Source organism: Rutidosis leptorrhynchoides, chromosome 4 (assembly GCF_046630445.1).
Source record: "Rutidosis leptorrhynchoides isolate AG116_Rl617_1_P2 chromosome 4, CSIRO_AGI_Rlap_v1, whole genome shotgun sequence".
In the NCBI taxonomy this organism is placed as follows: Eukaryota; Viridiplantae; Streptophyta; class Magnoliopsida; order Asterales; family Asteraceae; genus Rutidosis; species Rutidosis leptorrhynchoides.
Window position 1 is genome coordinate 273,886,884 of NC_092336.1, and position 72,089 is coordinate 273,958,972.

Consider the following 72,089-nt stretch of genomic DNA (forward strand, 5'->3'; position numbering starts at 1 on the left):
ATTTTGAATGCGTAATAGATTATGATTACAACATAAGATAGTTTGTAAATTGTATATATAAACTATTGAAATCATCAATTTACCTTGAAACATAAACATAATTTCGAATTTCGCGATGAACGATTTGTTTGACTTTTTGAAGTAAATCTTTGACTCGAAAATTCGGCTTTGTTTCTAAGAATTGGGAATTGAAACATTACAGAAAGTTTAAGTGGAGGATTTCTAACAACTTAGCATTTATAGATTTTGGAATGGATTTCAAATTCGAAGTTTGGATGAAATTAAGGAGAACAGAGGTTAACGAGCTGAAATTGTTATTTTTCTGGTTTAAATATTACAAATTGGGTTGATTGAACTTGATTGCTGTCAAAGATGATGAACATACTGAATGATTTAAATCCTCCCTTTGAATAATTCGATAATTAAGCACAAATAATGGTCGACAAAATCTGTTTCTTTTCAAGGACAGAAAAATTAAAAATTAAAAAGGTGAAATGGATGGTTAACTAATTTTGTTGTTACTGATGTTGTTTGGGAATTTAATTGTACGAATTTTGGATGTTTAACACTGTAAGATAGACTAATTTTGATTCCTACTCTATATAACGCATATATAATTAGTATAAATTAATAACAACAAAATTCATAATATTAATGTAAATACAAATAACAATAATAATAGAATTACTAATAATAATAATATTACTAATACTAATAATACTAATATTAATCTGAATAACTAGAATTATAACATTACTACTAGTAAAAAAATATAACGATATTAATAATATTGATAAATATATTGATAGTAGATATTCATAATAATACTACTAATAATATAATAAATTACACATATCAAATCTCATATGTATGTATATATATATATATATATATATATATATATATATATATATATATATATATATATATATATATATATATAAATCTATTAATAATACTGATATCAATATAGATAATGAAAGTAATATAATAACTATATTTTAACTTGCATTATATATTATTGGTTATGTAGTATCATATGATATGTTATATAATAACTTTTATTGAATATCTAATAATCATAATAACTAAAATTGAAATTTTACTATTAGTTATAATAATAATGTTAATGATATTAATAATAATATAATAATCAAATTTATCAATTTCTTATATATATATATATATATATATATATATATATATATATATATATATATATATATTGTACATTGGAAATAATAATATAACTAATTCTGGTTTTAATATTAATATTATTAATATTAATAATAATAAATATTATTCTTAATGTAACAAATTTTATTCTTTAGTTTGTAATTACATTTGATATGTTAATATCACGATTTATCAATTATATCACAATTACTAATTATATAATATGTAATTGAATATTTAAAATCTATACACATAAAAATCAAATATATTTATATAGCTTCTTTTTAAATTACCACATAAGTATTTTATAACTTATTTTACCTTTTTAATTCTAATGTTTAAATCCTATTTTATTATTATTTAATTATCATATATACTTACATTTTTATATATACGTATATATATTTAATTACATATTTATTTAAATAACTTGTTCGTGAATCGTCGGAAATAGTCTAAGGGTAATTGATTACATGATCATAGTTCAAAGTTTTTGAAATATCAACATTACAGACTTTGCTTATCGAGTCGAAGTCATATAAATATTAAGTTTAAATTTAGTCGAAAATTCCTGGGTCATCACAGATCCTTTGAAGCTCAAGTTTATTTTTCATCATTTTCAGTAGGTTTACCTACTACCCTTGAGGTGGTAATGATGTTCAAAACATCATTCGATTCATATATATATATATATATATAACTATCATATTCGAAGATTTAAACTTGTAATCACTAGAACATAGTTTAGTTAATTCTAAACTTGTTCGCAAATAAAGTTAATCCTTCTAACTTGACTTTTAAAATTAACTAAACACATGTTTTATATCTATATGATATGCTAACTTAATGATTTAAAACCTGAAAACACGAAAAACACCGTAAAATCGGACATACGCCGTTGTAGTAACACTGCGGGCTGTTTTGAGTTTGATAATTAAAAACTATGATAAACTTTGATTTAAAAGTTGTTCTTCTAATAAAATGATTTTTCTTATGAACATAAAACTATATCCAAAAATCATGGTTAAACTTAAAGTGGAAGTATGTTTTTCAAAATGGTCATCAAGATGTCGTTCTTTCGACGGAAATAACTACCTCTTTAAAAAATGACTTGTAACTTGTATTTCCGACTATAAACTTATACTTTTTATGTTTAGTTTCATAAATTTCAATTCATTATGAAACCATAGCAACTTGAATCACTCAAAACGGATTTGAAACGAATAAATGACGGGTAAAACAAAATTGGATAAATTTGATAGTTTTAGCTACGAAAATTTTGTAACAAATCTAGACTAAACATATCCTAACTAATTTATATTGTATTATACATATTATGTAATCTTGGGATACCATAGACACGTATACAATGTTTTGACATATCATATCGACCCATCTATATATATTTCGGAACAACCATAGACACTCTATATGCAGTAATGCTTGACTTAGCTATATAGGGTTGAGGTTGATTGCAAAATAATATATATACTTTGAGTTATGATCTAACCTGAGACTTGTATACACTGGGTCGTGGATTGATTCAAGATAATATATATTGATTTATTTCTGAACATCTAATTGTGGACAACTAGTTGTAGGTTACTAACGAGGACTGCTAACTTAACAAACCTAAATCAATAAAAACGTAATAAAAAAAATGTTGTGAATATATTTCAATCATACTTTGATATATATGTACATATTTGTTATAGGTTCGTGAATCGACCCGTGGCCAAGTCTTATTTTCCCGACGAAGAAAAAATCCGTGAAAGTGAGTTATAGTCCCATTTTTAATATCTAATATTTTTGGGATGAGAATTCATGCAGATTTGAAAATGATTTACAAAATAGACACAAGTAATTGAAACTACATTCTATGTTGAATCGTTATACCGGATATCACCCTTGTTGAACTTGGTAACCTAAGAATTGGTGTTTATTATAATTGCCACCAGTTGATGCGAATCTTAAAGATAGATCTATGGGCTTTGACACGCCCCAGTCAGAGAATTTGAACTGCTTTAGTACTTCGATATTATTTATGGGGATATTCTAGATGCATTTTGTTAATGTCGGTTTCCTGGTGTTCAACTATATGAATGATTTTTATGCAGATTGCATGTTATTGAAAGATGAAATCTTATAGTCTATTATTACAATTTGATATATAGATTTAAACCTATAACTCACCAACAATTTTTTGTTGACATTTAAAGCATGTTTATTCTCAGGTGATTATTAAGAGCTTCCGCTGTTGCATACTAAATTAAGGACAAGATTTGGAGTACATGTTTGTATAATATTGTTTAAAAACTGCATTCGAAGACATATATTGTTGTGTATCGTTATTGTAAACCATTATGTAATAATCGTGTGAAAATGTTATATTTTAGATTATCATTTTTGATAATAGTCGTAGTATTTTAAACCTTTATTGATAAAATAAAGGTTATGGTTTGTTTTAAAATCGAATGCAGTCATTGAAAAACGTCTCATATAGAGGTCAAACCTCGCAACGAAATCAATTAATATGGAACGTTTATAATCAATATGAACGGGACATTTCACTTGGAAAACTCCTGGAACCTAAGTATAAGTTTAAAATGAATCTATAATCCCTTGACGTTGTTATTACCGAAAATAACTTTATAATTCCTCTCCAAAGTAGCCAATTCTGTCACAGCTCCAACAAGTCAACTTCAACGTTTCAGTCAGACTAGCCTTATTATAACCTTGATATATACGTTGTCTTTTCACCATCATTACCGGAGAACCGTTTATATCCCACTACATTAGCAGTAAACTTACCAGCAACTTCATTGATCTTTGACTTTCCAAAAAATAAATCATTATATTCATTAAAACCCCATCATCTACTCATCTGCATCTTGTAACGATAATTGCTATACCAATTACCGAGAATCAATAATCAGTATTTTGAATCTCGCAGCGTTTCTACATCAATAGTTATATGTATACATATAACATTTATCTCCTAGAATTATGATCTTCAATTCTGAAATTCTGAAAAGCACCCAGTCTACGAATCAATACCCTGAATTTTGAAAAATGCCGATGAAGCGGCAAAAACTGTAAACGACCTTAACAGCTAAAAGTTTAATGATAAAGAATAGTGTGTTGGCAAAGCTCAGAAAAAGAGAAGGTTTGGTACTGGAAAACGGATTGAGCAAACTATGAAGGAGACTGTGGACAAATCACAAAGACTAAACCTGACTTCAAAGATTCCAAATGATTCAGTATCTGCTGAAGTTATTAACCAGTACCTTACTCCTGACTCTAAACCCTTGCGGATGATATTCTTCATCATCCTCTAATCTTAGATATTCTAAGATATCATCGTATCTTTCATTATAAATATCCTCGATATTTCTGAAGATATTTTCATAATTATTCTTATCTGAAATCATTTATCTCTTCGCGATATCAGTATTACATCGGAAAGGAAACTGTTTTAGTTTCTAAATTCTGAATGATTCGAATTTAAAATATGAATGTTTTTGAAGTAGTGTTGGGAACTGAAGTATGAGTTTGTGTAATATAATGACACTTGATCAACGTGATTATATTACAATAAGTCATGCTGAGTTTTTAATGAAACGTGATGATTCACAGACCATAACGTCATCATGTACCATGTTACACGACTCTTACATTCTATCTAATCTTCTAATATACCAAGAACATAATTTCTTGATAGTTCTATCTTTTCTCGTGATTTCTGGTAATTTGACAAGTCAGATCGAGCTATCACAATTTCTCTCTCAGAACATTAGTTATGTTCATTCCAAATTTCATACCTACGAATTCTGGACCATTACTTGCGGTACTTAATTGCAAGAAGAGAAAACAAAAGAATGAAGCTCCAAAATAGAAATGGGAGTATAAATCGCAGCAAATAGGAGAGAGCATTAACTGTGGATGTCAATGATTATAGAAAGACAGAAGCAGAGACTCCGAAATATAAGGGAAGATATAAAACCCAACAACGACCCAGAAATTACAAACCGTGTATATCGATGCATATAGCAATATAAAGACACGGGAGAACTAAAAACACTATAAAACCAGAGTATAGTATAAGTAAATAGATTCTTCCGGCGCCAGATGAAAAAGAAGAATGACGGATATGAAAGTTAGGAGTATATCAAGAATCAGAACTGGATGGAGCATATTGACAAATACTTTTAAGTATGAATTGAGGAAGAAAGAATAAAAGGTGTGAGCTGTTGAAATAAGGAAATGAAGGGAGTGGATTTATAGTGAAATATCCGACAGAGAAATCGAAATAGATTATTGCATTTAACCAAGAGGATCCTAATTTCCATAATTTCCGAAAAATCAAATCTTATTACAAAGATTTCCTCGAAATCCATTTAACTCTGGAAATCAACCGTATCTACGTCAAAAGATATGACGTAACTTTATTTTCTCATTTTACTCTTTTGCGATAGCTTCACTCGTACTCTTCACATAATCAAATTGTTTTATCCATATTACTCAATGATGATAAAACTATATTTATCAACTTATATTCGTCATAACAACATTCTTATTGTTAGCCATGACGACCTCGATCAAATTTTGGGACGAAATTTCTTTAATGGGTAGGTACTGTGACAACCCGAAAATTTCTGACCAAATTTAAACTTGATCTTTATATGTTTACGACATGATAAGCAAAGTCTGTAATGTTGAATCTCTAAATTTTGGAGCTACATTCATGTAATCAATCACCCTTTGACCGTGCTTGATGATTCACGAACAATATATATATATATATATATATATATATATATATATATATATATATATATATATATATATATATATATATATATATATATATATATATAACTATATATATATATATATATATATATATATATATATATATATATATATATATATATATATATATATATATATATATATATATATATATTAATTGAATATGTTAACAAAGTAAGATGTATAATACTTTACATGAACATAATGATTTCAATATATGTTTAATATATTTATCGACGGGATTAAAAGATAATATCAAATGATTGAATTATCAGATACATGATGAGTTTGTTACGGGTCTCTGTTATGAGGTCCACGTTGATTTGAGAAATTATTCCTTTTTAACAATATTCGGAAAATGGTAAAGTGATTTACAAATAAGAACAAATGTGTAATTTAAAGGGAACTAGACAATGGTTAGTGGAGATTCCTGTTGGATTTTCAATTCATGCTTTACAATAATTTCCTCGTGACTTTTGATAAGATAACTAATTAAGCGTTCATATTATTTAATGTGAAAGTAAGAACGTGAAGTGTAAATAAGTTAGATGATTGGATATCGACAAGTCAAGTAAATCAACATTTTACATACATTTATGTAGTCGTTGGATTGTAACCTTCAATTCACGAACAACCATTTGTAAATAGACATATGTATAAATATATACCTACGATAAGTTATTATTAAGAATTAAATATATAATTAACTTGCAACGTATATTTAAGACTTGTTTATGAATATTGAAAATATATATGATTTTAAATTAGTTAAGTAAACGATAGTAACACTGATTATTTGATTCGATTGATATATGGATATGTTTTAAAATAAATACTGGCACATAAGTGAATAATATCAAATTAGGTTTTAAAGTGTAAACGTTACGTGTTATAATATTTTCTAAACGATTTTTAAATGAACTTTGAAATATAATTAGTTTTGAAAAACAAAATATTATATTATTAAATAAATATTACAATTATAACATATACAAAGTTATATTTCTAAATAAATATATATATATATATATATATATATATATATATATATATATATATATATATATATATATATATTTTACAATAAGACAAAATATAACATTAATTTAGTTATAAAACGTTTGGATTTAAAATAACATTATTATGTATATATTAGTAAATAACGATACGAAAATTTAAAGATGCAAATGACCAACACACTCGAATGTTCAAGTTACATTTCAAGTGATGTAGTTTATGGATAATTCAAGTCTATATTTTGATAAAGGTACACGTCGCGAAACGTAAAGTGCTAGTTTTCTAAGCGTACGAAACAACGTTCAGAAAATCAAAAACGGGACGTAAGCCGAGCGTCATCGTACAAGGTATCGGAACTAACTTTACATGTCAAATATGCACGTAAATATAATATAATATTTATATAATTATAAAAATTTATTATATATAATTATATTATATAAAACGAGTGTCGGCAGCCATGAAATCGTGGGCATGAGCTTGAAAGAAATGTCCCGCGATCGCGGGCTAAACACCTCTCAAACCTCCGAGATTGCGGAGGTGATTTTTTCTAGAAAAAGATGTACCATGCGATCGCATGGTTACAAGGAATAAACCCCATGCGATCGCATGGGGGGTTGTTGGCTGCAACATCTATAAAACGAGCGAGGTTCAGTTTTTTTGTGATTCATTCTTTCCATCAAACACACACTCCGTATAATAATAATAACAATTATTATTATTATTAAAATTAATTTTATTATTATTAGTAGTATTAGTATTATTATTATTTATACATAAAATACTACGAAGAGGTTATGCTCGCGTGTTTACGAAACGGGTTTTCAAATGGGTTAGAGCTATGGAAATTATAGGTTATAGCTATAGAGGTTATGGGTATTGTTCGAGGGTATAGCTCGTGAGGCCAACCTAGCGTTTATCATTTCCGTTGCGTCTACTTACTTTCCTGCAATATTGAATCACAATATTGATACGCGAGCATTCATATCTTATCTTTTATATATTAATAGTGTATCCCTGACTAGCGCTCGAGTATATATGTTTATGTATGGTTGTATGCTTAGGTTTCGTCGTAAGATAGTTTATGATAATTCATAAATTTAATACATATGCTACTGAGATAAGGTATATGATATGCATGTCGTTGGAAAACTGGCGAAAAATCAATAACTTTTCATCTAGAAATCATGTGGTTTTGATGAACGGATTAAAAGATATGGTCAACTGAATTATTAATATTATTATTATTATTATTATTACTATCATCGTTATTATCGTCGTTATTATTATTATCATCTAATAATTATATTTATTATTATTATTATTATTATTATTATTATTATTATTATTATTATTATTATTATTATTATTATTATTATTATTATTATTATTATTATTATTATTATTATTATTACTATTATTATTATTATCATTATCGTTATTAATATAAGTATTATCATTAAAATTGTTATGTTATCATTATTACTATCGTTATTATCATTAAGGTTATTATTAATATTATCATTATCATTATTATTATTATTATTATTATTATTATTATTATTATTATTATTATTATTATTATTATTATTATTATTATTATTATTATTATTATTATTATTATTATTATTATTATTATTATTATTATTAGTATCATTAACATTAAAACTAATATTAGTATCATCTAATTATTATGATTACTATTATTATCATTATTATGAATGCGATATAAAAGAGGACTAAAAGCTATTAAACAAATCGATTAGGAAATAATGAGTATAAGTATCATGATGAAATTAAAGTATTATAAGATATTGAGTTAGATAAAAATATCGTTTTCATTATTTTTATTATTATTATTATTATTAAAAGTGTCAGTAATATTAAAACTATCATTTTTATTAAAATTATCATTTGAAATAGAAATATCATTGTTATTCTAAAAATATCATTATTATCATTTTAGTATTATTATTATTAAAAATTATTATTTGAATAGAATTATTATTTTTATATAAAATATTATTATTATTACAGTTAATATTAAAAAGTATCGTTATTATTAAAATTATCATGATTAAAATTATCATCTTATTATAATTAATATCATCATTAGCAAATATAAATATTGTTATTACTATCATTAGTAGAATAATAATAATAATTATTATTATTATTATTACAAAATAATACAACTTTTACTATTACTATTATTATCAATATTATTTTATCAAATAAATATATGACACAAAGATATTTTTATCACAGATAATATAATTACATTAATAACACATACCACTCTATCTTTATTAAAAGAACTTTATAAATTTTATTACTTAAGATATATAAAAGTATATTTTTATCATATATAAATTTTAATGTAAATTTTTATTAATAAATGACTTGTATTATTTACTCTAATAAAGTCTGATATATATAAAATGACTATATTTAAATTATATATGATATATGTATAGATTTTGGAAGTCATTTTGAGTCAAGTTGACTTTTGTTGACTTTTGCATATGGGTCTCGAGCATTAGGATTGTGATACACAATGACTTGACCTAAATTGTTAGACAGATATTGACCAATATATAAATATATATATATATATATATATATATATATATATATATATATATATATATATATATATATATATATATATATATATATATATATATATATATATATATATATATATATATATATATATATATATATATATATATATATATATAATTAATATAGGTTCATGAATCCGAAGCCAACTTTGTACTTGTTCAATCACGTCATATGCATAATTACTACGAAATACAGTATAGTGAGTTTCATTTGCTCCCTTTTTAAATGATTTTGCAATATATATTTTTGGGACTGAGAATACATGCGCTACTTTTATAAATGTTTGACAAAATAGACATAAGTACTCAAAACTACATTCTATGGTTGGATTATTAGACCGAATATTAGCCCTTATAGCTTGGTAACCTAAGAATTAGTGTTTATTATACAACCTTCAAGCTGAAAAATGGTATGGAGCCGATATAATGGCCAATAATTGACGCGAATCCTAAAGGTAGATCTACGGGCACTAACACCCCCCATTCTAGAAAATGGAATGCTTTAGTACTTCGATTTTTATACAGACGATAGGATTCTGTTATACAGACGAGAGGATTCTGTTTTGGGGATATTCTATATGCATTATGTTAATGTCGGTTACCAGGTGTTTACCATATGAATGATTTTACTTTTATGCAGACGAGAGGATTCTGCTATGGGAATTATGTTTATAAATATGAAAATCTTGTGGTTTATTAAAATTATTGAAATGATCGATTATGATAAACTAATGAACTCACCAACGTTTTGGTTGACACTTGAAATCATGTTTATTCTCAGGTAATAAAGAAATCTTCCGCTGTGCATTTTGCTCATTTTAGAGATATTACTTGGAGTCATTCATGGCATATTTCAAAAGATGTTGCATTCAAGTAGTTGAGTTCAATAAAGATCATTATTAAGTAAATGACAAATTAAGTCATCTATAGTTTGGATATATTATGAAATGGTATGCATATCTGTCAACTTTCGATGTAATTAAAGGTTGTCTTTTAAAAAACGATGGCAATGTTTGTACAATGTATCATATAGAGGCCAAATGCCTCGCAATGTAACCATATGTTATTGTATTCATCCTTATGGATTAGGACGGGTCGTCTCATGTGACAAGATCGAGAATGGCTCCTCATCAGGGATGCTCCTGGTTCTCAAAAACCTGGGCCGTGGGTGGCTCTACTGAGATAGGTACTGTGACTAAGTGGCAGACCTCATGTAGCTCATGAATAGGGATTGTCTCAATGACTGAAGCAGGCGACACAGCTAAGACAGGTGGCATGACAGGAGTAGCCCGAGCTGGAATGACAGCTGAGGCAACTGAATGAACTGAGATCAGGGTGGAGCACCTGGGAGTAGCTGGTCAGGTTGGTGGAACACGGCGTGCTAGTCTGAATGACGAAAGGCCTAGAGTACTCTAGGGCATTCCTTAACGCTGAAGGTATGCTCTGAAAGCTCGATATAGTCTCTGTTGGTCTCTAAGTAATGCCCACGTAACATTTGGATCATTCAAGGTGGCTCCATAATGAATCACAGTCTGCGACTCATGTGTCTCTAGTGGCTCTGGATGCTCAGCGGGTTTCGATGCTAAACGCCTAGAGCGTCGTACTGGAGGAGCTGGCGGTGCTGTATTGATGTCCTCCTCAACACTCTCAAGAATCAAACGCCTCAGGCCTAACTATCTCATTGAAGGACTGTGCTAATCTGTGCTGCTCTCCGATAGGTAAACCCTGGGAGTCTTCCTCCTGCGAACAGGAATGCAATAGGAAGCTCCTGAACTTGGCATTTTTCCTGGATACATTCAACAAACTCATAAGTACTAAGCGCAAGTATGGCGCTTAGGGTTAGTGCACAGAAATAATATTTTTGTAGATTGGAAATAATTTTAAATAAAAATTAAAAAAATAAAAAGGATAAGCAAGGGGTGCTGTAGTGACCCAAACTTTTCCATGTTTATATATATTAATTGAGATTGATATTTACATGATTAAATGTTTCCAACATGTTAAGCAATCAAACTTGTTAAGACTTAATTAATTGAAATATGTTTCATATAGACAATTGACCACCCAAGTTGACCGGTGATTCACGAACGTTAAAACTTGTAAAAACTATATGATGACATATATATGGATATATATATATATATAGTTAACATGATGCTATGATAAGTAAACATATCATTAAGTATATTAACAATGAACTACATATGTAAAAACAAGACTACTAACTTAATGATTTTTAAACGAGACATATATGTAACGATTATCGTTGTAAAGACATTTAATGTATATATATCATATTAAGAGATATTCATACATGATAATATCATGATAATATAATAATTTAAAATCTCATTTGATATTATAAACATTGGGTTAACAACATTTAACAAGATCGTTAACCTAAAGGTTTCAAAACAACACTTACATGTAACGACTAACGATGACTTAACGACTCAGTTAAAATGTATATACATGTAGTATTTTAATATGTATTTATACACTTTTTAAAGACTTCAATACACTTATCAAAATGCTTCTACTTAACAAAAATGCTTACAATTACATCCTCGTTCAGTTTCATCAACAATTCTACTCGTATGCACCCGTATTCGTACTCGTACAACACACAGCTTTTAGATGTATGTACTATTGGTATATACACTCCAATGATCAGCTCTTAGCAGCCCATGTGAGTCACCTAACACATGTGGGAACCATCATTTGGCAACTAGCATGAAATATCTCATAAAATTACAAAAATATGAGTAATCATTCATGACTTATTTACATGAAAACAAAATTACATATCCTTTATATCTAATCCATACACCAATGACCAAAAACACCTACAAACACTTTCATTCTTCAATTTTCTTCATCTAATTGATCTCTCTCAAGTTCTATCTTCAAGTTCTAAGTGTTCTTCATATATTCTACAAGTTCTAGTTACATAAAATCAAGAATACTTTCAAGTTTGCTAGCTCACTTCCAATCTTGTAAGGTGATCATCCAACCTCAAGAAATCTTTGTTTCTTACAGTAGGTTATCATTCTAATACAAAGTGATAATCATATTCAAACTTTGGTTCAATTTCTATAACTATAACAATCTTATTTCAAGTGATGATCTTACTTGAACTTGTTTTCGTGTCATGATTCTGCTTCAAGAACTTCGAGCCATCCAAGAATCCGTTGAAGCTAGATCCATTTTTCTCTTTTCCAGTAGTTTTATCCAAGGAACTTAAGGTAGTAATGATGTTCATAACATCATTCGATTCATACATATAAAGCTATCTTATTCGAAGGTTTAAACTTGTAATCACTAGAACATAGTTTAGTTAATTCTAAACTTGTTCGCAAAAAAAAGTTAATCCTTCTAACTTGACTTTTAAAATCAACTAAACACATGTTCTATATCTATATGATATGCTAACTTAATGATTTAAAACCTGGAAACACGAAAAACACCGTAAAACCGGATTTACGCCGTCGTAGTAACACCACGGGTTGTTTTGGGTTAGTTAATTAAAAACTATGATAAACTTTGATTTAAAAGTTGCTATTCTGAGAAAATGATTTTTATTATGAACATGAAACTATATCTAAAAATTATGGTTAAACTCAAAGTGGAAGTATGTTTTCTAAAATGGTCATCTAGACGTCGTTCTTTCGACTGAAATGGCTACCTTTACAAAAACGACTTGTAACTTATTTTTCCGACTATAAACATATACCTTTTCTGTTTAGATTCATAAAATAGAGTTCAATATGAAACCATAGCAATTTGATTCACTCAAAACGGATTTAAAATGAAGAAGTTATGGGTAAAACAAGATTGGATAATTTTTCTCATTTTAGCTACGTGAAAATTGGTAACAAATCTATTCCAACCATAACTTAATCAACTTGTATTGTATATTATGTAATCTTGAGATACCATAGACACGTATACAATGTTTCGACCTATCATGTCGACACATATATATATATTTCGGAACAACCATAGACACTCTATATGTGAATGTTGGAGTTAGCTATACAGGGTTGAGGTTGATTCCAAAATATATATAGTTTGAGTTGTGATCAATACTGAGATACGTATACACTGGGTCGTGGATTGATTCAAGATAATATTTATCGATTTATTTATGTACATCTAACTGTGGACAACTAGTTGTAGGTTACTAACGAGGACAGCTGACTTAATAAACTTAAAACATCAAAATATATTAAAAGTGTTGTAAATATATTTTGAACATACTTTGATATATATGTATATATTGTTATAGGTTCGTGAATCAACCAGTGGCCAAGTCTTACTTCCCGACGAAGTAAAAATCTGTGAAAGTGAGTTATAGTCCCACTTTTAAAATCTAATATTTTTGGGATGAGAATACCTGCAGGTTTTATAAATGATTTACAAAATAGACACAAGTACTTGAAACTACATTCTATGGTTGAATTATCGAAATCGAATATGCCCCTTTTTATTAAGTCTGGTAATCTAAGAATTAGGGAACAGACACCCTAATTGACGCAAATCCTAAAGATAGATCTATTGGGCCTAACAAACCCCATCTAAAGTACCGGATGCTTTAGTACTTCAAAATTTATATCATATCCGAAGGGTGTCCCGGAATGATGGGGATATTCTTATATATGCATCTTGTTAATGTCGGTTACCAGGTGTTCACCATATGAATGATTTTTATCTCTATGTATGGGATGTGTATTGAAATATGAAATCTTGTGGTCTATTATTATGATTTGATATATATAGGTTAAACCTATAACTCACCAACATTTTTGTTGACGTTTTAAGCATGTTTATTCTCAGGTGATTATTAAGAGCTTCCACTATTGCATACTTAAATAAGGACGAGATTTAGAGTCCATGCTTGTATGATATTATGTAAAAACTGCATTCAAGAAACTTATTTTGTTGTAATATATTTGTATTGTAAACCATTATGTAATGTGTGATGACCCGGGAATTTCTGATCAAATTTAAACCTAATCTTTATATGATTTCGACGCGATAAGCAAAGTCTATAAGGTTGAGTCTCAAAAAGTTTGAACTGTTTCATATATTCATTTTGACCTTTAGACTGTGCCCGACGATTCACGAACAATTGTATGTAAATAAATGTGTACATATAATATAATATAATGAAAGTATATATAATAATTAGAAGTTGTAAAATAAATATATTAGGAAACTGATATGTGATTGGTTATCAAGAAAGATAATTTTAAAATAACTAAAACTTGTTATTAATTGATTTCGAACATAATTTGTCAATGTTTAACAAAGTATAAATTGTATAATGTAATACTTTGAATTTAAATTGTTTTGATATATATAATTGATACATCTAACTAGGTAATGAATTTGGTTATGCAAAATATAATTATATATAGAAATTTGAATAATATGTAATACATATAAATATATATTAAGTTTAATTGGAAGTAAAATATAAATGTTATACTAATATTAACTTCTTTATTATCAGTAAATCTTAACGTTAATGTCTGTATTGTTATTAAATATTATATATATATATATATATATATATATATATATATATATATTGGTATAAAAATCTAAAACATGTAAATTGTTATATCTTTATTATTACTAATGTTATTATTAGATACTATGATTATCACTATTTTTCTTATTATTTATATCAATATCTATAGTATTAATGTCATTATATAAAATGGGAATATGTAACTTGTTGTATCTTAATTGTAAATTGTATTATTATTAGACTTTATTAATACATTAACAATAACAATTATCATTATTATTGTAACTATCCTTATTATTATTATTATTATATTAAGATTATTATTATAATTATAATTAATAATTAATAAGATTAATTAATAGATGGATAAATAATTATATGCAGGTACATAAAAAAAATTAGATTTATATATAATCAGATCAGATTTATATATATCGATACACAGATATATTCATGGATCGATCTTTTTCAACCCTATTTCCTTTTTGTACAATAGATTCAATTGCCATACATATAGAAACAAATCAGTAAAGTGGAAGTATCTGTTTTAATTTTTTTTATTCCTCTGTTAAATATTGGGTGTACGATTTGTCTGCAAAAAGGGTTATAGGTCTATTTCACAAATCAAATAAAGTCTAAATTAACTGTTAAAGCTTGTACTCTATCACACCATATAATCTGTATCATTATAATTTCGAAAATTAAAACCAGAGAATGAAGAACACTGCCTTCGTCCCTGTTCTTGTTACTTTTTCACAAAAACTCGAATTAGCAAACCATTTCAAAATGTAATAATGAGGAAGTGTTTGTAATCTCATACTAAAACTATCTGTGAAGTTTCAGAGTTCAATTTTCAGTATCGACTTCTAATTTCCAAGTCAAAGTTTTAAAATAAAAGGTCAAATAATTGTTCAAAGAGCAAATCCGAGTTAGCTGTTTTGATTTAAGTTCAATTGTTGATTCCTGAAGTTTCTATGAACTATTTACAAACTATTTCGTTTTATAATCATATCCTAAAACACTCGAATTCGCTCAATCAATTTTTTTTTTCTTCCTTTCAAAACAGCGACGGGTTCAGCAGGATTCTTTTATTATTTTTTTATTTTTTTCGTTTTCAATTGATAATATCACTTGATATTGTTTTATTATTATTTCAAAGAGTCTAAAGAGGTTTGATTCAAAGTATTGATTTTTAGGTTCATGGATCGTTGTAACACTAAAGAAGATGAAGTAGAACACAAAATAAATACGGGTTATATGAATATTATCGTGGGTTCTAATCAGAAAAATGGTCACGGTTTGATGGTTAAGGAGTGCTTGGTATGAAAGGGAGGTCTCGAGTTCGATACCTGGAAATGACAACTATTTTTTTAAAGCTATATGGAGGTAGTTTTCCAAAAATCTAACTTATTATTATTATTATTATTATTATTATTATTATTATTATTATTATTATTATTATTATTATTATTATTATTATTATTATTATTATTATTATTATTATTATTATTATTATCATCATTATTATGATTATTATTAAGTAATTGTTACCATTTAATATTATTATTGTGATTATGCATATTGTTAATATAATTATTATTATTAAAATTTTAGTAATTATATTTATTACTAATATTGTTATTATTAGCATTCTTATCAAAATCAAGTATTATTTAGTATTACTGTTATTATTGTTATTATTAATGATTAGTAATTAGTATTACGGTATTATTAATTATTAACATTATCATTATTTACAATATGATTATTAAAAATTAGTATTATTTAATAAATATTAGAATTATTATGAGTAACATAAGTATTATAATTAATATTATCATTAATAATAAGGTTGCTATAGTAATTATTATTATTAAATATTAGGTATGGTTATCAAAAGTATTATCTTTAATATCATTAAACTTTTTATTAAAAACTACTGTTGTTATCATTATAAGATTTATTATTAAACCAATTATTAATGTTATCATTAATAAGATCATTACTACTATTATCACCATCATTATTATTATCACAAGTATCATTACTAATATTAAGACAAATATATATTTTTACATAAAAATACATTACACTAATACTAATAATACATATCACTACATTTTTGTTAAAATGAAAGTAACTAAACTATATATAAAATGAAACAACTAATATATAAATATATGTTGTCATCATATATAAATCTTAATATAAATTTTTTTATTAACATTTGTATATGGATATTCATATAAATAACAAATTAAGTATCTTAATACAATATTAACCAAATATATATTAATATAACTATATTAAGATTTTTATACAAAATGAATACATCTAATTAAATAATGAAGTATATATATAAGTTACTAATATAAAAATTACATCACTAATACTAATATATATATTTATTCGATTATGATTATATAAATATTAATGAATACACAAATGATATAGGTTCGTGAATCCGAGGCCAACCCTGCATTGTTCAAATGTCGTCATATGTATTTTTACTACAAAATACAGTACAGTGAGTTTCATTAATCCCTTTTTAAATGCTTTCGTAATATATATTTTTAGGACTGAGAATACATGCGCTGCTTTTATAACTGTTTTACGAAATAGACACAAGTAATCAAAATTACATTCTATGGTTGAATGATCGAAATCTAATATGCCCCTTTTTATTAAGTCTGGTAATCTAAGAATTAGGGAACAGACACCCTAATTGACGCGAACTCTAAAGATAGATCTATCGGGCCCAACAAGCCCCATCCAAAGTACCGGATGCTTTAGTACTTCGAAATTTATATCATGTCCGATGGAGGATCCCGGAATGATGGGGATATTCTTATATGCATATTGTGAATGTCGGTTACCAGGTGTTCAATCCATATGAATGATAATTTTGTCTCTATGCATGGGACGTATATTTATGAGAAATGGAAATATGAAATCTTGTGGTCTATTAAAATTATGAAGTGATTATTTATGTTAAACTAATGAACTCACCAACCTTTTGGTTGACACTTGAAAGCATGTTTATTCTCAGGTATGAAAGAAATCTTCCGCTGTGCATTTGCTCATTTTAAGGATATTATTTGGAGTTGTTCATGACATATTTCAAAAGACGTTGCATTCGAGTCATTGAAGTTTATCAAGATTATTACTAAGTCATTTATAGTTTAGATATATTATGAAATGGTATGCATGCCTGTCAAATTACGATGAAATGAAAGTTTATCTTTTAAAAACGAATGCAATGTTTGTAAAATGTATCATATAGAGGTCAAGTACCTCGCGATGTAATCAACTGTTGTGAATTGTTTATAATCGATGTGGACTTCGTCTGGATGGATTAGGACAGGTCCTTTCAGTTGGTATCAGAGCGGTGGTCTTAGCGAACCATGTCTGCATTAGTGTGTCTAACTGATAAGTCGTTAGGATGCATTATTGAGTCTGGACTTCGACCGTATCTGCATATCAAAAGTTTTGCTTATCATTTTGTGTCAAAAATTACCTGTTTATCATTCTTAGAGAATCACTTACTTATCATTATTAGTCTAGACACGTTTTACTGCATTGACTGCATGAATAGTGTATAGACAAAATTCATATCTTAACGTATCTGCTACTTCATATTTTAGCGTATCTGTTACTGTAACTTTGCCTGACAACTTCCGTAGATTCCTCCGTAACTTATGGGATTTTAGTATTATATATGCATATGTAAATTATGTATTGCAGGGTACTAATCTACATCCTATAATCTATTTCTTATCGGAAATCCTTCAGCTGATCGTACGAAATGAATCCTGCAACCAGTTCAAGTCCCTCAGATTCCGATAGCTATTCCGACATAGATGTTCACCTAAGCTCCGAAAACAGCGTCATCGGCAGGAATCAACCAATCAGCCATTATCAATTAATCTGATGGGTTTGTAGTTGACTTAATTAATGGAAACGCGCAGAAGGCAATCCCTTCCACCAACCGAATTCACCTCTTGACAATGAACCTGAAGTGTTTACCGGCGAACCTGTTCGAGACACCATTTTTAGTCTCATTTCCAGGGTAACTCGCCAAGATTATATTCTATCCACAATTCTGAACCTTATTTATCTGCTCGTTACCAACAATCATCCTGGAGTAATAAGTCAATGAACTTCGCGCTCGAATAATCAATTCGGAGAATATGGTGCAAAATGTACCAGCTTCAGCAACATCACCGGCACCAACAGTACAATCAATAACAGCACCAGTACCATCAACAATCCAAGCTTCAATATCATCATATGTACTTTGAGTATGATCTTCGTTCTACGTATCGTTTTACCTCATTTATCTTCGTTCGACATGGCGAATATGTAATCTCTAAAGTTTTAGAGATTATTTATTCTAGTTCCAACTGAAAATAAAATGAGTTTAATATCATATTAACTAATTAAATCCATGAATACATCTGAAGAAAATATATATGTATATATGTTTTCATAAAGATTGTAATTAAAAATTCTCTTGTACAAACTGTTAATGGTGAAAATATTTTAACGGGTAGGTAATACCCGAGGACTATTTAAATTTCACATTAATAAGTTACATTGTACGTTCTTCGAATCTGTTTCAACAAGTCATATACTATCCTACTTACATCTACCGATATACAAATCCGTTCACCACAGAATAACCATTTTCATTCAAATTAAATTTCATATTTAGATTTTTACTTACCAGAATCCAACAAGTGGCATAATGAAGAAATAATGGACACAATAAAAATTGATTAGAAACAGACTAATTAACAATATGGAATTTTGTTAAGAAATCACGCTAACTGTTCCAGCTAACTGTTCCTAGCTAACTGGTTACATTTTATTTATCTCAATTTAATTCTCGCAAGTTACATTCTCGCAATTTACATTCTCGCAATTACATTCTCGTAATTTTAATTTATCGTCATTTATTTTTTTTTTGTTATTTACTTTACGCATTTAATTTATCGTCATTTAATTTCTGTTATTTATTTTACGCACTTTAAATATCGGGACACGTATACAAGGTTTTGACATATCATATCGACACATCTATATATATTATTTGGAATCACCATAGACACTCTATATGCAGTAATGATCGAGTTCTCTATACAGGGTTGAGGTTAATTCTATAATTATATATATACTTTGAGTTGTGATCGAGTCTGAGACATGTACGCGGGTCACGATACGTATTAATTAATTCGAATATTATATATTAAATTATATATGAAAATGAATTATTGGACTGCCAACTGTGGACTATCGACTGTAGACTAATAACATTGGACAATTAAAATGAATTAAAATATTGACTATAATATATGAAACTAAACAAATCTTCAAGTTTGCCACTTGATTTCATCGTAAACCTCATTTGTATCTTGACGATTACAATCTGCGTTCAAACCTTTCATGATTCTTGAAAACACCTCAATCGAGGAGATGAACCAACCACACGATACCTACGAAAGAAAGAACTTATGCATATCACCCAAAATAACATTGCAATTCTTTTTCACAATTAGCCAATTTTGTCACAGCTCCAACAAATCCACTTCAATTTTTCATTCGAATAAACTTTATTATAAACATTACCCCTTCATCATCGTTATCGGAGAACCATTTATATACCACCACATTAGCAGTAAACTTACTAGCAAATTCATTATTCATTAACTTAAGTTTATCTCCGAAAAACCATTATATTTGTTCATTAAAATCCTATCATATACCCATCCGCATCTTGTAAAGAGAACTGCCATACCAAATACCGGGAAATCAGCAATCAGTACTTTGAAAACTCACACCATTACTACATCAACAATTATATGTATACATATAACACTTATCTCTTAGAATCATGATCTTCCATTACGGAATTTTGAAAAGCACCCAGTCTGCGAATCAATACTCTGAATGTAGAAAAAGCTGAATGAAGTAGCAGAAACCATAGACAACCGTAAATGACCTTAATCATTGAAAGTTTGATGATAAAGAATAGTATGTTGGAAAAGCTCAGAAAAGTTGGAACTGGAAAACGGATTGAGCTAACCATGAAGGAGACCAAGGACAAATACAAGGACCATACCATATATTCAAAGAACCCAAGTAATTCTGGATCCGATGAAACCTTCAACGAATATCTTACTCCATATCCATGTTAAAATCTTGCGGAAAAATCTTTCTTCATCAACCATCGAACTTAGAAATTCCAAAATATCATCATCAATATCTTCGGTATTTCTGAGGATATTTTCATAAATATTCTCGTCCGAAATTATATACCTCTTCGTATTTCCTGTGAATCATTATATTGGAAACATTCAAGAGAAAATTTAGTGCCGAAGAGCAGATTATGCGATACTATGAAGAAAGCCGTGGACAAATCACAAAGAATAAGTTTGACTTCAAAGAATCCAAATGATTCAATGTCTGCTAAAGTCTTTAGTGAATATCTTACTCCTTACTCTAAACCCTTGCGAACAATAGTTTCTATCATCCTCTGATCTTAGATATTCCGAGATATTATCGTATCTTTCATTATAAATATCCTCGATATTTCTGAATATATTTTCATGACTAATCTTATCTGAAATCATTCATCTCTTCGTGCTATCAGTATTACATCATATAGAAACTGTTAGTTTCTATATTCTGTAAACTTTCGAGCTTAAAATATGAATGTTATTGAAGTAATGTTGGGAACTGATGCATGAGTTAGTATAATATAATGACACTTGATCAACGTGATTATATTACAGTAAGTCATGCTGAGTTTCTAATGGAACGTGATGATTCACAGATCCTAACGTCATCACATGCCATGTTACATAACTCTTTCATTATGCTTAACTTCTGAACATATCAATAAAGTATTTTCTTGATAGTTCTATTCTCAGTAATTCTAGTAATTTGATAAATCAAATCGTGCTAATACATTAGTTCTTATTTAGAACACGATGTTTATTCGAAATTCCATACTTACGAATTCTGGACCGTTACTCGCTTTACTAGAGGTCGGGAGGATAATAAAAAGGCAAAGAGCTCTAAAATATAAGAGAAAATAGAAAGCCCAACAACAACACCGAAATTACAAACCGTGGATATCAGTGCGTATAGCAATATAAAGACACGGGAGGATTATAAATACAATAATACCTAAAGCATAGTAGAAATAAACGGATTCCTCCGGTGGAAGTTGGAAAAGGAGAATGATTTTTGCAATAATCAGGATAAGGACAAGGATCAGAACTGGATTAAGCATTTTCACGATCTTTTGAATTTGGGAATTGAGTATTGAAGTGGTGAAGATTAATGGAATGGAAAAGGTAAATTTATAATGGAAATATCAGATAGAGAAATAGAGGCAGATCACCCCATTTAATTATAGAAATCTAAATTTCCTTATTCGCAGAAGAATCAAATCTTTTAGATTTTGAAGATTTTCTTCAAATCCCTTGAATTTCGGAATTAAACCGGGGCGACGTCAAAAGTTATGACGCACCTTATTTTCTAAATTCAATCTTGACTCTGTCAAAAGTTAATATGAATCTTTACTTTCCTATTTCACCCTTTGGCGATAACTTCACTCGTACTCTTCGAATAATCAAATTATTTTATTCCATATTACTCAATAATGATAAAACTCAAATTTATCAACTCATATTCGTCATGAAAACATTTTTAACGTTAGCCATGACCACCTCACTCAAATTTCGGGACGAAATTTCTTTAACGGGTAGGTACTGTGATGACCCGGGAATTTCTGATCAAATTTAAACCTAATCTTTATATGATTTCGACGCGATAAGCAAAGTCTATAAGGTTGAGTCTCAAAAAGTTTGAACTGTTTCATATATTCATTTTGACCTTTTGACTGTGCCCGACGATTCACGAACAATTGTATGTAAATAAATGTGTACATATAATATAATATAATGAAAGTATATATAATAATTAGAAGTTGTAAAATAAATATATTAGGAAACTGATATGTGATTGGTTATCAAGAAAGATAATTTTAAAATAACTAAAACTTGTTATTAATTGATTTCGAACATAATTTGTCAATGTTTAACAAAGTATAAATTGTATAATGTAATACTTTGAATTTAAATTGTTTTGATATATATAATTGATACATCTAACTAGGTAATGAATTTGGTTATGCAAAATATAATTATATATAGAAATTTGAATAATATGTAATACATATAAATATATATTAAGTTTAATTGGAAGTAAAATATAAATGTTATACTAATATTAACTTCTTTATTATCAGTAAATCTTAACATTAATGTCTGTATTGTTATTAAATATTATATATATATATATATATATATATATATATATATATATATATATATATATATATATATATATATATATATATATATATATATATATATATATATATATATATATATTGGTATAAAAATCTAAAACATGTAAATTTTTATATCTTTATTATTACTAACGTTATTATTAGATACTATGATTATCACTATTTTTCTTATTATTTATATCAATATCTATAGTATTAATGTCATTATATAAAATGGGAATATGTAACTTGTTGTATCTTAATTGTAAATTGTATTATTATTAGACTTTATTAATACATTAACAATAACAATTATCATTATTATTGTAACTATCCTTATTATTATTATTATTATATTAAGATTATTATTATAATTATAATTACTAATTAATAAGATTAATTAATAGATGGATAAATAATTATATGCAGGTACATAAAAAAATTAGATTTATATATAATCAGATTAGATTTATATATATCGATACACAGATATATTCATGGATCGATCTTTTTCAACCCTATTTCCTTTTTGTACAATAGATTCAATTGCCATACATATAGAAACAAATCAGTAAAGTGGAAGTATCTGTTTTAATTTTTTTTATTCCTCTGTTGAATATTGGGTGTACGATTTGTCTGCAAAAAGGGTTATAGGTCTATTTCACAAATCAAATAAAGTCTAAATTAACTGTTAAAGCTTGTACTCTATCACGCCATATAATCTGTATCATTATAATTTTGAAAATTAAAACCAGAGAATGAAGAACACTGCCTTCGTCCCTGTTCTTGTTACTTTTTCACAAAAACTCGAATTAGCAAACCATTTCAAAATGTAATAATGAGGAAGTGTTTGTAATCTCATACTAAAACTATCTGTGAAGTTTCAGAGTTCAATTTTCAGTATCGACTTCTAATTTCCAAGTCAAAGTTTTAAAATAAAAAGTCAAATAATTGTTCAAAGAGCAAATCCGAGTTAGCTATTTTGATTTAAGTTCAATTGTTGATTCCTGAAGTTTCTATGAACTATTTACAAACTATTTCGTTTTATAATCATATCCTAAAACACTCGAATTCACTCAATCAAATTTTTTTTTCTTTCTTTCAAAACAGCGACGGGTTCAGCAGGATTCTTTTATTATTTTTTTATTTTTTTCGTTTTCAATTGATAATATCACTTGATATTGTTTTATTATTATTTCAAAGAGTCTAAAGAGGTTTGATTCAAAGTATTGATTTTTAGGTTCATGGATCGTTGTAACACTAAAGAAGATGAAGTAGAACACAAAATAAATACGGGTTATATGAATATTATCGTGGGTTCTAATCAGAAAAATGGTCACGGTTTGATGGTTAAGGGGTGCTTGGTATGAAAGGGAGGTCTCGGGTTCGATACCTGGAAATGACAACTATTTTTTTTAAAGCTATATGGAGGTAGTTTTCCAAAAATCTAACTTATTATTATTATTATTATTATTATTATTATTATTATTATTATTATTATTATTATTATTATTATTATTATTATTATTATTATTATTATTATTATTATTATTATTATTATTATTATTATCATTATTATCATTATTATTATTATTATTATTATCATCATTATTATGATTATTATTAAGTAATTGTTACCATTTAATATTATTATTGTGATTAGGCATATTGTTAATATAATTATTATTATTAAAATTGTAGTAATTATATTTATTACTAATATTGTTATTATTAGCATTATTATCAAAATCAAGTATTATTTAGTATTACTGTTATTATTGTTATTATTAATGATTAGTAATTAGTATTACGGTATTATTAATTATTAACATTATCATTATTTACAATATGATTATTAAAAATTAGTATTATTTAATAAATATTAGAATTATTATGAGTAACATAAGTATTATAATTAATATTATCATTAATAATAAGGTTGCTATAGTAATTATTATTATTAAATATTAGGTATGGTTATCAAAAGTATTATCTTTAATATCATTAAACTTTTTATTAAAAACTACTGTTGTTATCATTATAAGATTTATTATTAAACCAATTATTAATGTTATCATTAATAAGATCATTACTACTATTATCACCATCATTATTATTATCACAAGTATCATTACTAATATTAAGACAAATATATATTTTTACATAAAAATACATTACACTAATACTAATAATACATATCACTACATTTTTGTTAAAATGAAAGTAACTAAACTATATATAAAATGAAACAACTAATATATAAATATATGTTGTCATCATATATAAATCTTAATATAAATTTTTTTTATTAACATTTGTATATGGATATTCATATAAATAACAAATTAAGTATCTTAATACAATATTAACCAAATATATATTAATATAACTTTATTAAGATTTTTATACAAAATGAATACATCTAATTAAATAATGAAGTATATATATGAGTTACTAATATAAAAATTACATCACTAATACTAATATATATATTTATTCGATTATGATTATATAAATATTAATGAATACACAAATGATATAGGTTCGTGAATCCGAGGCCAACCCTGCATTGTTCAAATGTCGTCATATGTATTTTTACTACAAAATACAGTACAGTGAGTTTCATTAATCCCTTTTTAAATGCTTTCGCAATATATATTTTTGGGACTGAGAATACATGCGCTGCTTTTATAACTGTTTTACGAAATAGACACAAGTAATCGAAATTACATTCTATGGTTGAATGATCGAAATCTAATATGCCCCTTTTTATTAAGTCTGGTAATCTAAGAATTAGGGAACAGACACCCTAATTGACGCGAACTCTAAAGATAGATCTATCTGGCCCAACAAGCCCCATCCAAAGTACCGGATGCTTTAGTACTTCGAAATTTATATCATGTCCGATGGAGGATCCCGGAATGATGGGGATATTCTTATATGCATATTGTGAATGTCGGTTACCAGGTGTTCAATCCATATGAATGATAATTTTGTCTCTATGCATGGGACGTATATTTATGAGAAATGGAAATATGAAATCTTGTGGTCTATTAAAATTATGAAGTGATTATTTATGTTAAACTAATGAACTCACCAACCTTTTGGTTGACACTTGAAAGCATATTTATTCTCAGGTATGAAAGAAATCTTCCGCTGTGCATTTGCTCATTTTAAGGATATTATTTGGAGTTGTTCATGACATATTTCAAAAGACGTTGCATTCGAGTCATTGAAGTTTATCAAGATTATTACTAAGTCATTTATAGTTTAGATATATTATGAAATGGTATGCATGCCTGTCAAATTACGATGAAATGAAAGTTTATCTTTTAAAAACGAATGCAATGTTTGTAAAATGTATCATATAGAGGTCAAGTACCTCGCGATGTAATCAACTGTTGTGAATCGTTTATAATCGATGTGGACTTCGTCCGGATGGATTAGGACGGGTCCTTTCATAATGGTCGTGTGTAAACAGATATTTTAGATTATCATTATTTGATAATCTACATAAAGCTTTTTAAATCTTTATTGATGAAATAAAGGTTATGGTTTGTTTTTAAAATGAATGCAGTCTTTGAAAAACGTCTCATATAGAGGTCAAAACCTCGCAACGAAATCAATTAATATGGAACGTTTTTAATCAATAAGAACGGGACATTTCAGTTGGTATCCGAGCGTTGGTCTTAGAGAATCAGAATTTTGCATTAGTGTGTCTTATCGAGTTTGTTAGGATGCATTAGTGAGTCTGGACTTCGACCGTGTTTACTTGAAAAATGATTGCTTAACAAATTTTGTTGGAAACTATATATTTTTAACATGTGAATATTATGTGATATATTAATCTCTTAACGCATTTGATATTATGTGATAGATGTCTACCTCTAGAACAAGTCCCATTGACTCACCTAATAATAATGAAGAGTCAAATGTAAATTGGAATGATTCGTGGACTGATTCACAAGTTCCCGAAGAGGAACCGGAAGAAGAGTCGGAACCGGAAGAAGAATCGGAACCGGAAGAAGAATCAGAACCGGATGAAGAAATAGAACCGGTGGGGGAAATAATAAAACGGTTAAGTAAAAGAAAATCCTCAACCAACCGACCAAGGTTAATTATGGTCAATGGTGTTTCCGCCAAGGAAGCAAAATATTGGGAGGATTACCAATTCTCCGATGAATCGGATTCCGACGAGAATTCCGATGATGTTATAGAAATTACCCCAACTGAATTTAAAAAGGCAAAAGAAAATAATAAGGGAAAGGCATAAAAATAGAAAAATCTAATTCCAACCCCGATGAACTTTATATGTATCGTCAACCCTCGAAGTCCTTAAGTTGTAACAATGACCCGGGAACCTCTAAACCACCAGGTTTTTCTAAACCAATGTGGAAAACGACGGCTCGTATTAGGGGAACATCATATATCCCTAGAAACTTGGCAAAACGAACCAAAACCGAAGAAGAAGAAACAAGCGAGTCGGAATGAGATAGTTGTATTCGTGTGGTGTAATATATGTAATATAGTGTGCTTATGCTTTATGATATATGTAAAAATTGCTTGTATTAATAAGTATTTTTTTTATGAATCTAACTCTTGTCTATTTTACAGTATAAAAACACAAAATGGATAGACAACCCAATATTTTAAGAGACCTACCCGGAGACATGATTGATGAAATCTTGTCTAGAGTCGGTCAGAATTCTTCGGCACAACTATTTAAGGCGAGATCAGTTTGTAAGACATTCGAAGAACGTTCCAAGAATGCCTTGGTTTATAAAAGGCTTTCGTTCGAAGGATGGGGGATATCACATTGGGAAATCCATAAGTTACGATGTGTTTACTTTGACGCATATATAGCGGGGAACCCAAATGCTATTTTACGCAATGGGTTAAGAAATTATTTTGACTCAATATATCCGAATATTGGACTTCGTGATTTAGAAAAAGCAGCTAACATGCAACATAAAGAAGCATGTTATGCTTACGGATTAGTAATGTTCGCTTCTCACCAAAGTGAGAACAAGAACATCGGGCTACAACTATTAAACAAAACGTTCCCACAAGTGACGGAGTCAGTAATTGGGGTAAGAAATGAGGTTTTTAGATTGTTACGGGACTGTTGGACATTACGTAACCCTCGTCCCTTTGACGACGTTAAAACACGCTATCTTATCAACGGTCATAACGGTTATGTTCCACAAGACCAAGGATGGGAAGTAATCCTAGTAAAACCAGAATGCATGACTTGTTTCTGGACGTATGAATTACGTGTCTTTATTGCCTTTGCTGAACGACTTGTGTACTAGCTAGAATTATCTTCACAACCATCTTGTATCAAATTTATTGTGTGCTATATTTCATGCTATATGTAAAATAAGCGGTATTGTAAGTTTGTAAAATATTGTGTAAAAGTTTGAACGCGAAATATTATTATAATCAGTTTTTCATATAGAATTGTAGTAGTTGAATTGTATATTAGCTAATAAGTATGAACTTAACGGGTAGGTACTACCCGAATTTAAACTTATAAAACGCTAATATGAAGAAAAAGCTTTTATAAATGAGTTCATATTATGCTACGAAATACTATTAACTACTCTTAATATTCTGTATGATTAACTTGTTCCATTTGACTATTTTGAAGGAAATGGCACCGACTACTCGACACACCGTGAATATGAATGAAGAGGAATTTCGTACTTTTCTAGATTCAAACATAGCCGCAGTACAGGCTGCGCTACATACCAACAATAACCTTGGATCTAGCAGTACAGGAAATCGTGTAGGATGCACCTACAAAGAATTCACTGCCTGCAAACCTTTGGAATTTGATGGAATCGAAGGACCGATCGGATTGAAACGGTGGACCGAGAAGGTCGAATCGGTGTTTGCCATAAGTAAGTGTACTGAAGAGGACAAAGTGAAGTACGCTACGCATACCTTCACAGGTTCTGCGTTAACATGGTGGAATACCTATATAGAGCAAGTGGGACAAGACGATGCGTACGCACTACCGTGGTCAGCATTCAAGCACTTGATGAACGAGAAGTACCGTCCCAGAACCGAGGTCAATAAGCTCAAGACAGAACTTAGAGGGTTACGAACCCAAGGATTTGATATTACCACGTATGAAAGACGATTCACAGAATTGTGCCGATTGTGTCCGGGAGCATTCGAAGATGAGGAAGAGAAGATCGACGCGTTTGTGAAAGGATTACCGGAAAGAATCCAAGAAGATATAAGTTCACACCAGCCCTCCTCCATACAACAGGCATGTAGAATGGCTCACAAACTAGTGAACCAGATTGAAGAAAGAATTAAAGAACGGACTGCTGAAGAGGCCAATGTGAAGCAAGTCAAAATAAAGTGGGAGGAAAACGGTGATAATAATCACCGATGCAACAACAACAGCAATTACAACAATAATCGCAACAATTATCCCAACAATCGCAACATCAATCGCAACTACAATAAACGGCCCAACAACAACAACAACAACAACAGCAACTACAACAATCATCCCAACAACAATAATAACCGCAACAACAACAACAATCAGAAGCAGCTATGCCAAAGGTGTGAAAAGTATCACTCGGGGTTCTGCACCAAATTTTGCAACAAGTGTAAAAGAAATGGTCATAGCGCGGCGAAGTGTGAGGTCTACGGACCAGGGGTTAATAGAACGAAAGGAACAAATGGTTTCGGAACGAGTAATGGCGGAGCAAGTAGTGTCGGAGCAAGTTATACCAATGTAGTTTGTTATAAATGTGGAAAACCGGGCCACATTATTAGAAATTGCCCGAACCAGGAGAACACGAATGGACAAGGCCGCGGAAGAGTTTTCAATATTAATGCGGCAGAGGCACAGGAAGACCCGGAGCTTGTTACGGGTACGTTTCTTATTGACAATAAATCTGCTTACATTTTATTTGATTCGGGTGCGGATAGAAGCTATATGAGTAGAGATTTTTGTGCTAAATTAAGTTGTCCATTGACGCCTTTGGATAGTAAATTTTTACTCGAATTAGCAAATGGTAAATTAATTTCAGCAGATAATATATGTCGGAATCGAGAAATTAAACTGGTTAGCGAAACATTTAAAATTGATTTGATACCAGTAGAGTTAGGGAATTTTGATGTGAAAGCAGAGATTGTTTGTTACAAAAATGCAATTCGCAGTATACGAGAAAAAGGAAAACCCTTAATGGTGTACGGAGAAAAGGGCAACACGAAGCTACATCTTATTAGTAATTTGAAGGCACAAAAACTAATAAGAAAAGGTTGCTATGCTGTTCTAGCACACGTTGAGAAAGTACAAACTGAAGAAAAGAGCATCAATGATGTTCCCATTGCAAAAGAATTTCCCGATGTATTTCCGAAAGAATTATCGGGATTACCCCCACATCGATCCGTTGAATTTCAAATAGATCTTGTACCAGGAGCTGTACCAATAGCTCGTGCTCCTTACAGACTCGCACCCAACGAGATGAAAGAACTGCAAAGCCAATTACAAGAACTTTTAGAGCGTGGTTTCATTCGACCAAGCACATCACCGTGGGGAGCTCCTGTTTTGTTTGTCAAGAAGAAAGATGGTACATTCAGGTTGTGTATCGACTACCGAGAGTTGAACAAACTTACCATCAAGAACCGCTACCCACTACCGAGAATCGACGACTTATTTGATCAACTACAAGGCTCGTCTGTTTATTCAAAGATTGACTTACATTCCGGGTATCATCAAATGCGGGTGAAAGAATATGATATTCCAAAGACTACTTTCAGAACACGTTACGGTCATTACGAGTTTATGGTCATGCCGTTTGGTTTAACTAATGTACCAGCTGTGTTCATGGACCTTATGAACCGAGTGTGTGGACCATACCTTGACAAGTTTGTCATTGTTTTCATTGATGACATACTTATTTACTCAAAGAATGACTAAGAACACGGTGAACATTTGAGAAAGGTATTAGAAGTATTGAGGAAGGAAGAATTGTACGCTAAGTTTTCAAAGTGTGCATTTTGGTTGGAAGAAGTTCAATTCCTCGGTCACATAGTGAACAAAGAAGGTATTAAGGTGGATCCGGCAAAGATAGAAACTGTTGAAAAGTGGAAAACCCCGAAAACTCCGAAACACATACGCCAGTTTTTAGGACTAGCTGGTTACTACAGAAGGTTCATCCAAGACTTTTCCAGAATAGCAAAACCCTTGACTGCATTAACGCATAAAGGGAAGAAATTTGAATGGAATGATGAACAAGAGAAAGCGTTTTAGTTATTGAAGAAAAAGCTAACTACGGCACCTATATTGTCATTGCCTGAAGGGAATGATGATTTTGTGATTTATTGTGATGCATCAAAGCAAGGTCTCGGTTGTGTATTAATGCAACGAACGAAGGTCATTGCTTATGCGTCTAGACAATTGAAGATTCACGAACAAAATTATACGACGCATGATTTGGAATTAGGCGCGGTTGTTTTTGCATTAAAGACTTGGAGGCACTACTTATATGGGGTCAAAAGTATTATATATACCGACCACAAAAGTCTTCAACACATATTTAATCAGAAACAACTGAATATGAGGCAGCGTAGGTGGATTGAATTATTGAATGATTATGACTTTAAGATTCGTTACCACCCGGGGAAGGCAAATGTGGTAGCCGATGCCTTGAGCAGGAAGGACAGAGAACCCATTCGAGTAAAATCTATGAATATATTGATTCATAATAACCTTACTACTCAAATAAAGGAGGCGCAACAAGGAGTTTTAAAAGAGGGGAATTTAAAGGATGAAATACCCAAAGGATCGGAGAAGCATCTTAATATTCGGGAAGACGGAACCCGGTATAGGGCTGAAAGGATTTGGGTACCAAAATTTGGAGATATGAGAGAAATGGTACTTAGAGAAGCTCATAAAACCAGATACTCAATACATCCTGGAACGGGGAAGATGTACAAGGATCTCAAGAAACATTTTTGGTGGCCGGGTATGAAAGCCGATGTTGCTAAATACGTAGGAGAATGTTTGACGTGTTCTAAGGTCAAAGCTGAGCATCAGAAACCATCAGGTCTACTTCAACAACCCGAAATCCCTGAATGGAAATGGGAAAACATTACCATGGATTTCATCACTAAATTGCCAAGGACTGCAAGTGGTTTTGATACTATTTGGGTAATAGTTGATCGTCTCACCAAATCAGCACACTTCCTGCCAATAAGAGAAGATGACAAGATGGAGAAGTTAGCACGACTGTATTTGAAGGAAGTTGTCTCCAGACATGGAATACCAATCTCTATTATCTCTGATAGGGATGGCAGAATTATTTCAAGATTCTGGCAGACATTACAACAAGCATTAGCAACTCGTCTAGACATGAGTACTGCCTATCATCCACAAACTGATGGGCAGAGCGAAAGGACGATACAAACGCTTGAAGACATGCTACGAGCATGTGTTATTGATTTCGGAAACAGTTGGGATCGACATCTACCGTTAGCAGAATTTTCCTATAACAACAGCTACCATTCAAGCATTGAGATGGCGCCGTTTGAAGCACTTTATGGTAGAAAGTGCAGGTCTCCGATTTGTTGAAGTGAAGTGGGGGATAGACAGATTACGGGTCCGGAGATTATACAAGAAACTACCGAGAGGATCATCCAAATTCAACAACGGTTGAAAACCGCCCAAAGTCGACAAAAGAGCTACGCTGACATTAAAAGAAAAGATATAGAATTTGAAATTGGAGAGATGGTCATGCTTAAAGTTGCACCTTGGAAAGGCGTTGTTCGATTTGGTAAACGAGGGAAATTAAATCCAAGGTATATTGGACCATTCAAGATTATTGATCGTGTCGGACCAGTAGCTTACCGACTTGAGTTACCTCAACAACTCGCGGCTGTACATAACACTTTCCACGTCTCAAATTTGAAGAAATGTTTTGCTAAAGAAGATCTCACTATTCTGTTAGATGAAATCCAAATCAAAGAAAAACTTCAATTCATCGAAGAACCCGTCGAAATAATGGATCGTGAGGTTAAAAGACTTAAGCAAAACAAGATACCAATTGTTAAGGTTCGATGGAATGCTCGTAGAGGACCCGAGTTCACCTGGGAGTGTGAAGATCAAAGGAAGAAGAAATACCCGCATCTATTTCCAGAAGATTCGTCAACACCTTCAACAGCTTAAAATTTCGGGACGAAATGTATTTAACGGGTAGGTACTGTAGTGACCCGAACTTTTTCATGTTTATATATATTAATTGAATTGATATTTACATGATTAAATGTTTCCAACATGTTAAGCAATCAAACTTGTTAAGACTTGATTAATTGAAATATGTTTCATATAGACAATTGACCACCCAAGTTGACCGGTGATTCACGAACGTTAAAACTTGTAAAAACTATATGATGACATATATATGGATATATATATATATATAGTTAACATGATGCTATGATAAGTAAACATATCATTAAGTATATTAACAATGAACTACATATGTAAAAACAAGACTACTAACTTAATGATTTTTAAACGAGACATATATGTAACGATTATCGTTGTAAAGACATTTAATGTATATATATCATATTAAGAGATATTCATACATGATAATATCATGATAATATAATAATTTAAAATCTTATTTGATATTATAAACATTGGGTTAACAACATTTAAGAAGATCGTTAACCTAAAGGTTTCAAAACAACACTTACATGTAACGACTAACGATGACTTAACGACTCAGTTAAAATGTATATACATGTAGTATTTTAATATGTATTTATACAATTTTGAAAGACTTCAATACACTTATCAAAAATACTTCTACTTAACAAAAATGCTTACAATTACATCCTCGTTCAGTTTCATCAACAATTCTACTCGTATGCACCCGTATTCGTACTCGTACAATACACAGCTTTTAGATGTATGTACTATTGGTATATACACTCCAATGATCAGCTCTTAGAAGACCATGTGAGTCACCTAACACATGTGGGAACCATCATTTGGAAACTAGCATGAAATATCTCATAAAATTACAAAAATATGAGTAATCATTCATGACTTATTTACATGAAAACAAAATTACATATCCTTTATATCTAATCCATACACCAACGACCAAAAACACCTACAAACACTTTCATTCTTCAATTTTATTCATCTAATTGATCTCTCTCAAGTTCTATCTTCAAGTTCTAAGTATTCTTCATATATTCTACAAGTTCTAGTTACATAAAATCAAGAATACTTTCAAGTTTGCTAGCTCACTTCCAATCTTGTAAGGTGATCATCCAACCTCATGAAATCTTTGTTTCTTACAGTAGGTTATCATTCTAATACAAGGTAATAATCATATTCAAACTTTGGTTCAATTTCTATAACTATAACAATCTTATTTCAAGTGATGATCTTACTTGAACTTGTTTTCGTGTCATGATTCTGCTTCAAGAACTTCGAGCCATCCAAGAATCCGTTGAAGCTGGATCCATTTTTCTCTTTTCCAGTAGGTTTATCGAAGGAACTTAAGGTAGTAATGATGTTCATAACTGATAATGCTAAAAACGAACATATATTTCATAGCATTATTCCTCAAGAAAGACAAGCTTTTAGTTGCAATTGTTCTATTTACAAGTGATATTCGTTTAAATAATAAAAGGTGAAGACAAAAGACAGATTCGACGAATTGAAGACGCAAACGACCAAAAAGCTCAAAAGTACAAAAGACAATCAAAGAGGTTCCAATTATTGATAAGAAACGTCTCGAAATTACAAAAGTACAAGATTCAAAACGCAAAGTACAAGATATTTAATTGTACGCAAGGACGTTGGAAAATCCGGAACCGGGACATGAGTCAACTCTCAACGCTCGACGCAACGGACTAAAAATTACAAGTTAACTATGCACATAAATATAATATAATATTTAAATAATTCTTATAATTATTTAATATATTATATTTATATTTAAACCGTCGGTAAACAAAGAGCCAAACTCCTCTGAGCTGTATTTTCATTCTCCGCGACTCGCGGAGTTTGAAGGCAAAAATGCCGCGAGTCGCGGAGCCCCAAAATGAAAAACTGCCTATAAAGCCAACCGAATTTTGATCGCATTTGCATCATCTTTTTCTTCTTCTCCTCATACGTAAAATTCATATTTATATTTATAATTTATATTTTAATTTTAATTATAATTCTAATAATAAGGGTATGTTAGCGAATGTTGTAAGGGTGTAAGTCGAAATTCTGTCCGTGTAACGCTACGCTATTTTTAATCATTGTAAGTTATGTTCAACCTTTTTACATTAATGTCTCGTAGCTAAGTTATTATTATGCTTATTTAAAACGAAGTAATCATGATGTTGGGCTAATTACTAAAATTGGGTAATTGGGCTTTGTACCATAATTGGGGTTTGGACAAAAGAACGACACTTGTGGAAATTAGACTATGGGCTATTAATGGGCTTTATATTTGTTTAACTAAATGATAGTTTGTTAATGTTAATATAAAGATTTACAATTGGGCGTCCCTATAAATTACCATATACACTCAATCGGACACGATGGGCAGGGTATTTATATGTACGAATAATCGTTCATTTAACCGGACACGGGAATGGATTAATAGCCACTAGAATAATTAAAACAGGGGTGAAATTACATTCAAGGGTAATTGGTGTAATTGCTAACAAAGTAGTAAAACCTTGGTTTACACGCAGTTGATAACCTGGTGTATTCATTAAACAAAGTATTAAAACCTTGTTACAATTCGAATCCCCAATTAGTTGGAATATTTAACTTCGGGTATAAGAATAATTTGACGAGGACACTCGCACTTTATATTTATGACTGATGGACTGTTATGGACAAAAATCAGACGGACATATTAAATAATCCAGGACAAAGGACAATTAACCCATGGGCATAAAACTAAAATCAACACGTCAAACATCATGATTACGGAAGTTTAAATAAGCATAATTCTTTTATTTCATATTTAATTTCCTTTATTTTATATTTAATTGCACTTCTAATTATCGCATTTTTATTGTTATTGTATTTAATCGCACTTTTAATTATCGTACTTTTTAATTATCGCAAGTTTATTTTATCGCACTTTTATTATTCGCAATTTCATTATCGTTATTTACTTTATGCTTAATTTAAGTCTTGTATTTATTTTTAATATTTTACATTTGGTTTTAACTGCGACTAAAGTTTTAAAATCGACAAACCGGTCATTAAACGGTAAAAACTCCCCTTTATAATAATAATATTATTTATATATATATTTGTATTTTTATAAAAGTAAACTAATATAGCGTTGAGCTTTGTTTAAAAAAGATTCCCTGTGGAACGAACCGGACTTACTAAAACTACACTACTGTATGATTAGGTACACTGCCTATAAGTGTTGTAGCAAGGTTTAAGTATATCCATTCTATAAATAAAGAAATATCTTGTGTAAAATTGTATCGTATTTAATAGTTTTTCCTAATAAAATATAAACTATTTCGTATACCTTAGCTCTGACATCAAGTATTTTTGGCGCCGCTGCCGGGGAACTTTCTAAACGCCGGAAGCGCAACGCTAATATAAAAAAAAAAAAAGATTTTTAGTTAACTTTTATTAAAAGTCGCTTTTGTAGAAATACGTTTTAAATATTCGAAAATATAAAAAGAAAAACAAAAATATAAGTATTTTTAAGATTTTGTTAAATATTTAAGTTGATTAAGTTTCTTTATTTTTATTTTAGTTTATAAAAAATATAAGTTTTATTTAAATATCTTTTATTTATATAAAAACAGAAAAAAAAAAATAAATAAATAAAGAAAAACGCGTTGAAATTAAACTTGTCAGTTGAAATTCTGAACCCCGCGACTCACGGGGTTTGATGTTTTAAATACCGCAACTCGCGGAGTGACTCTGACACGCGACAGAACCCTAATTCAGCATTAATTACGGGTTATTTAATTATTATTATTATTATTAACCCTAATTATTATTATTATTATAATTAATTTTATTTTAACTTTTACTTTTTATTTAATTTATGTATTTAGTATTAATTAGTTTTATTAAATTGTAAAATTAGTAGTTTTATTAAATAAATAATATAAAAATAATATTTTTATAAAAATTGTACTTTTTACAACTTTTTGTATATTTTTATATTTTGTCCCTTTTTAATCGTTTTAGCGTAATATTTGTATTTTTAGCTCATATTTAATTTTAAACTTAGTTTTTGCTATAGTTATTTTTACTCCTAGATTTTTAGGCTTTGCCGTAGAATTCCTTAAGTGCTTTTTCTTTAGACTAAGATTTAGGTACTTTAGAATTTTGCGACGCCTTTTTAAGTTTTAGTTTCTTTTTAAGTTATTTCCATTTGGGATTTAGTTTTTCTTGTAAGCTTTAATATTTTTAGACGACTTTTTACCTATGTATCAATTATCATTCCAGTTAGTAATTTCAATTTGCGATTATAATTTTAAGTTAGTTGTAGTAATAAGATTAGGTTAGTCAAGTATTTTTAAGTTTTATAAGTTTCTTTTATTTTTTTTTCGTCACCTTTTATTTTTCAACCATTTTTCTTTTTCAACCTTTTTCCGACGAACTCTTTTTCTTTCTTATTTCTCGCTATTCTAGTTTTAGGACATAGATTTTTATTCTACTTCTTATCTAAATTTCTTAAAATTACGAAAATTTATTTTAAGTGGTTAAATTGATAGACATCAAAATTTTCTGGTTCGTAGTAATAGTTGGATTTGTATGTGGACCGGGTTATTGGAGCCAAACAGTCCTCAATTATATTGAGACCAAACGAATCCTGTCCCTCTGCTGCATCTTTTGGCTATTCGAAACGTGGGCAAAATCAGAAAAGTCTATTAATTGGATAACTTATTATAATTTTTCTTTCCTTTTAAAAACTAATAGGATACTCAGTGAATGCACCGAGCAAGACGTTCACCACCTTTTGTACGTTCACCACCTGTAACTAGATCAAGACATTTAGCAAATATTACCGCCGTTGATTTTTCTTTAGAATCGTCATCCAGTAGACCAAGTACTTCAGTTCAAATTTCCGATAATCCATTTTTTGAACCCGACCTCACAATTGAGAATTCGGAGAATATTCAGGAACGGTTCGTAGATCCTGAACCACTAAACTTTCCTCCGGAACCACCAATCATTCAAACAGAGATTGTTGAGGAACGAACCATTAAATCAGAATCATCTAGTGATACCGATTCAACAAATTCAATTATGGAAAATCTGGAACCTTTAAGTATGGAAGACCGAATGAGAGCTAAACGCACTGGCCAAGGTCACGCAATTACTCATCCAGACATTAATGCGCCAGATTATGAAATTAAAGGACAAATTCTACACATGGTGACTAATCAATGCCAATTTACTGGTGCGCCGAAGGAAGATCCAAATGAACATCTACGTACCTTTAATAGGATCTGCACACTATTTAAAATACGAGAAGTGGAGGATGAACAGATATATCTCATGTTATTTCCCTGGACTTTAAAGGGAGAAGCCAAAGATTGGTTGGAATCGTTACCTGAAGGGGCGATTGATACATGGGATGTTTTAGTTGACAAATTTCTTAAACAATTCTTTCCTGCATCTAAAGCCGTAAGACTTCAAGCAGAAATTGTTACGTTTACACAGAAACCAAATGAAACTCTATATGAGGCATGGACAAGATATGGAAAGTTATTAAGAGGATGTCCGCAACATGGTTTAGACACCTGTCAAATAGTACAAATATTCTACCAAGGATGCGACATCACTACAAGGAAAGACATAGATATAGCAGCTGGTGGTTCTATTATGAAGAAAACCGAAACTGATGCTTACAAAATTATTGATAACACTGCTTCCCACTCACATGAGTGGCACCAAGAAAAAGACATCATTAGATCATCTAAAGTAGCTAGAGCCGATTCTAGCCATGACTTAGATTCCATTTCCGCAAAGATAGATGCTGTGGAAAGACGAATGGAAAAGATGACTAAAGATATTCACTCAATACGAATTAGTTGTGAGCAGTGTGGAGGACCACATTTGACAAAAGATTGTCTCAGTATTGAATTAACAATGGAACAAAGAGAGAATATTTCATACATAAACCAAAGGCCTGGAAATAATTATCAGAATAATTATCAACCGCCAAGACCGATTTACAATCAAAACAAAATTATAACCGAAATATTCCATACAACAACCAACAAGGTCCTAGCAATCAACAAGTATCTAATAATACTTACAATCAGCAAAGACCTAATTTTCAAAACAAACCACCACAACAAACCGATGATAAAAAGCCAAATTTAGAAGATATGATGACGAAGCTAGTTGAAACTCAAACGCAGTTTTTCACCTCTCAGAAACAAACCAATGAACAAAATGCTCAAGCATTTAGAAATCAACAAGCTTCTATTCAAAATCTAGAACAAGAAGTAAGTAACCTAGTAAGGTTAATAGGTGAAAGAAAACCGGGAAGTCTACCTAGTGATACAAATGCTAACCCCCGGAATGAAACAGCTAAAGCCATTACCACAAGAAGTGGTACAACACTTAAACCACCTGAAATACCTGTAACTTCTGATAAAGCTATTCCTACTCCACAAGAACCACAACCTGATCAAGATAAGGAAAAAGAACCGGTAGTTGAAAAGATTAATGAAGATAACACAGCTAAGGATAAACCTTATGTTAAACCATACCAACCACCACTTCCTTACCCGAGTAAAATGAAGAAAGAAAAACTTGAAGCCGAGCAATCCAAATTCTTGGATATGTTTAAACAGATAAATGTAAATCTTCCTTTCATTGATGTGATTTCAGGAATGCCTAGATATGCTAAATTCTTGAAAGATCTAATCTCAAATAGAAAGAAAATGGAAGAACTCTCGGCTGTTACTATGAATGCTAATTGTTCAGCAGTGCTGTTGAATAAGATACCAGAAAAACTATCTGATCCAGGAAGTTTCACAATTCCATGTTTTCTGGGTAGTCTTAGTTCAATAGAAGCATTGGCAGACTTAGGTGCTAGTATAAATCTAATGCCGTATTCACTATACGCTAAACTAGACCTTGGAGAATTAAAACCAACCAGAATAAGCATACAACTAGCCGATAGATCAATAAAATATCCTAGAGGGATAATGGAGAACATGCTAGTTAAAGTTGGTACTTTAGTATTCCCAGTAGATTTTGTTGTTCTGGACATGGAAGAAGATTCTCAAGTTCCTCTCATATTAGGAAGACCATTCTTAAACACGGCTAAAGCAATGATAGACGTGTTCGGTAAGAAACTGACCCTAAGTATAGAGGATGAGAGTGTTACCTTTTCAGTTGATAGAGCAATGCAACAACCACAATATGCAGATGATACATGTTATTATATTCAAACTATAGATGCACATGCAGAATTATTAAAAGAATTTCCAGAATTACAAGGAACAGGAGAATGTTCTTTAGGAGAAGGTAATGAACCAATTGATGAAGCTGAAATGTTAGCTACACTTATAGCTAATGGATATGAACCAACAACAGAAGAAATCCAAATGCTAAAAGAAGAAGACAGATATCGATACAAATCATCGATAGAAGAACCTCCGAAATTAGAGTTAAAGCCACTTCCAAACCATTTGGAATACGCTTATTTACATGGTGAATCTGAATTACCTGTAATAATATCATCTTCTCTTACTGTAAATGAGAAATCACAACTCATTTCTGTGTTGAAAGCTCATAAACCAGCCATTGCATGGAAGATTCATGATATTAAAGGAATAAGTCCTTCGTATTGCACACATAAAATCCTTATGGAAGAAGGTCATAAAACGTATGTGCAACGCCAACGAAGACTAAATCCTAATATGCAAGATGTAGTTAAGAAAGAGATTATTAAACTGCTAGATGCAGGTTTGATATATCCAATTTCTGATAGTCCATGGGTAAGCCCAGTTCAATGCGTGCCTAAGAAGGGTGGCATGACTGTCATTACAAATGAGAAAAATGAGCTTATTCCTACTAGGACTGTAACAGGATGGCGTGTATGTATTGATTATAGAAAATTAAATGACGCCACCAGAAAAGATCACTTTCCCTTACCTTTCATAGATCAAATGTTGGAAAGATTAGCCGGAAATAGTTACTATTGTTTTCTAGATGGATTTTCCGGATATTTTCAAATTCCAATAGCACCCGAAGATCAAGAGAAAACCACATTTACGTGCCCTTATGGTACTTTTGCTTACAAACGCATGCCATTTGGACTTTGTAACGCCCCTGCAACCTTTCAAAGGTGTATGATGGCGATTTTTCACGACATGATAGAAGAATGCATGGAAGTTTTCATGGATGACTTTTCAGTCTTCGGTGATACATTTAAATCATATCTAGTTAATCTGGAACGAATGCTAATTAGATGCGAAAAATCAAATCTAGTACTTAATTGGGAGAAATGCCATTTCATGGTTAAAGAAGGCATCGTTCTTGGACATAAAATTTCAAAAGAAGGAATTGAAGTGGATAGAGCTAAAGTAGATGTAATTGCTAAACTTCCACATCCCACCAATGTTAGAGGAGTTAGGAGTTTTCTAGGGCATGCCGGTTTTTACCGACGTTTCATAAAAGATTTTTCTAAAATTGCCACTCCTATGAATAAACTCCTAGAAAAGGATGCGCCATTCATCTTTTCAGATGAGTGTATCAAATCTTTTAATATTCTTAAAGAGAAACTCACTAATGCGCCGATCATGATAACGCCAAATTGGAATCTACCATTTGAACTAATGTGCGATGCAAGTGATTTTGCAATGGGAGCCGTTTTAGGACAAAGGATTGAAAAACGATTTCAACCTATTTATTATGCTAGTAAGACGTTACAAGGAGCACAAACGAACTATACAACTACTGAAAAAGAACTCCTTGCTATTGTCTTTGCTTTTGACAAATTTCGATCGTATCTCGTTCTAGCAAAAACGGTGGTCTATACCGACCATTCTGCTCTTAGATACCTATTTTCAAAACAAGATGCTAAACCAAGATTAATCCGTTGGATCTTACTCTTACAAGAGTTTGATATTGAAATCCGAGATAAAAGAGGAGCAGAAAATCTCGCCGCTGATCATCTTTCTCGTCTTGAAAATCCCGAATTAGAAGTTCTAAATGAATCAGCCATACAAGACAACTTTCCTGATGAATATCTATTGAAGATAGATTATAAAGAAATCCCATGGTTTGCAGACTATGCAAACTACTTAGTTTGTGGATTCCTTGAAAAAGGATTATCGTACCAAAGACGAAAGAAATTCTTCAGTGATATAAAACACTATTTCTGGGAAGATCCACACCTGTTTAAAAGTTGTCCCGATGGAATAATACGCCGATGTGTATTTGGAGATGAAGCTAGTAAAATTTTAAACCATTGTCACACAGGACCAACAGGAGGGCATTATGGGCCTCAACTAACAGCAAGAAAAGTTTATGAAGCTGGATTCTATTGGCCTACAATTTACAAAGACGCACACCTTCTTTGCAAATCCTGTGATGCATGTCAAAGGGCCGGAAAAATAAGTCAACGTGATGAAATGCCACAAAATGTCATCCAAGTATGTGAAGTATTTGACATTTGGGGTATTGACTTTATGGGTCCATTTCCAAAATCTCATAATAATCTATATATACTAGTAGCCATTGATTATGTATCTAAATGGGCGGAAGCACAAGCTCTCCCAACTAACGATGCACGAGTTGTAGTCAACTTTTTAAAACGTCTTTTTGCAAGGTTTGGAACACCGAAAGCTTTAATAAGTGATCGGGGTACTCATTTCTGTAATAATAAACTTGAGAAAGTTCTTAAAAGATATGGAGTAACTCATAAAATCTCCACCGCATATCATCCACAAACAAGTGGACAAGTTGAAAATACCAACCGAGCTTTAAAACGTATTCTAGAGAAAACCGTAGGATCAAATCCGAAGGAATGGTCCACTAAATTGGAGGATGCACTCTGGGCTTTTAGAACAGCCTACAAAACTCCAATTGGAACCACACCTTTTAGACTTGTTTATGGAAAAGCATGTCATCTTCCAGTAGAAATTGAACACAAAGCATTTTGGGCTTTGAAAACATGTAATCTTGATTTACATGAAGCCGGACGTCTACGATTAAGTCAACTAAACGAATTAGAAGAATTAAGACATGAAGCATACGAAAATTCGTTAATCTATAAAGAAAGAACGAAGAAATGGCATGATAAAAGAATCAGAAGTTCAAAAGAATTTAAAGAAGGAGACAGAGTTCTTCTTTTCAATTCACGATTCAAGCTATTTTCTGGAAAATTGAAATCAAGATGGTCTGGACCATTCATAGTCAAAAGAGTTTTTCCATACGGAACAATAGAATTAATAAATTCAAATGAGATTGAATTTAAAGTTAATGGTCACAGAGTTAAACATTACATACATGGTCCGATGGAAGTCGACAACGAAGTTAATCACAATTTCGACACCACAGCTAACTAAGTGTGGGGAGAATCAAGTCTTTAAAGGTTAATATGTATTTCTGTTAGAGTTAGATTGTCTGTTTTCGTGTAGTTCTCGAAAATGGAACCTGAATGGTCTTTCCCTAGCAGACCCTAAAGAACTAGTCTTCTCCCCCCATTCTGAATTTTTATTTTTTTTAGGTTTTTACGAAATGAAGACTGCCTGTGAACTAAACCATGGTCTAATGCTACACGCTTTGATCACTAAAAGAAATAATGACATACTACCGAGTGAACTAGTATCAGTAATCAGAGAAAGAATGGACGGAGTTAGAAAAGAATCCAGATGCGAAGATAATAAGTTACAATTTGGTAAAGGAAAATCAAAATCCGCAGCGAAAAGAAGAGCACGACACCTAGAACGATGTCACAAATGCGGAAAATGGTCACATGGAGGTAAATGTTCAAATAATCAAACCTATTCAAATACCGAATTTGTTACTTTATGCAGAGACGGACCGTTCATATGTTTAGAAGAAAAGACACTGAATGCTCGAGGTTACGCCTATGTAGCCATGGAAAATCAATTAAACCGACTATCTTATGAATGGGATAGATCATATAACTAAGAAATCTATTCCACAGGTATGTCTGTACAGTTTTTATTTTTATTTTTATTTTTAACCTTTTGATAATAAACGCTAATTTGTTCGCTAAAAAGTATTAAATTGGTATTGAATAAAATTAGGTTTGGCGACCGAAATTATTGATATCATTCAAAAATTTATTACATCACTGCGAAATTTAACGTTTATTCTTAAGGTATAAATATCTTTAATCAATCAACCCAAAATATTTCAAAAATTCGTCATGAGTTAAATTAGGTCTTGGAACCGAAATTACTTTATCGAAAAGAGGGGCGCATATTTTTGATAATATTTGATTGATTAAAGTGGGATAAAAAGACAAAAAGATTTTTAATTTTATTTTTACCATGTTTTTAAAATTAATATTTAAATCTTAAATTAATATTGTAAACTTTGTAAAAACAATATTTTTAAAATTGTAAATATTTGAAAAATTAATATAAGTTTGGTATGAATTTATAATATGAATTTTTAAATTAAGTTTGGAGTGAATTTTTAATTTTTTTTAAAAAATATAAATTTTTAATTTTATGCATTTCAAATTTTAAGTTTGGTGTGAATTTTTAATATAAATTTTGAATTTTATATTTAAGTTGTGTGAATTTAAAAAAAAAAATTTACTTTATCTCATTAAGTTAAAAATATGATTTTTAAAATTCGTCGTAAGTTGAAGACTAGGTCTTTGAACCGAAATTGCTTTACCCAAGGGAGGGACGAGAACTTTTATTATCATTATTTTTAATCTTATTGATTTAAAGTATGCCAAAAACATTAAGAAACCCAAAAATCTTAGCTTTTAAAACAATCGCTACAAAAAGACAAATTTTAAAATTTTGTCGAGGGACGGACTAGGACATCGATCCGAAACGACCTCGTCCTAAATAACAAGGGAAACAAAATTTTAAAATTAATTACTTAATTGTTTTAATAAGTTAATGATTATATATAAAAAAAAAAAATATCAAAACTCCGCGACTCGCGGAGTTTGAAGGGTATTTCTCCGCGAGTCGCGGAGGGATGAAAAATCAGAAAAAAAAATAAAGAGCTGGAACAGATCAGTCCCAACCCCAAAACAATAAAAACCTGCGAAAAACTGCACTCGAAAAACCCGAAAAAAACCCCCCAAAATCACAATTTTTAACCGTTAATCACCAAATCTTTTGCTAAAATCATGTTGAGAAGGATGCTATCTAAGAATTACTCAAGAAAAATGGTAAATTTCTACACCTAAACACCATTTAATCCGAAATTTGGTGTTCTTGAGTCATTTTTTTCCCAATTTGATTTTGATGCTTTTTATTGTAATTAGGCTTAAATTGTTTATGTATTATGCTTGTATAACCTAGATTGATGCTGTTTAACATGATTAGAAGCCTTAAACTTCAAATTTTGAATAATCTAGGGTTTGTGTTCTTGAGCAATTTGGGGCTTTTTGATATAAACAGGTTATGGCCGATTTTTGTCATGAATTGTTGCTAAATTGAGTAGTGTAACATGTCTAGGTAGTTAAATGATCCAAACTTTGAGCCTAAACATGATTTTGAGAATTAAAGTAGACTTTTTCAAGTCTAAAATTCATGAACTTGATTTTTGAAAGATAATGCCATTTGAAACTTGTTTAATTGCTAGTAATGATTATTTTGACATGTTATTTGAGTTGAATGATTATGAACTTGGCGAACATTTTCGTATATGCTTATTTGAAAAAGTGTAGATTTGATGAAAATATGAAAATGAGCTTAAGTTTGATATAAATTGATAATGTCATTGTAATTATTTTGATTGATGATTTTGCTGACACTAATGCATATTTGTATGCACAAAATTTGTGTTTGATGTGTTTTGCAGACTGAAAGGGGTGAATCTTCATCCCAAGCCCGCAATGCTCCTTCTGAGAATTTGGAACAACAGGAGGTGGATAACTACTACAAGCAGGATATACCTCATCCAGTCATGACCTTTTCTGATATGCACTTGGAAGAGTTGCACCCGAACCTGAGATTTGACAGACTTTGGATAGTTTATCCAAAATATCAAAGGGGTTTGCATACTCTTCATTCTAAGGTTGTTGAGGTACCGAGGGTCATAGAATGGGGACCCTTAGAAGATGTAGAATTGGCCGAGCCAATTAGGGAATTACTTGTACAGAGGTATGGTAATTCTACTTTTAATGACTGGGTATGTTTATTCACCATGCGTAGACCTGTATATAAAGTATGGTGTGAAGAATTGTTATGTAGTATAGAGTTGAATGATCGGGTAGCTAGTTTAACCGATCGTTCTTTTATTAGATTTTTGTTAGGCGGTTCGATGCGCCACATGTCTTTACTGGACATGGCTCAGGCTTTACGTATATATATACGCCTGAGGAGTTAGCGTCTGCCGATTGTAGAGGATTGATACTAAACGGTAGAAAGATAGATGAAAATTTTGATACACACGGTGTGTGGAGTCAAATGACAAGCCATCACCGTTTCAAAGGGGGAAATTACTCTTATTTGGATATAGATAGAGCCGAATTAAGAGTGATACATAGGTTTTTAGCGAATTAAGAGTGATATATATGTTTGCAGTTTATCTTATGTACACAACAGGGTAAAACAACGCATTTTCAAAGACTGGCATTAAGTTCAGCAAAAGCAACTAATTTTGACGACAAGATGCAAAATATATGTGAAATAACAACAAAACGGAATGAACAAATGATGTGCACCATTTATCATTCAGCAAACAAATGCCAATATATTTGGAAACTTTGGTAAAATTTAATCATTTTCACACAAATCACCCTCAATAATTTAAATTGTTACTGATTTCTTGCAAATGAGGGCATTGCAAGATCTTAAGTGTGGGAAGGGGTTAAATTCTTTCGGATTTTAAAATTTTTTACTTTATACACTTGGTTACCATTAAAAATACTAGTAAAGCAGTAGTTGTATTAGAATCTAGTGCTCTCTGATAATAAAGAACAGCCCTAGTCTTATATACTGACTACCCAATTCTAGTAAAATTTTTAAAAATTTTCAATTAAATGAACTCAAAATCATGTTTATACATATTTATGAACGATAAAACTAGGTTTTAACACCGAAATTATTGTTACCTCGGAAAGGACATAAATTGAGAAACAAACCAAAATGTTAAAATTCATTTAAAATGGAATAGAGGACGATAAAAAGGAAAATAAAAGCCAAGTGTGGGAAAATTTACCAAGTTATCTTAAACATATGTCACATATATCTGTAACAAATAACTGAAAATACTTTTGCTTTGGACTAAACTAAACTGTTTTACCCAATGAAAGAAAAGAAGAGATGGATCTACACGATGAATCAATTCCATCATTAAAAGGAAGTAAAGTCTTCTGAAAAAGAAACGCGCTTCTTGATTTAGGTCATGAAGTTGTCGTCCAGACCAGCTGTAGGTTGACGAAAAATCTAGAAAAGTCATCACTAAAATCAGCAGGAAATCCACGGACCTCAGCATCAAACAGGGTCGCCATGTGGTCAGATTTATCCTAACCATGAGAAGGATTTATCTTGTAAAATGGGGGGGCACCATGCAAATTAGCTGGATAAGACTAATGAATCAGATCCCCAGAAAGGATAATCTCCTTAAAGATTAAAAATCAGCTTTTAAGACTGATATTATTCAATCCTAGAGATTGACCTTAAAGATTGAGAATTACAAACTCATGGAATTCAATGATATCTAAACTCGAGCTTGAACGAGAAAATATTTTGATCAAAATTATAAACCGATTTGTTTTCTGAAAACCCTATTTTCAATGCGTTCATTACCATTGAACGTAAAATCCTAGGAATTCACCTAGAATTCATTAGGTCACCTGAACCAAAACGGGTGTCAACCGTAAGAACGGTGGTTGCATAGTGGTCAAAGACAGGACCTTGTGCCATACCGAAAAATTATAAGGGTGAGCTTTACTATTGCTCCTACCAAGGATAGTAATTGCGTCCGACACGTTATAGACCATAATTAAAAGCATGTCAGGGGACATTGCCTTAACAGTTGCTTGTTCAACGTTTTCCTTTACAACCGGACGGTAGTTTACCGAAAGGTAATATACGGGACAAGTGAACTGGACGTGTTGCTTTCCAAATACAAGGTTAGCAAGTGGGTGACACAAAACCGCAAGTTTTGAGCTAAAATTTTCAAATCTGAAACCCACCAAACCCACAAAAATATTTTGCAAACACCGGTAAAGGGTTATCCCGGCAAACTTATCTAGGGTAAAAACTAGATTTAATTTTCAAAAGATCAAATGTTTTCATAAAAGATCCAATTTCCTTAATGGATCTAAATTTTTATAGTCATGTGGGACTGTAAACCATATCGTTACTACCATTGTTCATACCACCGTATAGAAATCACTGATGTACAAAGTGTGAAGAATAAAGAAGTGATTCTAGTATTTCAAGACGATATTGCTTGAGGACAAGCAACGCTCAAGTGTGGGAATATTTGATAATGCTAAAAATGAACATATATTTCATAGCATTATTCCTCAAGAAAGACAAGCTTTTAGTTGCAATTGTTCTATTTACAAGTGATATTCGTTTAAATAATAAAAGGTGAAGACAAAAGACAGATTCGACGAATTGAAGACGCAAATGACCAAAAAGCTCAAAAGTACAAAAGACAATCAAAGAGGTTCCAATTATTGATAAGAAACGTCTCGAAATTACAAAAGTACAAGATTCAAAACGCAAAGTACAAGATATTAAATTGTACGCAAGGACGTTCGAAAATCCGGAACCGGGACATGAGTCAACTCTCAACGCTCGACGCAACGGACTAAAAATTACAAGTTAACTATGCACATAAATATAATATAATATTTAAATAATTCTTATAATTATTTAATATATTATATTTATATTTAAACCGTCGGTAAACAAAGAGTCAAACTCCTCTGAGCTGTATTTTCATTCTCCGCGACTCGCGGAGTTTGAAGGCAAAAATGCCGCGAGTCGCGGAGCCCCAAAATGAAAAACTGCCTATAAAGCCAACCGAATTTTGATCGCATTTGCATCATCTTTTTCTTCTTCTCCTCATACTTAAAATTCATATTTATATTTATAATTTATATTTTAATTTTAATTATAATTCTAATAATAAGGGTATGTTAGCGAATGTTGTAAGGGTGTAAGTCGAAATTCTGTCCGTGTAACGCTACGCTATTTTTAATCATTGTAAGTTATGTTCAACCTTTTTACATTAATGTCTCGTAGCTAAGTTATTATTATGCTTATTTAAAACGAAGTAATCATGATGTTGGGCTAATTACTAAAATTGGGTAATTGGGCTTTGTACCATAATTAGGGTTTGGACAAAAGAACGACACTTGTGGAAATTAGACTATGGGCTATTAATGGGCTTTATATTTGTTTAACTAAATGATAGTTTGTTAATGTTAATATAAAGATTTACAATTGGGCGTCCCTATAAATTACCATATACACTCAATCGGACACGATGGGCAAGGTATTTATATGTACGAATAATCGTTCATTTAACCGGACACGGGAATGGATTAATAGCCACTAGAATAATTAAAACAGGGGTAAAATTACATTCAAGGGTAATTGGTGTAATTGCTAACAAAGTAGTAAAACCTTGGTTTACACGCAGTTGATAACCTGGTGTATTCATTAAACAAAGTATTAAAACCTTGTTACAATTCGAATCCCCAATTAGTTGGAATATTTAACTTCGGGTATAAGAATAATTTGACGAGGACACTCGCACTTTATATTTATGACTGATGGACTGTTATGGACAAAAACCAGACGGACATATTAAATAATCCAGGACAAAGGACAATTAACCCATGAGCATAAAACTAAAATCAACACGTCAAACATCATGATTACGGAAGTTTAAATAAGCATAATTCTTTTATTTCATATTTAATTTCCTTTATTTTATATTTAATTGCACTTCTAATTATCGCATTTTTATTGTTATTGTATTTAATCGCACTTTTAATTATCGTACTTTTTAATTATCGCAAGTTTATTTTATCGCACTTTTATTATTCGAAATTTCATTATCGTTATTTACGTTATGCTTAATTTAAGTCTTGTATTTATTTTTAATATTTTACATTTGGTTTTAACTGCGACTAAAGTTTTAAAATCGACAAACCGGTCATTAAACGGTAAAAACCCCCCTTTATAATAATAATATTACTTATATATATATTTGTATTTTTATAAAAGTAAACTAATATAGCGCTGAGCTTTGTTTAAAAAAGATTCCCTGTGGAACGAACCGGACTTACTAAAACTACACTACTGTATGATTAGGTACACTGCCTATAAGTGTTGTAGCAAGGTTTAAGTATATCCATTCTATAAATAAATAAATATCTTGTGTAAAATTGTATCGTATTTAATAGTTTTTCCTAATAAAATATAAACTATTTCGTATACCTTAGCTCTGACATCAATAACATCATTCGAATCATACATATAAAGCTATCTTATTCGAAGGTTTAAACTTGTAATCACTAGAACATAGTTTAGTTAATTCTAAACTTGTTCGCAAACAAAAGTTAATCCTTCTAACTTGACTTTTAAAATCAACTAAACACATGTTCTATATCTATATGATATGCTAACTTAATGATTTAAAACCTGGAAACACGAAAAACACCGTAAAACCGGATTTACGCCGTCGTAGTAACACCGCGGGTTGTTTTGGGTTAGTTAATTAAAAACTATGATAAACTTTGATTTAAAAGTTGTTATTCTGAGAAAATGATTTTTATTATGAACATGAAACTATATCCAAAAATTATGGTTAAACTCAAAGTGGAAGTATGTTTTCTAAAATGGTCATCTAGACGTCGTTCTTTTGACTGAAATGACTACCTTTACAAAAACGACTTGTAACTTATTTTTCCGACTATAAACCTATACTTTTTCTGTTTATATTCATAAAATAGAGTTCAATATGAAACTATAGCAATTTGATTCACTCAAAACGGATTTAAAATGAAGAAGTTATGGGTAAAACAAGATTGGATAATTTTTCTCATTTTAGCTACGTGAAAATTGGTAACAAATCTATTCCAACCATAACTTAATCAACTTGTATTGTATATTATGTAATCTTGAGATACCATAGACACGTATACAATGTTTCGACCTATCATGTCGACATATCTATATATATTTCGGAACAACCATAGACACTCTATATGTGAATGTTGGATTTAGCTATACAGGGTTGAGGTTGATTCCAAAATATATATAGTTTGAGTTGTGATCAATACTGAGATACGTATACACTGGGTCGTGAATTGATTCAAGATAATATTTATCGATTTATTTCTGTACATCTAACTGTGGACAACTAGTTGTAGGTTACTAACGAGGACAGCTGACTTAATAAACTTAAAGCATCAAAATATATTAAAAGTGTTGTAAATATATTTTGAACATACTTTGATATATATGTATATATTGTTATAGGTTCGTGAATCAACCAGTGGCCAAGTCTTACTTCCCGACGAAGTAAAAATCTGTGAAAGTGAGTTATAGTCCCACTTTTAAAATCTAATATTTTTCGGATGAGAATACATGCAGGTTTTATAAATGATTTACAAAATAGACACAAGTACGTGAAACTACATTCTATGGTTGAATTATCAAAATCGAATATGCCCCTTTTTATTAAGTCTGGTAATCTAAGAATTAGGGAACAGACACCCTAATTGACGCGAATCCTAAAGATAGATCTATTGGGCCTAACAAACCCCATCCAAGTACCGGATGCTTTAGTACTTCGAAATTTATATCATATCCGAAGGGTGTCCCGGAATGATGGGGATATTCTTATATATGCATCTTGTTAATGTCGGTTACCAGGTGTTCACCATATGAATGATTTTTATATGTATGGGATGTGTATTGAAATATTAAATCTTGTGGTCAATTATTATGATTTGATATATATAGGTTAAACCTATAACTCACCAACATTTTTGTTGACGTTTTAAGCATGTTTATTCTCAGGTGATTATTAAGAGCTTCCGCTATCGCATACTTAAATAAGGACGAGATTCGGAGTCCATGCTTGTATGATATTGTGTAAAAACTGCATTCAAGAAACTGATTTCGATGTAACATATTTGTATTGTAAACCATTATGTAATGGTCGTGTGTAAACATATATTTTAGATTATCATTATTTGATAATCGACATAAAGCTTTTTAAACCTTTATTGATGAAATAAAGGTTATGGTTTGTTTTTAAAATGAATGTAGTCTTTGAAAAACGTCTCAAATAGAGGTCAAAACCTCGCAATAAAATCAATTAATATGGAACATTTTTAATCAATAAGAACGGGACAATTCAGGTGCCTCCCAAGAGTGCTTTGTTTATCAAGTCGTTACAGCTCGAATTTTCCTGGTATGTCTTCAGAATGGATCAAAGGAGAAGAGATGCTCCTCCCTGCCGTGGTCTTCTAGATAAGCTTTTAACCGTTGACTTAAAGTTTCTAGTAGGTCCTTCTAATTCTACGGCTCCGTGCGAAAAAGCATGTATTACTTTGTATGGCCCACTCCATCTTGATCTGAATTTTCCATCGAATTTCTTGAATCGAGAATTAAAGAGTTGAACTTTATTCCCAAGAGCGAACTTTGTAGGTATTACTTTTGAATCGTGTGTTAGCTTCATCCGTTCCTTGTAGATATATGACGTATCGTACTCTTGGTCTCTTAATTCAATGAGTTCATTCATCTGCATCTTCCGATGCCTAGCGGTTACTGAAGGATCAAGGTTACAGGTTTTCGATGCCCAGAGAGCTTTATACTCTAGTTCCAGTAGAAGGTGACAGGATTTTCCATAAATCATGCGGTAGGGTGTAGTTCCTAGAAGATTCTTGTAAGCAGTTCGGAATGCCCACAGAGCATCGTCTAGTTTCTCGGCCAATTTATTCCATGATGGCCAATGGTGCGTTCTAGAATTCTCTTGAGTGCTTTGTTAGTGACTTCTGCCTGTCCGTTAGTCTGTGGATGATAGGCAGAGGACATCTTATGGGTAACTCCGTATTGTTACATCACCTTCATAAATTGAGTATTACAGAAGTGTGTGCCTCTATCACTTATTATAGCGCGGGGAGCTCCAAATCAGCAGAAGAGTCTTTTCAAGAAGTTGATGATGACCTTGGCATCTGATATCGGCTAAAAAGTCACGTTTTTACCCCCGATATTGAGTCCCAAAAACGTAAAGTTCAAAGCTTTGTCGGCAAAATAATCGCTTTTTCGGGTAAACTTGTAGGTAAAGTAATTACAAAGACGATGTCAAAAGAATCAAGAGAAACGGAGCTAAAACGAAGATTTTAGAGCGAAAACGGTAAAAGACAAGAAATCAAGTTACGATCCAGGGAATCAAGGCTGACTATCACACCATACGGCCTACCATACGGGCTGCCATATGGCCTGCCTGTACGGATACGGCCTGCCAAATACACCCCACCAAGTGCCCTCACCAAACGGCCTGCCATCAATACGCCCTGCCAAATATGCCCTGCCATACGCCCTGCCATGCGGGCTGCCAGGCGTATTTTGGCAATTTCCAAGTCTATTTAATGGATCTTTGTCATTCATTCCAACACACACCTCTCTTCACTATCTCACTACAATACACTTTCTCCCACTAGAACTTTCAAGGCCTTCTCACCTCCGAGCGGGAAATTAAGTACCCGGAGGCGAACGCCGAAGATTGTAATAGGAGCGGGCTAGAGGTTGTCAGCACTTGTAATGGTCCAGATCTCGTCTGTAAACGGTGAACGCTTTCCTTAATTTAATAAAGTTATTATCTTGAGTTGCTTTCATCTTGCATGATTATCTGTCTGTTACAATTGTTTATCATGTGTTGAATATTTTATCTGAAACTTGTCATATTGTTATGCTGAAACCTTGACGGTTTAGAAGTTTAATTTACGGATCACCCTTTCCGCTTATTCACGTGGCTATAACCTAGTATTAGGAATTGATCAACCCTAGGATACAAGGTAAGTAGTTATGTGTGCTTAACGTCACCATAGGGATATAGTACCTACGTATGAATAACAAATTATTCATCATAGAAGAGCTGCCCATTTAGATTGTGATTAGAGTTAGCAATAGAGAGTTCAGTGAACACTAGTTTACTCAGAAGCATGATTCGCGTCAGAAGCAATGTTCTTGAGATATTGTAAGATGATCCGGGGTTGAATAAGTGATCGCAAAGGAGAGACTTCTATCCCAATTAGCAGTACCTTAGAATATCTAAGATTGCACATCTGTTAATGTTAAGGCATAACATAGTGATTTAGTGGTAGGATATTGCTTTAGTTCGACAACTAGGATTAAGAAAAGCCGAGACGTTCCTTTATTGGGTAAACCACTTTGTTCATATACCTAGGATCCTATCCATAAGGTCGTTCAAACCTTTCAGGTTAACGTTGGGAGTTGAGATACCTGTCTTAGCCAGAATCTTCAAAGCCTAAACTCTTAGTGACAAATCAGTTAGGTTCACAGCCCAGTTAATTGAGGTTTAGTGTTTATCCTAGGACGTTAAACTCTCGCGATAATTCCCCTTCAGAATTCCATTCTTCACACCTATCTTTACTTTTATTATATAATTACTATTTTATCTAGTTAATCTATCACCTCTTGTCACTACGGTTAACTATATAGGCACTTTTGTCCCACATTACCGAGCAAACATACAAAAATACGTACCTGAGTTATATTTACCACTTACTCGTTAAAAGGAAGACAAGTAGGTGAGTTATAGCTTGGAACCCCAGCTAAATATAAATAATAAAACAACCACTACTCGCCCTCGTGGTAGCGGATTCTGACGTACCGCGGCCAAATGACACCGTGAAAATAAAACCGTCCGTTTCGGCCATATCACGGGAGTAAGTATAGTTTTTCGCGCCGCTGCCGGGGACTTATTTTCTGTTTGTTAAGGTAATTGTTGGTTCTATCAAGATATCTGAGATTCTTGAGTGGTGTCTAAGAAAGACAATTATACACGGACTTGGTTATTGGATTTTCCGAATAGTCTCCAATTATATTGGAACCAAAAGGATCCTGCCTCTCCGTTGTCTGCCTGGCCACTTGTTTCAAAGATAAATTGAAAAGAATCACACATGATTAACAAGCAGAGAGTTTGTCGGTATAGGATTTAAAGTCGCCATTATAGTAAACTCTTTTCAAAATTATAAAATATTAATTATGGTTTTTATTTCTGTAGTTTCCTGTTCAAACTTAACCGACTACGAAGAATGTGCGAATGGCAGTTGCTCTCCCACAACTTCGGAAATCGGAGAAGTTTTTCTTTATAAACCTAAAACAAATCTAAACCCTGATAAGTCTCATCAAGACTTAGTTCTTGATTCTTGTAGTCCAAGAAGCGGGATAATTTCATCTGACTTAGAGATTTCATTGTGTTTGGATAAGTTTTACTCAAATGAACCAGGATTCAACCCTCTTCACGATCCAAAAGGGAGGCTCAGTCTTAACGAACTCCTAATTATGGAAGATGAGATACGGGAAGAATATCCAACTATTTTCAACTATCCAGACTTGTTCGAATTTAACCCTAAGGAGATATGAAACCCTGATAAAACAAAAGCTCCGTTTATTAGAAATCTGTTAAATCCTAGCAGAAGGTTAGACATCTATAGAGAATTCGTTAGGCACCTCTATTCCTCAGACTTCCCATTTTCAACATTTCAAATCAATCTGTTAAAAGAGTTGCGTTCTCAGACTCGTTCTCTTCACAAACTGTTAAAAGAATTCGGGGATGACCTTTTCGTCAAGTATCGGGATGCAGAAATTAATTTCAAATTCGATTTAGAGTCATTCGTCAGTTTTCTCCCTCAATTCACTAATAAGGAAATTTCTCCAATTCACATAAACCGTTACGTCTCGGCAATGATCTCTGAATTAGAATTTTGGATTGAAAGCAAGAAACCTAACCCTATTTCAACCTACGGAAACCAAGATTTCATCTACTTTGATCCAGCCTCATTTCTCATCAAAAGATTAATTGAAGCTTTTTCGGATTCTATCGAGGAAAGAATACATCAGAATTTCTTCGCAAAAAGAAAGGAAGTATATTCGGAACTCGTTCAAATCCTCACTATGTCAAAATTTCCATTTACAAACCCGCAAAGGAAGATCATTCGAGAAATATCTTCAAACTTTAAATTTACTATCGGTGATCCTAACTGCGCGGAAGATCTTTTATTTCAAGACACAGTGGCAAAACTTCTTTTTGAACTTAATTATAGAGATACTGGGCCAAGGGATGGAATTTCAAACACTAAGAGAGTTAAAAGGGCTTTAGTTAAACTTATGGATGATATCGGGGATTTACAGAAGCGCGAGTGCAAGATGTTAAGAGATTTCAAAATATTTTCAATACACTCCGCTGATTTGCTCTGGATGGTCAAAGAAGCTTTAAACTTGTCTTTCTTTCCGCGTCATTTCTGGAATTTAGTTGTAGAGCCTGTGTAATTTGTGTTTTTAATAAAAATAAAATATTTTAATTTTTAGTTGTCTTTTCTTATTTTAGTTAGTAATATATCTTGAAAAATATAAAAACAATATAATATAAAATAACCGGATTAAAATTTGAGGTATTATTTTATTTATCTTTCCTTAAAACCCTTTAAATTTTAAAATCATAAAAATTTAAAAATTGTGCAAGTCGGATCGGGAAAATAAGCCCGCGAGCCGCACGGGCCTTTTCTTTTCCTTTTTCCTTTTCTTTTCTTTCTTCTTTCTCTCTTCTTTTTGATTTTCTTCTTCCCCTTCCCTATTCTTGCGACCGACGAGGCACACACACACACACACACAACTCTCAATTTTCAACCAAAATCGACGAATCAAAGCTTGAAACTTGTTCTATCTAGCCTCCTAAACTCGATTCCATCATCAATTTTGCACAAAAGGTACTCTTTCTTGATGAAAATTCGAATTTTCTCATAGGGTCAAATTTTTGACTTTTTAGAAAAACCTTATTTTTGACTCAATTTTGGATTCCTTTATGCTTAGATAGATAATGTGATTACTTTGTGTTAGTTTTTAGGCTTGATTGAGATATTTTGGACAGTTTTTGGCTCTCGACTCACTAGTTGAGATTTTAGGGTAAAATTTGGTGAAATCTTTGGAAACTTGATGTTTTGCTAGCTTAATTAGGCTTAGTGATTCATTAGGAATGTTTAGAAACTGAATTTGGAAAAAAGAAGGCTTGTTTTTTAAACTTAGGGTTGCCTTAAAACTAGTTCAAATAAAGATATCATTGATTTGCTCGTGAAAATGTGGCTTAATCCTTGATTTTCCTTATTTTGTACGTTTTGAACAAAAATTTATTATTTTTCGGTCGAACGGCTCTAATCTTTGACTTTAACATGTTATAGCTCAAGTTCGATGATTAAAAATATTTAAGGTAATTAAAAATGGTTGTTAGGATCATTGTATGCTTAAAAATCATCACATTTGTTTCAAAATTGCTTATTACGACTAAATGGCTATAATTATTATTTATTGCATTATTTATTGTAATCACGGGTACACTTTGAATTTTGCTCAAAAGTAAGTTTATAGTTTCTTTAAATGTTGTCTGTGGTAATTTTGGCTATATTTGGCTATAACAGGAATTTGGAAAATCCCATTTTTAAAGCCCTCATTTCGAATTTTTTTCGAAAAATATAGGCATTTTTGGATTCTAAATCTAAATTTTTGAAACATAACCTATTTTACTTGATTTTCGCAGATGTCCAATCGCTTACCAATTGATTATGAGTTGCCCCATTATCTTCGCGGGCAAGAAAATCCGGATAATAATGAGCCATTTATGAGAGTTTGGATTAACTGAAATAAAGCGGGCAACAAATACATCAATTGGACGATATTGGAACAATGTGGTTGGGCTGATGAGCTCAGAAGAATCTTGACCTTCCAAGCCGAGGGTAGAACGCACCGGGCATGGAAACAGTTGTTTGAGTTAAATGAAACAACATACAACGAGCCATATGCAGAGTTTATGACTACCTGGAGATTTGATTTAGATGTTGATCCAGAAGATTATAATGATCAGGAGTATATCCATTTTCGACACCAAAACCACATGTAGCACCTGACTATCGCACGGTTCGCGAGACACTTGGAGTTGTATAAATCATCGCAGCTCACCCGGCCAATATTCAGGAATGGATCTACCACCTTGAATCACATGGATCATCAAGCTTTCTGGAAAGAACATACCACAGATAATGGGCCATGGCAATCGGGTAAAAAGGCATCCAAATTCGCCAACCCCGTACTCCGAATCCTCCACCACCTAATCACCAAAACCCTCCATCCTAAAGCTAGATTTGGCGGTGTTGTTACGATCAGAGACATGCGCCTGATGCATGCCATGATGAATAACCAAAATATGCAGGTGGCACATCTCCTAGCTCAGGCTCTCACCAGTGAGAAGAATTCAGCAAGCACAGTTGTGCTAGTTTTAGGGGGCGTTGTTACTAGGTTGCTTTGAAACATGCGTGTTTTGGGAAGTGTTGAACGGTTTAACTATAGGACTGGGGCCGTGTCAGAGGAAATAGGGTATAAACTGCTGAGCAGGCGGGATTATATTCGTGTTGAGGGTGAGCAGTTAATCATTCAGGCGAACCCAGAGATACCCGGTTCTAAAGATCGGACGGTACCAGGGGTGAGAGTTCAAGGATTCAGAACTGATACGAGGACACGGGACGGTAGGAGACGACGAGGTTCTCAGGAACCTATGGATGAGGATGATCCCACAGCATATGGACGGCCCACCGACACTCGCCGTCACTCATCAGTTGGCGAGGGTGATCATCCACGATATCCACCATACCAATACCAGTACCACATGGGGGATATACCAGGACAGGAGAGTTGGTTTTCCCAGCACGCGATCCTTGAGAATTTGAATCACTTTGCGCATTATGCGGAGAGGCAATTCCACATCCCACCATACCCACATGAGTACCCGGTAATGACAGCCCACCGTGATCCTAAAGAAGCAGGCCTGAGCCACCAGTTTTCAGGACCTCCACCTCCACCTACACATCACTACACGCAGCGTACAGTTATTACATATACGCCACCACCACCACCTCTACAGACCACAGGGGCTGGGGGTTTTATTGAAGAATTGTTCAACACTGACCACGGTAACACATCTACTGAGGCTCAGGAGTCGGTATGGGATCTGGCGTTGCACCGACAGACGACTGCAGGGATTGCACAGGGTATCGATAGTATGGACGTTAACCAGCAGTGGGGTAGAGGTAGAGATTTACAAGAGGGTATGGGTTGGCAGACAGGGCCGATGGTTTTCATGAGCACATCATCACTTACTGAGTTAATCGCGAGATCGGATGAGATAGAATTTAGAATATCCTTGGGCATGAACACAGAGGAGTTAGCAGACCAGTTTGCCACAGACGAGGAGATGACCAGCGAGGGTCAGTCCTGATTGAGGAACCCAGCCAGGCCCCGCACCAGCGTAATCTATTCTCCTCCATATCCACCACCTCAGCCGTAACCAAGTTTACTTTTGAAAACATTCGTAACATTATTACTGATGCTACATTATCTTATATTTCTGTACGCCCGGTTTCGGGCATAACTACTTTATGTTTTAGTATGTATGGTTGCTTTTAGAATAAATATTGCATGAATAAACGTCACAAAACAAACGACGATCGAGACCGTACGAGATGGAAGCAAATGGAAGCAAGGACGCCTTGAACGAGGATGACGCCAGCACATGAAATATCCTGTTCATATTGATTATAAACGTTCCATATTAATTGATTTCGTTGCGAAGTTTTGACCTCTATATGAGACATTTTTCAAAGACTGCATTCGATTTTAAAACAAAACATAACCTTTAAAATATTACGACGATTATAAAATAATGATAATCTAAAATATAGCGTTTTTCACACGACCATTACATAACGGTTTATAATAATATTACACATCAACATAAGTCTTCGAATGCAGTTTTTAAACAATATTATACAAGCATGGACCCCAAATCTTGTCCTTAATTTAGTATGCAACAGCGGAAGCTCTTAATAATCACCTGAGAATAAACATGCTTAAAACGCCAACAAATTTGTTGGTGAGTTATAGGTTTAACCTACATATTATTAAATCATAATAATAGACCACAAGATTCATTTTTATAACACATCTATTATCAGGCATTTCGCAAACTGCATAGAGATAAAAATCATTCATATGTTGAACACCTGGTAACCGACGTTAACTTAATGCATAGAATATCCCCAAAACAGAACCTCTCGTCTGTATAATAATCTCGAAGTACTAAACCATCCATAACCTGAATGGGGGTTGTTAAGCCCAATAGATCTATCTTTAGGATTCGCGTCAATTAGGGGCCATTTCCCTAATTCTTAGGCTACCAGACTTGAAGGGCGATATTCGGTTTAATAATCCAACCATAGAATGTAGTTTTGCGTACTTGTGTCTATATTGTAAAACATTTATAAAGCTGCATGTATTCTCATCCCAAAATATTAGATTTTAAAAGTGGGACTATAACTCACTTTCACAGATTTTTACTTCGTCGGGATGTAAGACTTGGCCACTGGTCGATTCACGAACCTATAAATAATATGTACATATATATCAAAGTATGTTCAAAATATATTTACAACATTTTTTTAAAACGTTTTAATGTTTTAAATATTTTCAGTCAGCTGTCCTCGTTAGTAACCTACAACTAGTTGTCCATAGTTAGATGTACAGAAATAAACTGATATATATTATCTTAACCCAATCCACGACCCAGTGTATACACGTCTCAGTCTAGATCACAACTCAAAGTATATATATTTTTGGAATCAACCTCAACCCTGTATATCTAACTTCAACATTACTGCATATAGAGTGTCTATGGTTGTTCCAAATAATATATATAGATGGGTCGATATGATATGTCAAAACATTTGCATACCTGTCTATGGTATCCCAAGATTACATAATATATTAGAATACATGTATAATACAATATAAGTTAGCTAGGATATGATTTGTATAGATTTGTTACCAATTTTCACGTAGCTACAACAAGTAAAAATATCCAATCTTGTTTTACCCATAACTTCTTCATTTTAAATACGTTTTGAGTGAATCCAATTGCTATGATTTCATATTGAACTTAAGTTTATGAATATATACATAAAAAGTATAAGTTTATAGCCGGAAATACAGGTTACAAATCATTTTTGCAAAGGTAGTCATTTCAGTCGAAAGAACGACGTCTAGATGACCATTTTGGAAAACATACTTCCACTTTGAGTTTAATCATGATTTTTGGATATAGTTTCATGTTCATAAGAAGAATAATTTTCCCAGAAGAAAAACTTTTAAATCAAAGTTTATCATAGTTTTTAATTAACTAACCCAAAACAGCCCGCGGTAATACTACGACGGCGTATATCCAGTTTTACGGTGTTTTTCGTGTTTTCAGGTTTTAAATCATTAAGTTAGCATATCATATAGATATAGAACATGTGTTTAGTTGATTTTAAAATTCAAGTTAGAAGGATTAACTTTTGTTTGCAAACAAGTTTAGAATTAACTAAACTATGTTCTAGTGATTACAAGTTTAAACCTTCGAATAAGGTAGTTATATATATATTAATCGAATGATGTTATGAACATCATTACTACCTTAGGTTCTGTGGATAAACCTACTGGAAATGAGAAAAATATATCTAGCTTCAAAGGATCATTGGATGACTTGAAAGTCCTTGAAGCAGAATCATGACACGAAAACAAGTTCAAGTAAGATTTCCACTCGAAATAAGATTGTTATAGTTATAGAAATTGAATCAAAATTTGAATATGAGTATTACCTTGTATTAGAAAGATATCTTACTGTAAATAAGAAAGATTTCTTGAGGTTGGATGATCAATTTACAAGATTGGAAGTAAGCTAGCAAACTTAGAAGTATTCTTGATTTTATGAAACTAGAACTTATAGAATTTATGAAGAACACTTAGAACTTGAAGATAGAACTTGAGAGAGGTCAATTTGATGAAGAAATTTGATGATTGAAAGTGTTTGTAGGTGTTTTTGGTCATTGGTATATGGATTAGATATAAAGGATGTGTAATTTTGTTTACATGTAAATAAGTCATGAATGATTACTAATATTTTTGTAATTTTATGAGATATTTCATGCTAGTTGCCAAATGATGGCTCCCACATGTGTTAGGTGACTCACATGGGCTGCTAAGATCTGATCATTGGAGTGTATATACCAATAGTACATACATCTAAAAGCTGTGTATTGTACGAGTACGAATACAGGTGCATACGAGTAGAATTGCTGATGAAACTGAACGAGGATGTGATTGTAAGAATTTTTGTTAAGTAGAAGTATTTTGATAAGTGTAGTGAAGTCTTTCAAAAGTGTATAAATACATATTAAAACACTACATGTATATACACTTTAACTGAGTCGTTAAGTCATCGTTAGTCGTTACATGTAAATGTTGTTTTGAAGCCTTTATGTTAACGATCCTGTTAAGTGTTGTTAACCCATTGTTTATTATATCAAATGAGATGTTAAATTATTACATTATCATGATATTATGATATATTAATATATATTAATATGAAATATATACAATTAAATGTCGTTACAACGATAATCGTTACATATATGTCTCGTTTCGAAATCATTAAGTTAGTAGTCTTGTTTTTACATATGTAGTTCATTGTTAATATACTTAATGATATGTTTACTTATCATAATACCATGTTAACTATATATATATATATATATATATATATATATATATATATATATATATATATATATATATATATATATATATATATATATATATATATATATATATATATATATATATATATATATATATATATGACATCATATAGTTTTTACAAGTTTTAACGTTCGTGAATCACCGGTCAACTTGGGTGGTCAATTGTCTATATAAAACCTATTTCAATTAATCAAGTCTTAACAAGTTTGATTACTTAACATGTTGGAAACACTTAATCATATAAATATCAATTTCATTTAATATATATAAACATGGAAAAGTTCGGGTCACTACAGTACCTACCCGTTAAATTAATTTCGTCTCGAAATTTTAAGCAGTTGGAGGTGTTGACGTATCTTCTGGATATAAGTGCGGGTATTTCTTCTTCATCTGATATTCTCATTCCCATCTGAACTCGGGTCCTCTACGAGCATTCCATCGAACCTTAACAATTGGTGTCTTGTTTTGCTTGAGCCTTTTAACCTCACGATCCATTATCTCGACGGGTTCTTCAATGAATTGTAGTTTTTCATTGATTTTAATTTCGTCTAAAGGAATAGTGAGATCTTCTTTAGCAAAGCACTTCTTCAGATTCGAGATGTGAAAGGTATTATGTACATTGGCGAGTTGTTGAGGTAATTCAAGTCGGTAGGCTACTGGTCCGACATGATCTAAAATCTTGAATGGTCCAATGTATCTTGGATTTAGTTTCCCCCGTTTACCAAATCGAACAACGCCTTTCCAAGGCGAAACCTTAAGCATGACCATCTCCCCAATTTCAAATTCTATATCTTTCCTTTTAAGGTCCGCGTAGCTCTTTTGTTGACTCTGAGCGGTTTTCAACCGTTGTTGAATTTGGATGATTTTCTCTGTAGTTTCTTGGATTATCTCTGGACTTGTAATCTGTCTATCCCCCAATTCATTCCAACAAATTGGAGATCTGCACTTTCTACCATAAAGTGCTTCGAACGGTACCATTTCGATACTCGAGTGGTAACTGTTGTTGTAGGAAAATTCTGCTAATGGTAGATGTCGATCCCAACTGTTTCCGAAATCAATAACACATGCTCGTAGCATGTCTTCAAGAGTCTGTATCATCCTTTCGATCTGCCCATCGGTTTGTGGATGATAGGCAGTACTCATGTCTAGACGAGTTCCCAATGCTTGTTGTAATGTCTGCCAAAACCTTGAAACAAATTTGCCATCCCTATCAGAGATAATAGAGATTGGTATTCCATGTCTGGAGACGACTTCCTTCAAATACAGTCGTGCTAACTTCTCTATCTTGTCATCTTCTCTTATTGGCAGGAAGTGTGCTGATTTGGTGAGACGATCAACTATTACCCAAATAGTATCAAAACCACTTGCAGTCCTTGGCAATTTAGTGATGAAATCCATGGTAATGTTTTCCCATTTCCATTCCGGAATTTCGGGTTGTCGAAGTAGACCTGATGGTTTCTGATGCTTAGCTTTGACCTTAGAATACGTCAAACATTCCCCTACGTATTTAGCAACATCGGCTTTCATACCTGGCCACCAAAAATGTTTCTTGAGATCTTTGTACATCTTCCCCGTTCCAGAATGTATTGAGTATCTGGTTTTATAAGCTTCTCTAAGTACCATTTCTCTCATATCTCCAAATTTTGGTACCCAAATTCTTTCAACCCTATACCGGGTTCCGTCTTCCCGAATATTAAGATGCTTCTCCGATCCTTTGGGTATTTCATCCTTTAAATTTCCCTCTTTTAAAACTCCTTGTTGCTCCTCCTTTATTTGAGTAGTAAGGTTATTGTGAATCATTATATTCATAGCTTTTACTCGAATGCTTTCTCTCTTCGTTCTACTCAAAGCGTCAGCTACCACATTCGCCTTCCCCGAGTGGTAACGAATCTCAAAGTCGTAATCATTCAACAATTCAATCCACCTGCGCTGCCTCATGTTCAGTTGTTTCTGATTAAATATATGTTGAAGACTTTTGTGGTCGGTATATATAATACTTTTGACCCCATATAAGTAGTGCCTCCAAGTCTTTAATGCAAAAACAACAGTGCCTAATTCCAAATCATGTATTGTATAATTTTGCTCGTGAAACTTCAATTGTCTAGACGCATAAGCAATTACCTTCGTTTGTTGCATTAATACACAACCGAGGCCTTACTTTGAGGCGTCACAATATATCACAAAATCATCATTCCCTTCAGGCAATAACAATATAGGTGCCGTAGTTAAGTTTTTCTTTAACAATTGAAACTCTTTTTCTTGTTCATCCTTCCATTCAAATTTCTTCCCTTTATGCGTTAATGCAGTCAAGGGTTTTGCTATTTTAGAAAAATCTTGGATGAATCTTCTGTAGTAACCAACTAGTCCTAAAAATTGGCATATATGCTTTGGAGTTTTAGGGGTTTCCCACTTTTCAACGGTCTCAATCTTTGTCGGATCCACCTGAATACCTTCTTTGTTCACTATGTGACCGAGGAATTGAACTTCTTCCGTCCAAAATGCACACTTTGAAAACTTAGCGTATAATTTTTCTTTCCTCAACAACTCTAGCACTTTTCTCAAATGTTCTTCGTGCTCTTGATCATTCTTTGAGTAGATAAGTATGTCATCAATGAAAACAATGACAAACTTGTCGAGATATGGCCCACACACACGGTTCATGAGGTCCATGAACATAGCTGGTGCGTTAGTCAATCCAAATGGTATAACCATAAACTCATAATGACCGTAACGCGTTCTAAAAGCAGTCTTCGGAATATCGTCCTCCTTCACCCGCATTTGATGATACCCAGAACATAAATCAATCTTCGAATAAACTGACGACCCTTGTAATTGATCAAATAAGTCGTCGATTCTTGGTCGTGGGTAACGGTTCTTGATGGTAAGTTTGTTCAACTCTCGGTAGTCGATACACAACCTGAATGTACCATCCTTCTTTTTGACAAACAAAATAGGAGCTCCCCATGGTGATGTACTTGGTCTTATGAAACCACGCTCTAGAAGTTCTTGTAATTGGCTTTGAAATTCCTTCATTTCGCTGGGTACGAGTCTGTATGGAGCACGAGCTATTGGTGCAGCTCCCGGTACAAGATCTATTTGAAATTCAACGGATCGGTGTGGAGGTAATCCCAGTAATTCTTTCGAAAATACATCGGGAAATTCTTTTGCGATGGGAACATCATTGATGCTCTTTTCTTCAGTTTGTACTTTCTCGACGTGTGCTAGAACAGTATAGCAACCCTTTCTTTTTAGCTTTTGTGCCTTCAAATTAATAATAAGATTTAGCTTCGCGTTGCTCTTTTCTTCGTACACCGTTAAGGGTTTTCCTTCTTCTCGTACAATGAGAATTGCATTTTTGTAACATACGATCTCTGCTTTTACCTCTTTCAACCAGTCCATGCCGATTATCACATCAAAACTCCCTAACTCTACTGGTATCAAATCAATCTTAAATGTTTCACTAACCAGTTTAATTTCTCGATTCTGACATATATTATCTGCTGCAATTAATTTACCGTTTGCTAATTCTAGTATAAACTTATTATCCAAAGGCGTCAATGGACAACTTAATTTAGCACAGAAATCTTTACTCATGTAGCTTCTATCCACAGTAGAATCAAATAAAACATAAGCAGATGTATTGTCAATAAGAAACGTACCCATAACAAGCTCCGGGTCTTCCTGCACTTCAACCGCATTAATATTGAAGACTCTTCCTCAGCCTTGCCCATTATTATCCCCCTGATTTGGACACATATTTTTGTAATGGACCTTCTTCCCACATCCAAAACAGGTAATGTCTGCATAACTTGTTCCGGCATTATTTGTTCCCTTAGCTATTGATCCGTAGATTCCGCACTTTGTCGCACCATGGCCCTTTCTATTACACGTAGTACACACTGCTGTACAGAGCCCAATTGGATGGTATCCTTCACATCTCTGGCAGAATTTCTTCCTCTTGTTGTTATTGTTGGGATTGTTGTTGTTGCGGTTGTTATTGTTGTTGAAACGGTTGTTGTAGTTGTTGCTGGGGTGGTTGTTGTTGTTGCGTTTGTTGTTACGAAAATTGGTGCGATTGTAGTTATGATTGTTGGGTTGATTATTGAAATTGTGACCCTTGTCACTGGTTTCTTCCCATTTCCTCTTGACTTGTTTCGTATTGGCTTCTATGGCCGCCTGTTCTTTAATCCTTTCCTCAATTTGATTTATAAGTTTATGAGCCATTCGAATTGCCTTTTGTATGGAGGCGGGCTCGTGTGAACTTATATCCTCTTGGATCCTTTCCGGTAACCCTTTTACAAATGCGTCTATTTTCTCTTCTTCATCTTCGAACGCTCCCGGACACAATAGGCACAACTCTGTGAATCGTCGTTTGTACGTGGTAATTTCAAACCCTTGTATTCGTAACCCTCTAAGCTCTACCTTGAGCTTATTGACCTCGTTTCGGGGACGGTACTGCTCGTTCATTAAGTGTTTGAATGCTGACCATGGTAGTGCATAAGCAGCATCTTGTCCCACTTGTTCGAGATAGGTATTCCACCATGTTAACGCAGTACCTGTGAAGGTATGCGTGGCGTACTTTACCTTATCTTCCTCAGCACATTTTCTTATAGCAAACACAGATTCGACCTTTTCGGTCCATCGTTTCAGTCCGACTGGTCCTTCAGTTCCATCGAATTCCAGAGGTTTACAGGCAGTGAAAGCATTGTAGGAGCATCCTACACGGTTTCCTGTGGAGTTAACTCCACTGCTAAACCCTAAGTTATTGTTGTTTTGCATTGCAGCCTGTACTGCAGCTATATTTGCTGCAAGGAAAGCACGGAAGTCTTCCTCACTCATGTTCAAGTTCTGACGAGTAGTCGGTTCCATTTCCTTCAAAAATAGCCAAAAGAATTAAATTAATCATATAGAATATTAAGAGTAGTCAATAGTATTCCGTAGCATAATATGAACTCATTTATAAAAGCTTTTTCTTCATATTAGCATTTTATAAGTTTTAATTCGGGTAATACCTACCCGTTAAGTTCATACTTAGTAGCTAACATACAATTTAACTACTACAATTCTATATGAAAACTGATTATAATAATATTTCACATTCAAACTTTTATATAATATTTTGCAAACTTACAATACCGCTATTTTACATATAGCATGAAATATAGCACATAAAAACTATGATACAAAACAGTTGCGAAGACAATTCTAGTTAATACGCAAGTCGTTCAACAAAGGCAATAAAGACACGTAATTCATACGTCCAGAAACAAGTCATGCATTCTGGTTTTACTATGACTACTTGCCATCCTTGGTCTTGTGGAACATAATCGTTGTGACCGTTGACAAGACATCATGTTGTAATGTCATCAAAAGGACGAGGGTTTCGTAATGTCCAACAGCCCCGTAATAATCTAAAAACCTTGTTTCTCATCTCAACTACCGAGTCCATCACTTGTGGGAATGTTTTATTTAAAAGTTGCAACCCAATGTTCTTTTTCTCAATTTGATGAGAAGCGAACATTATTAACCCGTAAGCATAACATGCTTCTTTATGTTTCATGTTAGAAGCTCTTTCTAACTCACGAAATCCTATGTTGGGATATGTTGAGTCAAAATAGGTTCTTAACCCGTAGCGTAAAATTGCATTTGGGTTCCTCGCATTTAACGCTTTAAAGAAAATACGGCGTAACTTACGGTCTCCCCAATGCGATATACCCCACCTATCAAAGGAAAGCCTTTTATAAACTAAGGCATTTTTGGAAAGTCTTTCAAATGTTTGACAAGTTAATTTCGCCATAACTAAATGTGCTGATGAATTCTGACCGACTCTAGATAAGATTTCCTCAATCATATCCTCTGGTAGGTCTTCTAAATATTCGGTTGTCTACCCTTAACATCCATTTTGTTTTTATACTGTAAAATAGACAAGGATTAGATTCGTAAAAGATAATTAACAAACAATACGAGCAATTTTTACATAGAACATAAAAGTACAAGCACACTATATTACATATATTACACAACATGATTACAACTCTTTAATCCGACTCACTCATTTCTTCTTCTTCGGACTTGGTTCGTTTTGCTAATTTCCAAGGGATATATGATGCTCCCCTAATACGAGCCATCGTTTTCCACAATGGTTTAGAAAAACCTGGTGGTTTAGAGGTTCCCGGGTCATTGTTATATTTTAGGAAATACAGATGTTGCCGATACATATAAAGTTCATCGGGGTTGGAATCGAGTTTCTCTATTTTTATACCTTTTCCTTTATTATTTTCTTTCGCTTTATTAAATTGGGTCGAGGTAATTTCTATAACATCATCGTAATCCTCATCGGGATCCGATTCATCGAAAAATTGATAATCTTCCCAATATTTTGCTTCCTCGGCGGAAACACCATTGACCATTATTAACTTTGGTCCGTTGGTTGAGGATTTTCATTTATTTAATCGATTTATTATAGGTATCAATATTTCTTCTTCCGGAACCTCTTCTTCTTCCGGTTCCTCCTCTTCTGATTCCTCTTCTTCCGGTTCCTCTTCTTCTGGTTCCTCTTCTTCCGGTTCCTCTTCGGGAATTTGTAAATCTTCCCAAATTATATTCGACTCTTCATTATTATTAGGTGAGTCAATGGGATTTGTACTAGTGGTAGACATCTATCACACAATATCAAATACATTAAGAAGTTAATATATCACATAATATTTACATGTTAATAATATATAGTTTCCAACAAAAGTGTTAAGCAATTGTTTTTAAAGAAAAAACGGTCGAAGTCCAGACTTACTAATGTATCCTAACAAACTCGATAAGACACACTAATGCAAATTTCTAGTTCTCTAAGTCCAACGCTCAGATACCAACTGAAATGTCCCGTTCATATTGATTATAAACGTTCCATATTAATTGATTTCGTCGCGAGGTTTTGAACTATATATGAGACGTTTTTCAAAGACTGCATTCGATTTTAAAACAAACCATAACCTTTAAAATATTACGACGATTATCAAATAATGATAATCTAAAATATAGCTTTTTTCACACGACCATTACATAATGGTTTACATTAATATTACACATCAACATAATTCTTCGAATGCAGTTTTTAAACAATATTATACAAGCATGGACTCCAAATCTTGTCCTTAATTTAGTATGCAACAGCGGAAGCTCTTAATAATCACCTGAGAAAAAACATGCTTAAAACGTCAACAAAATTGTTGGTGAGTTATAGGTTTAACCTACATATTATTAAATCATAATAATAGACCACAAGATTTCATTTTTATAACACATCTCTTATCAAGCATTTCGCAAACTGCATAGAGATAAAAATCATTCATATGTTGAACGTCTAGTAAACGACGTTAACTTAATGCATAGAATATCCCCAAAACAGAACCTCTCGTCTGTATAATAATCTCGAAGTACTAAACCATCCATAACCTGAATGGGGGTTGTTAAGCCCAATAGATCTATCTTTAGGATTTGCGTCAATTAGGGGCCATTTCCCTAATTCTTAGGCTACCAGACTTGAAGGGCGATATTCAGTTTAATAATCCAACCATAGAATGTAGTTTGCGTACATGTGTCTATTTTGTAAAACATTTATAAAGCTACATGTATTCTCATCCCAAAATATTAGATTTTAAAAGTGGGACTATAACTCACTTTCACAGATTTTTACTTCGTCGGGAAGTAAGACTTGGCCACTGGTCGATTCACGAACCTATAAATAATATGTACATATATATCAAATATGTTCAAAATATATTTACAATATTTTTTTAATACGTTTTAATGTTTTAAATATTTTCAGTCAGCTGTCCTCGTTAGTAACCTACAACTAGTTGTCCATAGTTAGATGTACAGAAATAAACAGATATATATATTATCTTGACCCAATCCACGACCCAGTGTATACACGTCTCAGGCTAGATCACAACTCAAAGTATATATATTTTTGGAATCAACCTCAACCCTGTATAGCTAACTCCAACATTACTGCATATAGAGTGTCTATGGTTGTTCCAAATAATATATATAGATGGGTCGATATGATATGTCAAAACATTTGCATACGCGTCTATGGTATCCCAGGATTACATAATATATTAGAATACATGCATAATACAATATAAGTTAGCTAGGATATGATTTGTATAGATTTGTTACCAATTTTCACGTAGATACAACAAGTAAAAATATCCAATCTTGTTTTACCCATAACTTCTTCGTTTTAAATCCGTTTTGAGTGAATCCAATTGCTATGGTTTCATATTGAACTTAAGTTTATGAATCTATACAGAAATATTATAAGTTTATAGTCGAAAATACAGGTTACAAGTCGTTTTTGTAAAGGTAGTCATTTCATTCGAAAGAACGACGTCTAGATGACCATTTTGGAAAACATACTTTCACTTTGAGTTTAATCATGATTTTTGGATATAGTTTCATGTTCATAAGAAAAATCATTTTGCCAGAAGAA